The sequence below is a fragment of the Pseudocercospora fijiensis genome (genome assembly GCF_000340215.1).
Source record: "Pseudocercospora fijiensis CIRAD86 unplaced genomic scaffold MYCFIscaffold_4, whole genome shotgun sequence".
Lineage (NCBI taxonomy): Eukaryota > Fungi > Ascomycota > Dothideomycetes > Mycosphaerellales > Mycosphaerellaceae > Pseudocercospora > Pseudocercospora fijiensis.
This window is the reverse complement of record NW_006921535.1, coordinates 5,820,882-5,887,468: the sequence shown is the minus strand read 5'-3', so window position 1 is coordinate 5,887,468 and position 66,587 is coordinate 5,820,882. Positions and strand designations below refer to the sequence as shown.

General features: G+C 46.7%; 12 protein-coding genes across 12 annotated transcripts; 6 read left to right on the top strand and 6 right to left on the bottom strand.

The window, feature by feature from the left end:
• Nucleotides 1–7,395: 7,395 nt before the first annotated feature.
• Nucleotides 7,396–10,155, top strand: MYCFIDRAFT_215389 (uncharacterized protein). The gene is made up of 4 exons (XM_007928668.1): nucleotides 7,396–7,491; nucleotides 7,559–7,657; nucleotides 7,720–8,455; nucleotides 8,575–10,155. Exons 2-4 carry the CDS (start codon nucleotides 7,583–7,585, stop codon nucleotides 10,014–10,016), a joined length of 2,253 nt encoding a protein of 750 aa, XP_007926859.1. The 5' UTR covers nucleotides 7,396–7,491; nucleotides 7,559–7,582; the 3' UTR covers nucleotides 10,017–10,155.
• A 312-nt stretch (nucleotides 10,156–10,467) lies between these two features.
• On the bottom strand, nucleotides 10,468–12,115 carry MYCFIDRAFT_136627 (uncharacterized protein; the record flags this gene model as incomplete). Its single annotated transcript, XM_007928667.1, has 2 exons — nucleotides 10,468–11,811; nucleotides 11,876–12,115. 2 exons carry the CDS (start codon nucleotides 12,113–12,115, stop codon nucleotides 10,468–10,470), a joined length of 1,584 nt encoding a protein of 527 aa, XP_007926858.1.
• A 1,457-nt stretch (nucleotides 12,116–13,572) lies between these two features.
• MYCFIDRAFT_215388 (uncharacterized protein) lies at nucleotides 13,573–16,462 on the bottom strand (the record flags this gene model as incomplete). Its single annotated transcript, XM_007928666.1, has 1 exon — nucleotides 13,573–16,462. The coding sequence occupies one exon, from the start codon at nucleotides 16,460–16,462 to the stop codon at nucleotides 13,895–13,897; it is 2,568 nt and encodes an 855-aa protein (XP_007926857.1). The 3' UTR covers nucleotides 13,573–13,894.
• A 1,467-nt stretch (nucleotides 16,463–17,929) lies between these two features.
• On the top strand, nucleotides 17,930–18,702 carry MYCFIDRAFT_85064 (uncharacterized protein; the record flags this gene model as incomplete). The annotated part of the gene is made up of 2 exons (XM_007928665.1): nucleotides 17,930–18,308; nucleotides 18,365–18,702. The coding sequence occupies 2 exons, from the start codon at nucleotides 17,930–17,932 to the stop codon at nucleotides 18,700–18,702; spliced, it is 717 nt and encodes a 238-aa protein (XP_007926856.1).
• Nucleotides 18,703–20,192: 1,490 nt separating this feature from the next.
• Nucleotides 20,193–24,143, top strand: MYCFIDRAFT_203708 (uncharacterized protein). Its single transcript, XM_007928664.1, has 2 exons — nucleotides 20,193–23,297; nucleotides 23,351–24,143. Exons 1-2 carry the CDS (start codon nucleotides 20,230–20,232, stop codon nucleotides 23,703–23,705), a joined length of 3,423 nt encoding a protein of 1,140 aa, XP_007926855.1. The 5' UTR covers nucleotides 20,193–20,229; the 3' UTR covers nucleotides 23,706–24,143.
• Nucleotides 24,144–26,140: 1,997 nt separating this feature from the next.
• MYCFIDRAFT_137203 (uncharacterized protein) lies at nucleotides 26,141–28,152 on the bottom strand (the record flags this gene model as incomplete). The annotated part of the gene is made up of 2 exons (XM_007928663.1): nucleotides 26,141–27,868; nucleotides 27,955–28,152. Coding segments are annotated over 2 exons (1,926 nt in total), but the record flags the coding sequence as incomplete, so codon positions are not given.
• Nucleotides 28,153–28,616: 464 nt separating this feature from the next.
• Nucleotides 28,617–29,469, top strand: MYCFIDRAFT_54240 (uncharacterized protein). Its single transcript, XM_007927681.1, has 2 exons — nucleotides 28,617–28,944; nucleotides 29,041–29,469. The coding sequence occupies exons 1-2, from the start codon at nucleotides 28,678–28,680 to the stop codon at nucleotides 29,320–29,322; spliced, it is 549 nt and encodes a 182-aa protein (XP_007925872.1). The 5' UTR covers nucleotides 28,617–28,677; the 3' UTR covers nucleotides 29,323–29,469.
• On the bottom strand, nucleotides 29,379–29,912 carry MYCFIDRAFT_135847 (uncharacterized protein; the record flags this gene model as incomplete). Its single annotated transcript, XM_007928662.1, has 2 exons — nucleotides 29,379–29,766; nucleotides 29,824–29,912. Coding segments are annotated over 2 exons (477 nt in total), but the record flags the coding sequence as incomplete, so codon positions are not given.
• Nucleotides 29,913–30,489: 577 nt separating this feature from the next.
• Nucleotides 30,490–31,279, bottom strand: MYCFIDRAFT_211390 (uncharacterized protein). The gene has a single exon (XM_007928661.1). It carries the CDS (start codon nucleotides 31,230–31,232, stop codon nucleotides 30,807–30,809), a length of 426 nt encoding a protein of 141 aa, XP_007926852.1. The 5' UTR covers nucleotides 31,233–31,279; the 3' UTR covers nucleotides 30,490–30,806.
• Nucleotides 31,280–35,055: 3,776 nt separating this feature from the next.
• Nucleotides 35,056–36,290, top strand: MYCFIDRAFT_85059 (carbohydrate esterase family 5 protein; the record flags this gene model as incomplete). Its single annotated transcript, XM_007928660.1, has 3 exons — nucleotides 35,056–35,121; nucleotides 35,733–35,950; nucleotides 36,002–36,290. The coding sequence occupies 3 exons, from the start codon at nucleotides 35,056–35,058 to the stop codon at nucleotides 36,288–36,290; spliced, it is 573 nt and encodes a 190-aa protein (XP_007926851.1).
• Nucleotides 36,291–37,132: 842 nt separating this feature from the next.
• On the top strand, nucleotides 37,133–38,302 carry MYCFIDRAFT_46261 (uncharacterized protein; the record flags this gene model as incomplete). The annotated part of the gene is made up of 1 exon (XM_007927624.1): nucleotides 37,133–38,302. One exon carries the CDS (start codon nucleotides 37,133–37,135, stop codon nucleotides 38,300–38,302), a length of 1,170 nt encoding a protein of 389 aa, XP_007925815.1.
• A 406-nt stretch (nucleotides 38,303–38,708) lies between these two features.
• Nucleotides 38,709–45,533, bottom strand: MYCFIDRAFT_175109 (uncharacterized protein; the record flags this gene model as incomplete). Its single annotated transcript, XM_007928659.1, has 4 exons — nucleotides 38,709–38,753; nucleotides 38,779–38,870; nucleotides 38,916–38,945; nucleotides 45,527–45,533. 4 exons carry the CDS (start codon nucleotides 45,531–45,533, stop codon nucleotides 38,709–38,711), a joined length of 174 nt encoding a protein of 57 aa, XP_007926850.1.
• Between the last annotated feature and the right edge of the window lie 21,054 nt (nucleotides 45,534–66,587).

Sequence of the window (66,587 nt, the reverse complement as noted above, 5' to 3'; positions counted from 1 at the left end):
ATAGTACGTATAGTCTATAGGTATCTAGGGGTAATCTAGAATTTGCCCGTAAGCTTATCTAGAAATAATCAAATTAGATAGGATTAACCCTCCGTTGTCTATTAACCTTTAGAAACATTTCCTTATATTTGCGTACTAGATATAAGGCGATTGTTCGCGCTACTATAGATATATCTATTATAAACGTAAGGATCGTATCGTCGTTAATCCCGAATTCGTCTTTACTTTCTTTATTCGTAGTTTCTTCCTTAGTATCTAGACTTTTCTCTAAATCTTCTTACTATTCCTCCTTTTACTAAGGGGACTCCGGTACTTCTAGGATAGCTCCTAACTCCTCCCTAGGAGGGAATAAAGCTTCTAGATCTCGGTTTTCTTCGTCGTTAGTATCTAAGTAAGATTTATTAATCGTTTCTTCTTCTGCCTAGGATTTCGTATCTTCTTATACGAGTCGCCTATTCTAAGGGAAAAATCCTATATCTATCTTAGTAGAATAATAAATTTAGCATCGGTCGTCGTAATAGAATCTCTAGTAAAGGGTTCTATATATAGGTTCTTATCGTCGTACTATTATATAGATTTATCGTAGCTCTTTCTTTACGACCTCTACGTAGGTCCTCGGCGTACTATTAATAGAGTATAGCCCTACTACTATTTAGTAGCCTCCTCTATCCGAGTCCTTTCGTTATATTATATTAAACTATTCGCGTCGTACTATGTTCTTACTACGACAGTTCCGTACTATATAGCCTTTCTTACTATACGTATAGCAAGTTAATCTTCCTACTTTCTTAGGCGAACTCTTACCCTTTCTTCCTTTAAATGCTCGACCCTTCTAGGTAGCGTCTAGCTCTATTAGTTGCGCGCTATAGTAGTTGTTCCCCTTTAGTTTATCGTAGGTACTATAGTTTCGTCTATTATCGTATCTAGGAGTATAACTAGCTTTTCTAGAAGTCTTAGAATCGTAGCGTCGTTCTAAAGCTCGTTTATAGAGCCTATCGTCGAGATCGATCGTAACCTTAACTAATATTCCTACACTACCTATTTTTCTACTATCGCGTATAAGCTCGTCCTTAATATTGTCCTTAAGACCTCGCCGATATATTATTATAAGAGCTTCGTCGTCCTAATCTGTAAGTTAGGCGTATTCCTAAAATTTAGCGGCGTAATCGGTATATAGCCCCTTCTAGGTTAGGTATTAGATAACCCTAACTGCGGTAGCAACCTCGTTAGAAGATCTAAAGACCTTCTTTATCGTACGCTTAAGATATTCGTAGCTTACGAAGATTCTATTCGACTTGTCGGTCCTATTACTATCTAGATAGGTCCTAAGAAATAGTTTAACCTAATACTAAGCCCTACCTCGTATAAACGTTATTACGAAGACTAGCTTTAAGTTGTCTTAAACCTAGTTAAATATAAAATATATATCTATCTAGTTAACCTAGGTATCGAACTTGTCTCGGTCGCTATAATAAAAGTCTAGCTTTCCGGTCTTAAGGGAATCGTTTCTAGTATAGGTTCCTAGTATACTACTAATGCTAGAGGTAGTACGTCGAGTACTACCTGTCTCGCTAGGAGCGGGAGTTCCCCTTCCGACTTATAATAAGGCACTTATCCTAAGGGCGTTTAAAGTGTTATAGTTACTCGCGACAGATCGTTAGGTAACTTCTTATTACGTGCAATCCGAGGCTTCTTTAGAGAGGCTAATACAAGCGGGAGGCTAAGATAGAATAATTAGTATAAAGGTAATTCTAATTAGTAAGTAGATAATATAAGTTAAACGCCTTAAGCTATAAGGGTATCCCGGCGTTTCTAAATACAAAGGAGACATCTTTGTTTATAGTCGTAAGCGACGTAAGCGACGCTATCGCTCTCGACCGCTCCTGTCGCTCCTAGTAAGATAGAGCGATAGCTTAGCTCGCTAGTCTTAGCGTCGCTCTAAGATTATATAAGGACTCTAACTAATTAGATCCGTAATACCTCGTATCTAACTAGATACGTTTTATATTATACGCTTAAAACAAACAAATAGTTATATATTATCCGTTACCTTAGCGCTCTTAGCTAAGGCTATTTTTAGAAACTCCGTAATAATATCCCCGGGATAGTATTATTCCTAGGTACTATTAATATATAAAAACAATTATATAAGTAACTAAACTACTACGCCGACTTACTATTACTTTAATATACCGTAATTCTTACTAGTAATAACCTTATTAGCTAGTCGGTTCTTAAGATCTCCTTTATAGATATTAAAGCTATTAGTACTAAAGTACTACCTCTCGTAGTAAGCTTAATTAACGAGGAGGTTAGTAGCCTTCTCCTATATAGCTTTTTCCTAATTACGTAGATATTCCTTAAGTTCCTTCTTACTAAACTAGAGGATTTATTTAACTTTATTCTAAATAATATAACTTAACTAAGGAATTCTACTAACTAGGGCGTCGGAAATGTAACTAAGACCTTCGAGTAAGATAGCTATAGCCTATAGAGAAAGCGAATAGTATAAAGGAATTTAAGCCTAGAAGAGCTATTAGATAGCGATACGCCTTAGCGACCTAAGAAACTATTAAGTTCTCGTAGCCCTTAACCTTAGTACTATTAATAATACGAGAGTAGCTTAGGTCGATAGATATACGGTTGCTCTTAGCCTTTAGATTACTATATAGGAGATATAGTATCTAAATAGAGACTTTATACTCCTTTAGAGAGTTAAGGATCTACTCCGCTTCCTACTCTTTACTATTATTAGGCTAACTATCGAATATATACTCGAGGTCGTTAATAGTAAGATACTTATTAATAAGCTTACTAATTTTGCTTAGCAGAACTAGGCTACGGCCCTCAAGCTTCTTAACCTAGTTCGTAAAGACCTCTAGATTATATATGCCTTCGATAATAGTAGAGTAGCTAGTCTTATCTTTAGATGTAAGGCAGACCTTAATATATAGATAGATAGATATTTCATTTGCCTATTATAGTGCCTTTCGGCTTATGTAGGTCTGTTTCTATGTATTGTTTTAGGTAGGAAACCAACTTAGTTGGTAAAAACCTCCCTCCTATCCTATTTATAAGTATTAATCTTCCTCGTTTCCTTGTTTTCCTTCCTCTAGGGTATACTAGTGTTATAGTTGTTACCCTCTAACTACCTTGCCTGCTACCCTGCCCTTCTTTCCCTCTCTTCTTCCCTCCTTCTTATCTACTCCTTAGTTTCCCTTACTAGTACGAATTGTTATATAAATCCCTATTTAATAATCCACTTTACTATCCTCTTTAGGTCTTCTTTGCTCTAGATTAGCTTGTCGTATTCCCTTTCTATTGCTTTTAGTCTCTAATTACTTCTGCCTTCTAACTATTAAGGGTAGACTAGCAGCATATGCTTAGGGTTCTAAGATTAGTAGCTATATTAGTAAGCTCTGCTTTCAATTCCTAGGACGTTTCTTCTAAATAGGTAAGATCTAAGTCTAATATGTTCAGATCTAATTTAGATAGCTAGGCTTGCTTCGGCCCTGTTTAGGTCCTTATAGAGCTAGTAGTTGTATTGACTAAATTTAATTAGTACCTTTAGGGTTCCTAGTCTAACTTGTGTTTTGTTCTATTCCTGCTCCTATAGGTATCTAGCAATTGATTCTACTAGGCTTTGTTTCTCTCCCTTTAGCTTATCTTCCTTTAGCCTTATACTTAGTCCCTAAAGCTCTTTCTCTAGCATTTCTCTTATTAAGACTCTATATTGCTCTAGGTCTTTGACTTTCTAGGGAGTTATTTATAGTCTGTCTCGCCTCCTAGTCCTAATATACTAGGCTTTTATCTTGTCTAGTGCCTTTTAGATAGTCTATTAGGCTAGGTATTCTATTATCTTTGCTGTATATTAGTGTCTTAGTCCCTTAAAGTATTGTTTGACTAGTAGGATCCCTGATTCTATTTCTACTACCCTTATTAGTATAGTTTTATATGCTCCTAGGATTTTCTTTAGGCTTTGGGTTTAGGACCTGCTAACTGGTTGCTTAATCCTCTTTAGTGTTTTCTCCTAGGCTGTCTATATCTGTGCTCTATATAGCATTGCTAGCTTGATAATTGCTTTGTATATAACTTTAGCTTTCTCGAATATAGCCCCCTATATAGAGGCTATAAGCCTATTGATAGATTATATATTAGTATCTGCCCTCTGCTTTGCCTTCTTTACTTATAGTCCCTAATTTAGTTTTAGATCTAGCTAGATCCCTAGTACCCTAAGCTCTGTTAATAGTTAGGTTTCAAAGCCTTAGATAGTAATTAATTGCTTTATATTGTAGGTTGATTTAGCCTTGCTAAAGTAGATAAGCTAGTACTTTTCTAGGGCGAATTTTGCTCTATACCTCCTTACCTATTTTTTATACTCCTAGTGCTTCTCTTCTAGGATCTTGCAGTTAGTTTCTATTGTCTTAGACTAGGCTAGGATGTTTGTGTTATTTACAAACCCTAATGCTAATGTGTTTTTTAATTCTAGGAGTAGGAGTAGATCTGCTATAAAGATAAGGAAGAGGATTAGGGAGAGTATTAATCCTTAAGGGATTCCCTTTTTAGTTAGTATTAGGTCTGATTTGAATTTGCCTAGAATAAGCTATATTGATCTTTCCTATAGGAAGGACTAGATAAATTAGACTATCTAGTTTAGTATAGCTTTCTATTTAAGTATATATAGGAGCCTTTTATAGGAGATATTGTTAAAGGCTCCTAAGATATTAAGGGAGAGGAGGGTTACTACCTAGTTTTAACTATAGTACTAGATATGCTTAATCTGTTCTGTAATTAGTTCTATAGCTGTTAGTATTAACCTCTTCTTTCTTCCTCCTATCTAGCCTTTAGGAAGGATATTCCTTTCCTTAGTAAAGGTTGTTAGCCTTTTAGCGACAATTTTTTCTAGCACCTTGCCTATTGTATTAAGTAGGGCTATTAGTCTGTAGGCCTTAAGCTGTATATAGTCTTCCTTCTAAGGCTTCCTTAGCACTACTGTTAGGGACTTCCTAAATAGTCTTAGGTAGTGTCCTAGTGCTAGGCTTTGTAAAAAGATATTAGCTAGTGCTAGGGCTAGCCCCTTCCTATATGCTTTTAGAAGTTTGTTATAGATCTTGTCTTCTCCTAGTGCCTTATTGCCTAGAATTTTCTTTAGGATCCTTTTAATAGTTTCGGGTTTAACCTAGGTGTCTCTTAGTATACCTAGTAGTAGAGTCTCTTGTTCTTTCTCCTTTATATCTAATAGGTCTGCTTGTACTTTTCTATAGAAGAAGTGTTAGCCTAGGGCTCTTACTTTCCCTTCTATTGTAGTCTATATTTGTCCTTGTTAGTCTATAATATCCGGGAATTGTAGTAGTATATCCTTATCCTATTTAGGTCGCCTTGCCTATTTAGCTATCCTCTATATCTCCTCTAGTTTCTTTGTAATTATTCCTATTATAGATCTCTATTCTTGTATCTTGTCTTTCTTAATCTAGATCTTCTTTTCCTAGTAGGCTTTATTATAGTTGTCCTATGCTTCCTAGGTATAGGTTTGTGTCTACTACCTCCTAGCCTTCCTTGCTACTTTAACCTTCCTTATACACTTACTAGTCTAGTATAGTTGCTAGTATAGTAAATGTTTCTTTACTAGGGTATGCTTTCTAGCTACCTGTTTTAGGATTCCTATTAGTTCCTCTACTACCTTATTAATATCCTCTAGCCTTAGTAGGTGCTTTGTTAAGAGTTCCTCTAGTTTTAGGTCCCTTTCTACTTCCTCCCTAATCCTGCCCTATTAGGCACCTTTCTAGTTAAGCTTCTCCTCTAGTTCCCTTTCCTAATTGGCTTAGACATTTAGCTCAATCTATACCGGGAAGTAGTCTAATAATTCTTCTAGTTCCTAGTTAACCCTATATCTTATAATCCCGTTCCTAATCTAACGTAATGCAAAGTATAGGTCTAGTATACTACCGCTTCCTCTTACCTCCTAAGTAATTAGTCCCTTTAGGGTAACAATTTCTATTCCTTCCCTCTCTAATATATTAATTAGTCTTCCTGCTAGGAAGTAGTGTACTAGGGTAAAGTCTAAGCCCTAGAGGGGGTAGTAGAGGTTGAAATCCCTAAGTAGGATTTAGTAGGTGTTCCCCTAGATAACCCTAGGTAGTCTTTCTAGGGTTTTTAGTTAGGTACTGCTTCTTAAGTCTAGTAGTAGGTTGTATATATAGTAGACTTAGAGTGTACCTTAGGATGTCTCTACTTAGACTAATATTAGGTCCCTATCCTCCTATAGTACAGCCTACTAGGTTTCTATATCTATCTCCTTACTAATATAGATGCATGTCCTTAGGGCTCCCTAGTTGTAGATAATTAGGTAGTATCTTAGGTCTTTAACTATTGCTAGTCTCTTTATATATAGGTTAAGCTAGGGCTCTTAGATTGCAATAATATAATGTTCTTTCAGGTCTAGTGCTTAAAGGAAGCTCCTCTATACCTTGTCTTTACTCTTATTAATATTGTACTATATAATATTTAGTAATATTGCAATGTTTATTAGGTTTTATCTATATTATTTCCCTATAAGTTTTCCTTTAGTCTTTCCTTACTTTAGACTAACATTTAACTAAGCTTTATCTGCCCTACTTCCTTTCCTATAATATTAAGGTATCTTAGTCTCCCTAGTTGCTAGTAACTCTCTTATACTAGTAAGGCCCTAAATGTGAATCTATTATCTTATCTAGACCTCTTTTATAGTACTTAGCTAGGTTGCTTCTGCACCTAGCTGCCTTAGCTTGTTATATATCGTTTTAGGGTGTTAATTCTAGCTTCCTTTACCTTCCTAGCTACCTATATTCTTACTAGGCATTCCTTCGCCTAAGAGAGGTATCTTTTAGTATAGTATACACATCTTGCTTTTCCCTTATATGCTTTGCATTCTTTAACCGACCTTAATATATAGGCGATTAGTATCCTTACTAGCTACGAGCTTAACTATATCTTATCTAAGACGAGTAGACTCCTTAGTAGGGCAGTTCTTATAACTACCTTCGCCTACCTTAAAGAACTTAGTAGGCTTAGGAATAGAGATAAGCTCGTAGGCGTAATCAGGTCGAAGGGTAACTTATTTACTTAATTTATCTTTCCCACACCACCATTTTACCAAGTAGCCAGCACAGGCACCACAAGTTACTATACGATGTTCCATAGTGTGGGTTACTGGCGATATGGTCTCACCGAGACCGGAGCGGCCCTGGGTCCGTGGATTCTCGAATAACCGGAGTGGATTCTCGAATAGCCTCGCCCGGTGGAAGGTGCATGCAAGGAATGGAGGTAGGCCCTCCTCCGAGCTCGGCTATACACCGGCCGCAGCTCCGCCTGAGACATTGTCGTCGCATCCCGGTGAGGCGAAGATATGCGATAGGATAGCTACAGCTGCGGCTACGGCCAAGCCATCACGCAACATCACGCAAAGTGTTGGCCGCTTTGAAAGCACTATGATGGGTTCCCATCAAATTGTGGGTGAGTTCTGACCTTCTTTGTCCAACCCTGGCTACTGACCAGGTCGCAGCTGACAATGGAAGAGAAGCACGACGAGAAGCAGCTTCTCACCATGGCGAGTGAGCGCACGCCGCTCATTCAGAGCGTGCCAGCAGAAGAGCGAGAGCCTCGATATCCTCACAATCGTGTAAGTGAAGCATTGACTGACATTGATGTCGAAAGCTTGAGTGCAATCTGACGTTCGTCTAGGTTCGCCGAGCTTGTACGATTGCTCTTACCTGCGCCGTTATTGCCCTTGCTGTCGTGTTTCTCGGAGCTGCACTCGCTGGAAATACAGGACTTCTTGGAGATCACAGAACGGACGCTTCTACCGAACACTTTGCTACAGCGGAGATTCTGCTTCACGAAGCATGGCCAGAGTCCGAAGGGATCAGCTATGAGCAGCTGAAGAAGACGCTGTTGGAGACACCAGATGGAAAGAAGGCACGGGAATGGAGCCAATATTACACAGCGGGACCACATCTTGCCGGCAAGAACTTGAGCCAGGCTGAATGGACAAAGGACAAGTGGATCGAGTTTGGCGTCCACTCGGCGGAGGTCGTTGCCTACGATGTCTACATCAACTATCCCCTTGACCATAGACTTGCTCTGCTCAAGGATGGCCAGGTCGACTTCGAGGCGACCTTGGAAGAAGATGTCCTTGAAGACGATCCGACGACCAACTTGACGGACAGAGTGCCAGTCTTTCATGGCTATTCGGCGAGCGGCAATGTCACTGGGCAGTTCGTGTTCGCAAACTATGGGTCTTATCAGGACTACGAAGATCTGGTCAACGCGGGCATTGATCTGAAGGGAAAAATCGCACTCGTCAAGTATGGTGACATCTTCCGGGGCTTGAAGGTCAAGCGTGCATCAGAGCTTGGCATGATCGGTGTGGTCATGTACAGCGATCCCGGCGACGATGGCGACATCACCGAGGAGAATGGTCTTAAGACTTATCCAGATGGCCCAGCAAGAAACCCCAGCAGCGTCCAGCGGGGCAGTTGCCAGTATTTGTGTAAGTCTGTCGAACACTTGTGCCGATATCTGCTAACACCTCTCCAGCCGTGGCACCGGGTGATCCAACCACTCCTGGCTATCCTTCGAAGCCTGGTGCTCCTCGCGAACCAGTAGACGGCAAAATCCCAGACATTCCCTCTCTTCCAATCTCGTACAAGGAAGCTCTGCCACTTCTCAAGGCCTTGAATGGGCATGGACCAAATGCCTCTTCTTTCGGCTCTTCCTGGCAGGGCGGCGGTCTCGAGTACAAGGGCGTTCAATACAACATTGGTCCTTCGCCAGAATCTGTCACAATCAATCTGCACAACGAGCAGGAGTATGTTACGACACCGCTCTGGAATGTGATCGGAGTCATTAATGGTACCATCTCCGACGAAGTGATTGTCATCGGTAACCATCGTGATGCTTGGATTGCTGGGGGCGCCGGCGACCCGAACTCAGGCAGTGCATCTCTCAATGAGGTCGTTCGATCTTTCGGTAAGGCTCTAGCTGCAGGTTGGAAGCCGCACAGGACTATCGTCTTCGCATCGTGGGATGGCGAAGAATATGGTCTCATCGGCTCCACCGAGTGGGTTGAAGAATACCTCCCTTGGCTGGCTGGGACCACTGTCGCATACGTCAACGTCGATGTTGGTGCTAGCGGGCCACGATTCAAAACATCTGCTGCGCCGGTGTTGAATAAAGCAATATACGACGTCACATCACAAGTCCAGTCTCCGAACCAAACGATCAAAGGCCAAACAGTCCGCGACCTCTGGAATGGTCATATCAGCACTATGGGCTCAGGAAGTGACTTTACCGCCTTTCAGGACTTCGCTGGCATCTCGTCTATCGACGTCGGCTTCAGCCCTGGACCTACAGACGCCGTCTATCACTATCACAGCAACTACGACAGCTTCCACTGGATGGACAACTACGGCGACGTCGGCTTTCAGTACCACGTCACCATTGCCAAGATCATCTTGCTCTTGGTCGCAAAGCTTGTCGAAGAGCCCATCGTTCCACTCAATGCCACCGACTATGCGATCGGTCTTGCCAAGTACATCGACAGCGTCAAGGCTGTTGCTCAGGATAGCAAGCTAGACTTATCCACCCTTTCAGAACCTTTCGAGAAGATCGATGAAGCCATCGCCCACTTCAAAGACGCTTCAATCGAGTTCGACGCCAGTGCCGAAAGGCTCGTCGAGCTGATAAGCCAGCCCTCAGTCTCAAGTAAACGGAAGCAGAAACTCTACGAAGCCATCAAGACCACGAACCAAAAGTACAAATTCCTTGAGCGACAATTCCTGCATGGAGCCGGCTTGGATAGCAGAAGCTGGTTCAAGCATGTTGTCTTTGCGCCAGGTCTCTGGACAGGTTATGCTGGAGCCACGTTTCCAGGTCTGGTGGAGGCTTTGGAGGCGCATGATGGTGTTGCTGCGAAGAAGTGGGTGGGCATTATCACGGGGAGGATTTATGCTGCTGCGAAGCTTTTGCTTAAGCAGTGAACTGGGATGGATCGAGGTGGTGGAGAGGTGGTTTAAATGAGTGAATTTGATGGATAGAGATTTTGATGATGTCTATGAGAGAAGATATGAGGTTTCAGGTGAGATAACGCTCAAAGTCACAAATTTTGCTGAAAATGGGTAATTCCTGCATTTTACTCTTCCTCCATGTTCTTCTACGGGCTGAAGGTTTGCATCGGCATGAGCGAAAAGGCAGATATTGATGAGCTGTCAACGCGTGAGCAGACAAGAAACAGGGAACATAGATTGCTATACAATTGCCAGACACGCAGTCCACCTGCGCCGATCCATACCCTAAGAGGCAAGCACAAGAAGTTTCGACGGATTGAAGTGAAATGAGACATAACCTCGGGCACTTCAATGAAACTTTTCATAGTTACATATAGTATCGCTAAATCTTCAACCCTCACATCACATCTCACCTCCCACCTTGTTATCTACCAAACAACTTCAATTCAATCGGTCTCAAAATCAAATACGAAGTCGCCGCAAACGCAAACCCAAGCTCGAACCCAACATCTCCACCATAAGGCGCCTCGCCCGCGTGCAGAGCGATAGGACCCACGAACCAAGCTTGAGACATTCCAGTCACCATGCCCGCGACACCGAAACAGAAAGCAGCAATGGCCGCGATCCCGGGTGGGAGTTTGTCCGGTTGGTCGTAGTGTTCAGGATCATACCCGGAAAAGCCGCGTTTGAAAACGAAGTGTTCGGAAAGGGAGATGCCTTCGTAGATTGCGAGCCAGTAGCCGATGAAGTTCATGAAGTTTTCCAACACGGTTTCGAAGTGGCTGTACCCCGGGATTGCGATGGCGATGTAGACGCCCGTTCCGATGCCGGTCCAGATGAATCGCGGGACCCATTGGGCGTAGCGGGAGAGGACTTGGACGGTGAGGGCTACGGAGTAGATGTTGGGACAGTTGTTGGCGATTATTGTCAAGGCCATGATTACGAGGCAGAAGTTTCCGCATGTGCCGAGATGGTAGATCAGGACTGCGCCGAGGAGGCCGCCGGTGCCGGATTGGTCGTAGCCGTGTTGGTACCGGTTGTCGCCTCCGTTGGTGCTGGTTGCGCTTGTGATGGCGATTCCGAGCATTTCGGTGAAGAGGAGGGGGACGATTAGGCCGAGCCAGGTCCAGAAAAAGACTTTCTTCTTGGATTGGGTGGCTGGGTGGTAGACGGTGTAGTCAGCGGCGTATGATGTCCAGCCTGTTGCGAAACCATATATGACGGCGCCGAAGGAGAGGACGGAGCCCACCTCAGCTTTGCCGGTTTCCCATGAGATGTTCACAAAGTCGCCGCTGTGAGCGAAGACGCCGAAAGTTATCAGGAAAATGATCGTAGCGGGCAGCCAAGACCAGAACTCGTAAGCGTGCACGACCTTGTAGCCGAACATGGTAACCAGGAAGGTGCAGAAGGCAATGATCAAAATCCCGGCGAAGCCTGGAACGTCGTTGTTGACGGTGTTGATCAGTTGTGCTCCGACGATGGAATTCACGGCAGACCATCCGATACAGGCCAGGACGTTGAAGATGGCGATGAGCTTTACGCCCCACCAGCCAAACCAGAATCGGGACAGGACCATTTGTCGCAGACCAAAGGGTGGGCCGAAGCACGAGAAGAAGCATACGGGTGTAATCCCGATCAAGTTGAAGAACAGGCACACCAGCATCGCATCGGCAACACCGAGATAGAACAGCTTGTTGGCAAGGATGCCAATGGCGAATGAAGACACGACCATGTTGGCGGAAAGCCACTGCGAAGACGAAGTCAGTGCCTCATTCATTCAGTCTCGAGGCAGGCAGTCTCACCATAGTCGAGACATTCAACAACGCTCGAACCCCAGTATCCGTTCGCTCATCTTCCGGCACCCTCTCGATCCCTCGCTGCTCCATTTTCAGCCTTCCTGCTACGCGCTGCATTTTCGCATACAAGGTGTCGCCACATTCGAAGCTTTCGCCTGGAACCGCACCATCCTCGTACACGAAACTACTGTCTTGTCGCTTCTCCCGTGGACTGTCGGAGTCGCTGCCGGCATTCACCACGCCACCATGCTTCTCGACATCGTGTTGGTACGCCATTACGGGCGGCTTTGTACGTCCGGCTTTTCACGAAGAAGTTTCCTCCGCGCTGTTGTTGGCAGAGTTGTCGTACTGGGTCAGACCAAAGAACATGAAGAAATTCATGACGACTACAGTGCCAACGTGGCAACCCGGTACCTTCTTGCGGGACCGCGCCGGCGCACATGGCCGCGATCAACTGAACTGATAAGAAAGCCCCGGAAGCCTTACGTACCTGAAGCAAATGCGATCAAGAAGGGCCGCTGGCCGTCTTGCTGGGATGAGCGTTGCTTATCTGCCGCGAACGCGTCCAAGCCTTCTGGGCGACAGCTCAGCTTGGCCTGTAGAATTCCCGTCCACGTTCTCGGCTCGAGAATGGTGACAGAAGGCTGCGTGGAAGCGAAGGAATCAGACAGAGATAAGCGGTGCGGTGGTGGCCAATGGTGGAAGGGAATGCTGCGCAAAGGTTTTTGTGAAAGTCGGGGGTCTGCTTTTTTTTCTGCCCGGTCGCTTCGGCTGTCCACACACAGACCTTCTATTCCGATTACCGATCAATATATCATACTGCACAGCTGCGTGAACTGTAGCAGGGAGAATGGAAGGCATCGATTACAGTGAAGGAACATCATTGCCAAGTCGGAGCTGACCGCACCTCCTCTCCCTCCACCCACGCCACATTCATCCGGACCTGCCTTGGCGGCGACTTGCGATCAAGAACGTCAACTCGGAAGTCTCATGAATTCACATACTAACTCCTACCTAGCTGCAGTGAATCGGCATCGATTGCACAATCTACGACCTACTAATCGACCATCATCAAGATCCACGACCCAGTCGCAGAAATCCGAAAAAGGAAGTCTGCGGATCCGTGTCTAGATTCACACTCACTCTGAGGATCTAGATCTAATAACGTGCAGCAGGACGACAAGCAAGCCATGAAGGAAGTCCAAAAAAAAACAGCCAGAAGTCCAGTAGTCATCAGGCGAGGCAGAAAAGAAATACATACATCCAGTAGCGGAGATCCCCGACCTTTCTTTCACTCACTTACCCAAGTTAAAATACTTACCATTCTCCCCAAACCCCCATGTCTCTTCCTCCATACCCACCGACTATACACCACCTCCATCCCTACAATCCTGCAGTTCCCATTCCGAGGGGAGTAAACAGCGCCCAAAACCCTCCAGATTCATCTCACCCCCCACTTCCCAACTCACAAAAACAAGCAAGTAAAGATGAAAAAAAAACCCCCCAGTTCCCTCAAAATTTTGAAATATTACCATTCCATTCCATTCCATTTCATTGATATGACTGACGATAACGTAAAACCCTCAGACTCAGACACAGACCCCCAGATCCCCATTTCGCCTGCTCCACTAGAAAAAAAAAGGGTGTAGCGCAGCACAGCGCATATTCAAGTTCCCTTCGCGTAATATCCAAAGCCCACCACCAGAAAAAAAAAGGGAGAGAGAGAGTCCATTGCCATCCCATCCAATCTGTCACAGAGATGGGTATCTTTACTACGCATTCGATAATCTGCATCCTCCATTTCCCAGTTGAAAAAAAAGAGCAGATGTCCAACGCCAAACTACCTTATCCAAAGAACACAATAGAACAAAAAAAAAGACCAAACTCCCTTCCCAAACTTTCCCACCCCAAACTTTCCCACCAGATGGTTGCTTGGTTGTTGTATACGTATATATATAAACCCATCACGTTCCCTTTCCCTTTTCAAACCCCATTTCCATTTCCATTTCACCTCCGTTCCGTTTTCGCAAAAGTGACCCTAGACGGATACCGACACTATCGATAAGGATCGTAATCACTTCCACTGTCCACAGATCGAAGAGAAGCAGAATGGTTGTGCTGCACAACATTGCCATTCGCAGGCGAAGCTTGAGGAAGAGGAGGGAGTTGTTTTTGTTTTTGTTGTTGTGATGATGGTGAATCGTCATCGGGACTACCGTCACCCCATTTCCCGGCCCAACCGAACCAGCCTGTGTTGGGTTTCTTTTCTGTGGTTGAGGGATTGGAGCTGGGAGCGGGAGGTAATTGGGGGACGGGGATTTGGAGGGTGTTGCCGGTGGGGGATAAGCTGGCGTCGTAGAAGGAGTGGAGTTCGTCGGCGTCTTCCATATCGGCGAGCTCGTTTTTGGTGGAGGGTCGGATTTTGACGGCTTTGATGAGTTCGACTACAGCTGAGGTGAGATTGCTTGCAGCAGCGTCGAGCAGTGCCACGGGCGACAGTCCGTGCGATGCGGCATGTTGTTTCGTTGCGGTGATGAGGCTGTTTGCGGTTCCGGTGACTCGTGCTTGGATCTTGCCGACGCTGGGTGGCGCTGACCGCATGTTCATATCTGGGACAGAAGGCGAAGGGCCAGGCGATGGATACCCATCCGTTCGTACAGCCGCAGTGATGGATTGCACACTGACCACAACGGCCTTCACACTCTCGAGCATTGCATCTGTGCTGTTACCACGAGCGACCTTGAGCAGCTCGTCCACGGCAAGTTGGAATCTGGTGACTTCTGTATCGCGCACGAGACCGCCTTCGGAGATCAGGCCTTCTTGCCGCACAAGACTGCCGGTGTCCAGTCCAGTCGACAGCCCAAGACCCATGGTGGACGCTCGTAGGTGCTTGTTCTGCGCCTTGACTTTCGCATATCGCTGTCTCCACACATCATTCTCTTTCTCAAGCTTCGCAATCTTGGCAGCCATCTTCTCTTCTTGCTCAATGGCCTCGTCGTTCTGCCGACTGAGCTCGCGCATTTCGCGCAGGTTCTTCATGGCTTCTTCGCGGACTTGGGAGTTGATCTTCTCCTGCTGGGCAAGTTGCTCTTGTAGTTGCGCGATCTTGTCCTCACACGCATCTTTGCTGGAGTTTGCTTGTAGCTGCCGTCGCAAGTCTTCGATTTCTCTCTGCAATTGCTGAAGCTCAGCTTTATCTTGTGAAGCTTCTCGAAGCTGCTTCTCCAGCCGACCATTTTCATTATGCTTCTCAGCGAGCTGCTCTTGGGCATCATCCAGCTGTTCTCGCATATCGCGCATATTCTGCTCGTGTTGATCTCGGTCGGTGTCGGTATCTTGTACTTTCGACTTCAGCACCTCCAGCTCTCGCTGAAGTGTGGTATTGTGTGACTGCGCATCCACGTGCTTCTGCTCAAGCTCTTCTCGCTGCGCAGTCCATTGCTTGCGCTCGGCATCAAGCGTTACACTTCTCGCGGCCTCTTTGCTGGCTTCCGTTAGTTTGGCCTCCAGAGCCTCGATCCTTTCTTTCAGTTCCGTGATCTCAGCTTCCTGCGCATGCATCCTTTCCTTGGTTTCCGCACTGGTACTCCGGCTGTACCGCTGGCCGAGGCCTGAGCCAACATGATCAAGGCCGAAAGCATCCTCGTCATCCTCCATGTCATCATCCTCAACCATCGTACTTTTGTTCGGGACAATGGTGTTGCTCTGGAGATGCTTCGGAAGAGGCCGACCAAGAGACGCAGCTTCGCTTGGTCTTCGCGGGCCAGGAGGCATACCATTGGGACCAGGACCGTAGGGCGACATTGGTCCCCGCGGCGGGCCTCCTCTTCCAGGGCCAGGAGGATATGGGTACCCATTGGGTCCAGGAGGCGGTCGCATGCCACCTCGGCTAGGCGCTCGACTTCTGCTGCTAGCATTGCTTGCTGTGCTGTGGGGTCGCGCAATGTCAGCTCCCACGAATCGTGGTATTCGTCGTTCCAATTCATAAAAGACATCCGTCGCCAGTTGCCTGAATCGTTCGGTCGGAAGCGTACTGAGCTTCTGCCGCGCCTGATTGCGCTTCGGGTGGAAATTCTGCCTGGGTAGGAGGAATCGCGGGACGTTTGGTATCTGACCTGACCGGTCGTCCTCTCTTCTCATCAATTCGTCGTATACATCAGTGCTGAGTTCCATGAACTGCGTGACACTCAGCCGAAGCAGCTTGTCCCTCGCCCGGTTCGGCTTGAGATTTCCCTTCTCGTCCTGCAATGAGTCCGCCAAATATTCCCTCAGTGTCGCATAGTGTCTCGAGAGGGCATCATCGGCGTTGGGCGGTATTTGACTCCTGGAACTATCTCGATTCGGTGGTTTCGCAAAACCCATGCGTCCATCGCTCGACATGCCGATGGAGCTCGCGGAAGACGGCGGACGATTGCTGGAGCCACTGGCTGACGGTCGCGACATATCTGTAGAGCCGCTTGGATGTTGCGACGAAGGCGGTGACGTTTGCGGTGGCCGCGCAGCGCCATAAGGCCCGCCGCTGTATGGAGCGTCGTTCACCGTGCCTCCGAGCGGACCTCCGGGACTACCCACGCTGCCATTACCGCCATATCGGCCGACAAAGGAGGAATCGTTGCTGGTCATGGATAACGGCGACAATGGCGAAGCCGTGCCGACGGCTCGTGACATTCGAGGAGAAGGCGTGAGTGAGGCGCGCGGAAGGTTCTCTCGATCGATCGGTCGTGCTCATGCGCTGGGTGTGGCAGGCGTAACACTGGAGTGAGGTAGTAGTATGTCGCGACCTCGAAAGAGTATATTCCAAGTGTGGTCCCTTCGTTTCAGGAGGAATAATATGCCCAGCGACAACCTCCTCCGCTTCCGCCTGTCCCTTTCCACTCGAATCTGCCTTCTGGAATGTGGTGCAGCGTGGAGGTGTTTACGATGTGTCGCGAGCCAAGAAGTATTAGGCACTACCAGTAGAGACCGTATATCGACAATGGCATATCGTGGAGATGTAGCAAATACGAAAACCTAGAATACTAGTGCTGTGCCAGGCCAGGCAGAGAAAGAAGATGCAGCCTCGCAAGCCCGAAGCGCGGCCCAGGCGAAAGAGCGTGAGGCCCCAAGCCCCTTTGCTGATGTGCGGTTCAGAGTGAGTGGTTCAAGAACCGACTACCGAGCACCGACCATACCCTTTCCAATCCCTCTCCAACCACTCAGGGCTGCCCTTGTGAGATCTGCATGCAGGAACAGGAACGGCGCTTGCTATTATATAGCGCAGACTCGCCTCGGGGTGGTGAGTCCAACAAGCAAAATCTCACACTTCCCTTCCATTACCGCTGATGAACGCATATGATCGTGACAAAAGGGCTGAAGGAAATCCGGTCTCAAACGTCCGTTCCCATCGCTACGCATGCGGGCTAATTTGCCCTACCCGTGATGTAGGTGGCATCATTTTGGCTATTTCTGGGCGTCATGCACCCCTAGAGTTACCATTGCAATCTCCCATCGGACCAGGGCTGCCACCACTTTGCACAACGACGAAGTGAAGCCGCGATCCGACCGGCGACCGTTGAGGCGACGCGCGAGTCGACACAACACAATACGTATGCATGTGTTATCTGCCATCCATCCCGACTTCACCAAGACTACAGATCTTGCTATCCTGCTCCTTATTACGCAGATCAGCTGAAAGTAAGGTGATCCAGAGAATCCATGATCCTTTCCGAACGCCACACAGCAAGAGATGAAAGATTCGGCATAAAATAGCAAAATGCGAAATTGAGACTGACAGGGTTGTGCTTTTAACCAGCACGACTCCGATTTGTTCGCACTTAGCTCCGCGAAGGGTCTATGGTCTGAGACACTGCGAGATTCGTCGTCGACTCGGACTGCGTCCACAGGCCAAGGCGCTGGCCGTTGAGTCACTACAGGCAATTCAGTCTACGAAGAGGTATTGCGAGGGAAGCTATACTTCGCAGAGATCACGATACCGTGGGCAAGTGTCAGTTGATCTACAGAGACTCGAGCGAAGATCCGGGGAATAATTGAAGCTGTTTTGCAGGCAGCGTTGCTCGGACCATATTATTGCCCTTGGGTTGTCTCCGAAGAATGTCACTGCCAACAACAAATGCAACCGGATCTGACAGCAGACAGCATGTACAAAAATTCTGGAACGTCAACGTCCCGCCAAATGAGCATGCAGACGAATGTCCGGAATTCCTTCGATATGCCTTCAAAGATCTCAAAGACCAAGAAACTTTGCGCACTCCAGACGCTGCCTACCGGCGGCAGACGTGGGATGAAATTCAACGCTTCATTCGTGAGAATCGGCTGGAATTGTTTCAAAGGCTGCCGAGTGACTTGAGATTGTATCGAGAGTATTGCTCGAAGTTGATTCGCGAGTATGGGAGCATTATGGATTTCGTGCTGCAGGAGCGGCTTGAATGGGAGGAGCTCAGTCCTTCGGGACCACCGTTCTCGAATCCAGGTATGAGAAGGGTTGGAGACGTCGTCGACCGCCCGCATACTGACATCTGAATCCAGCCGACATCAAGATTTTGTACAACGACTGGCCATATGGGATTGATGAGCGAATTGTGCATCTTGTAGTATGGACCAAGTTTGAGCTGCTTTCGGATCCGGCTTCAGAGATTGGCGACATGGCTCCGGAAACGAGAAGGCTGATACAGGAGTTTGTGGATCGGACTTTTGGCAAGGACGACGTGGTGTGGTTTAGGAATTGGAGCAGCTTGAAAAGCGTTCATGCTGTTGAGCACTTTCATGTTATGCTCTTCAATCCTGATATGGACTTTGTTCGGGAGATGACGAACTACGACGTACCTCTGGCGCAGAAGCTCAGGCATGCGGTGCAGGATAGCTGAATTGACTCCTTGAGTCTCGGAATCAGCTCCGTATTCACTCCGATGCATGGTAGTAACTGAGGCGGCGGAGGTAGAGGGGCGTCGACTCGGAACCTGCACGGCCACAGGCTGGGAGTCCTTCTAGCAACATCCAACCGTGATACTCGCCTCCCGCACCAAGGTCGATGACATCAGGTAGGACTTCACAGAATCGCGATATTGATGAGAATGTTGGAATGATGTCGTGACCAGGTCGCAGCCTCGCACAGGCGCCTGTCGTAACGTAACTTGTGTGACATGAGGGCACATACTGTATACCATTCGGCAGTTCCCGCACCGTACGTAGCCAAAATATCGCGCAGCTTGAGCCACTTCTCGTACGACGTGTCGTATCGTGTCGTGTCCCTTCCCTGGCCATGCGCCACGCCACGCCACGCCACGCCACGCCACGCCACGCCACGCCATCCTACGCAATGTATGTAGAGGTTAGGATAGGTGTATTGTTCTCGCGGTGAGGTGAAGTGACATCCCATTGCTGAGACACCAATAGCATCGACACCATTTGTCAATAATATACGGACTTGTTCGTTGCTTCCTCGGCGCAACGCTAGAATAGCACTCAAGAACTTCTGCGCCTCATTTCTGTCGATCAGGCACATAATGTCACTGCCAAGGCACTCACCAGATTGACCAGGAGATGGCAAATTGACTGGGCAATTGGCAGGACTCCTGTCGAAGAGGCAAGGGCCATTTCTACTGATATGTGCCTGACTGTTCATTCCTGATCGTTACCTAGTCATGCCATTCTGTAGATATATGGCGCTAGAGATTCGGTTGCGGAGTGCAGGGAGATACGTAGACGAGACGCTGGGAGTCGTTTCAGGAGTCTGATTGGTGTGTTCCTAGCCAAAGGCGTTCGCAATTCTCGATTCTATTTTGCCGGGAGAAAAGTTGGCGGTCACCGCTTCGTACGATTGTGGCGCGGGAGCTAGAATACCACAACCTTCATCAAGCATTGGATGGGGCGATAGTGCGATATTCCGTGGCCGCTTGGGAAAAGGCTCTCTTTGTGATCTTCTTTCCTCAATTCATCTCTTGCTTGTTTCTTTGTCCTGCTGCAGCGAACAATCGCAAGGACTGCGAAGCTTTTGCGCCGCGGGAGTGACGTGCCGCGCGCGAACACCTGCAAATTTTTCTCGAATCAGCGCAAGCTTCTGCTGCATACCATAGCTCCCGGTTGGAGCCACAACGAACATCCCCCACCAGGGAGGAGCGATAGCGAGCTGCACGATCCTCGCGCCGAGCTTGTGAAAGAGCTGGGTGAAGGAGCGTGGAAGGCGTGAGTGGTCGGGGACTGGGGCAGTCAGACCAGAAAGGAAATAATGCTTGCAATCTGGCCGCAGCACACAATAGCAACCTAGGACAGGCAAGGCACGCCGCAGCCTCGCAGCCATACCCCCATACCTACGCGTAGTCCCATCGCTCGAGTAGCGTACGCTTCACCTCCGACTCGAATCGCCATTCCTGCCTCTCCCACACCCATTCAACATGTTGGAGATCGTGGAGAGCATCCTACCCACGAGGTGGCGCCGAAACCGCGACATCACAGATCCAAACAAGCCGGGTTCATATTCCAGCCTTCTCACGCCATATCTCGAGAGCGTGTCGCTGAAAGCATGTACGCATCCCATACGGACCATCACCTTGGTCGCCATCCTCGGAAGCGCATTCTACGTCAATCTGCTGGACCAAGGCTTCTTCCAGCCTTCACTTGCCTCGCTGAACAAGATCGATTTCGCGTCACTTTCGGAAGGTAGCAGGCGATTACATCTTGGTGAGGACACGGCATGGAAATGGCAACTTGAAGAGAATGGCCGCCCGAAGGTGCAGCGCCCGCGCGAAGATGAGCTTTCGCTGGTCACGCTGGAGTTTCTGGATGCTGGAAACAACTCGCCAAAAGCAGTTCCAATGGCTAAGAACATTGCGCTACCAGAGGGCAGCGCTGCTGAGATCGTGCCTTCGAGCGCAAACATTCTCTCCACCATCTCTTCCGACTCGCATCTCGCATTCTCCATGCCATATGCCGAGACCGCCAAATTTCTCGAGGCCGTCCAAGAAATTCCGGCACCGCCCGGCACAGTTCGCGAAGATGACGGATCAGACGACGAGGTCGAGCACAAGAAGTGGCTCATGAAAACCGCCAAGACTGCACCCAACTCGAATGGAATGGTCGAATGGGCACAAAACTCTTGGAGCGCATTCCTGGACTTGATCAAGAATGCCGAGACTCTTGATATCGTCATAATGTCTCTGGGCTATCTATCAATGTACCTGACGTTCATCTCGCTCTTCCTGAGCATGCGCCGCATGGGATCCAACTTTTGGCTTGGCACCACCACCCTCTTCAGCTCTGCCTTCGCCTTCCTCTTCGGCATTGTCGTGACCTTGAAGCTTGGCGTGCCGGAGAATGTCGTTCTCCTGTCAGAAGGCGTGCCATTCTTGGTCGTTACCGTTGGCTTTGAGAAGCCCATTATGCTGACTCAAGCTGTGCTATCTGCTTCCTACCAGGCCAAGAACGGCAACGGCAACGGCGAAGCCTTCACCATTCAGAAGGCAGTACAGCAGGCCATCCGAGAGCGTGGTTTCGAGATCATTCGCGACTACGCAATCGAAATTGCCATCCTTTCAGCAGGCGCCTTCTCTGGAATTCAAGGCGGCCTTCGACAATTCTGCTTCTTGGCAGCCTGGACACTTTTCTTCGACTGTATCCTGCTCTTCACTTTCTACACCGCAATCTTGACCATCAAGCTCGAGATCAACAGGATCAAGCGCCACGTAACCATCAAGAAGGCCTTGGAGGAAGAGGGCGTCAGCAGACGTGTCGCTGAGAATGTTGCCTCTAGCAATGACTGGCCTAATGGCGACATCGTCTCTCCCAGCACTGTGAACATCTTCGGCATGAAAGCTCGCGAAAGGAGCATTCCACGTTTCAAGGTGCTTATGGTTACTGGCTTCATCTTGATCAATGTCGCCAACCTCTGCAGCATGCCTTTCCGCGGCACCCGACACAATACGCCAGTCTCCACAGCTGGGCTGTCTTCTGTGGTTACACAGCCGCCGATGGACCCATTCAAGGTTGCTGGAAGTGGCCTCGCCTTCCTTTTCTCTCAGGCCGAGCGTAACAAGCAGCCACTGAGCGTGACGGTCTTCCAGCCGATCAAGTACGAGCTGCAATATCCGTCTGTGCACTATGCCACCCCAGAACCGCAAGATTGGACAATCATTGACGGCGAATACCAACGAGGTCTTTTTTCGGCGCTTGGCGGTAGAGTTGTCGAGAGCTTGCTGAAGAGCTTCGAGGATCCTGTGCTGAGCAAGTGGGTTATTATTCTGCTTGCTATAAGCTTGGCGCTGAATGGCTATCTCTTTAATGCCGCACGATGGACTATCAAGGAGCCAGCACAAGACTCCGCTCGGGCAGATGCACCAAAGGCGAACGGCCATGCCATCCCGCCAATTCCGACCGAGGAGCCAGAACCTCCAGCTGTTGACCAAGAAGCGCTTGATGGCACGAGATTGCGTACGAGGGAGGAATGTGAGGCTATCCTTGCCGCCAAGCAAGCGCCAATCTTGAATGATGAGGAGTTGATTGACCTGGCATTGCGCAACAAGATTCCTGGGTATGCACTCGAGAAGACTTTAGAGGACAAAACTCGCGCTGTAAAGATTCGCCGCGGCATGATCTCTCGCACGCCAGGTACTAAGGAGCTGACATCGAAACTGGAGAAGTCAAAGCTGCCTTATGAGCACTTTGATTACGACCGCGTTCACGGTGCCTGCTGTGAGAATGTCGTCGGATATCTGCCACTCCCTCTTGGTGTCGCTGGACCGATCACGATTGATGGCCGCAGCTACTTCTTGCCCATGGCTACGACTGAAGGTGTGCTTGTCGCTTCTACAAGTCGTGGTTGCAAGGCCATCAATGCTGGAGGTGGAGCTGTTACAGTCTTGACCGGTGATGGCATGACCCGTGGACCTTGCATCGGCTTCGAGACTCTTGCTCGCGCCGCTGCTGCAAAGGTGTGGCTTGACAGTGTTGAAGGACAAAAGGTGATGAAGGATGCTTTCAACTCTACTTCCCGATTTGCTCGCCTGCAACAACTCAAGTCCTCCATTGCTGGCACGTACGTCTACGTCCGATTCAAGACGACGACCGGTGACGCCATGGGCATGAACATGATCTCCAAAGGTGTTGAGCAGGCGCTGAACGTCATGTCTAAGGAGGCCGGGTTCAGCGACATGGCCATCATCTCCGTTTCTGGCAACTACTGCACCGACAAAAAGCCGGCTGCCATCAACTGGATCGATGGTCGTGGCAAGTCTGTCGTCGCCGAGGCTATCATCCCTGGCGACGTTGTCCGGACCGTCCTCAAATCCAATGTCGACGCACTTGTGGAGCTTAACGTCAGTAAGAACTTCATTGGTTCCGCCATGGCTGGATCCATAGGTGGTTTCAATGCTCATGCTTCCAATATCGTGACTGCGATATTCTTGGCAACTGGCCAGGACCCGGCGCAGAACGTGGAGAGCAGTAACTGCATTACTGTCATGAAGAAGTAAGTCGTGCTCGTCACTTGCGCAAACAACTATATACTGACTTGGCATTCAGCTTGCACGGAAACCTGCAGATCTCCGTATCAATGCCATCGATCGAGGTCGGCACTCTTGGCGGTGGCACCGTCCTAGAGCCACAAGCCGCTATGCTCGACATGCTCGGCGTTCGTGGCGCACATCCAACCACACCCGGAGCCAACGCACAACAACTCGCAAAGATCGTCGCAGCCGGTGTGCTCGCAGGAGAATTATCTCTCTGTTCCGCTCTCGCAGCCGGTCACCTTGTCCGAGCACACATGGCACATAACCGCTCCGCGCAACCCAGCAGAGCGCCGAGTCCAAGAAGAAGCCCTACTGCCCTCCGAATGACAAGCATTGCAGAGAATTCCGTGGCGACAGGCAAGAAGTAGACTTCCGAGTCTGGAGCCCAGAATAATCAGAAGCAAAGCGATATTTCCACCTCGCCAGCGCAGGAAGGTATACGTTCGAATGAAGTCGAGAGTCCGGTACTGCGAAGGTCGAATCGGAAGCGGAAGGTGGTGTTTCAGTGAGCAATGGCTCAGCGTAGCGGAGATGATGACGGGAAGGGAAGGGAAGGGAAGTGAAGCATTAGAGCAAGGCCAGAAGAGAGAAGAAACGGCTTGGTCGAAGAAGAAGAAGAAGAAGGAACAACGGTAGAGAACAGAACAGAACAGAAGACATTCATATTGTCCATCAGAGAGGGAAAGCATGGAATTTTGTATACTGTACATGGGCTTCTATATATAATCGAGAATCGCGAGGCGAAGCTCAAGCCCAAGCTTGCTCAGACTGCTCTGAGATTGTTGCGACATCACGTGAGCAGACAGATTCCAACCTGTTTTTTTTTTCTCTTTTCAGACCTTGATGAAAGCGAAAAAAAGTAGGCAGGAAGTTGTTAGCAAGAACTTTCCCAACAGAAAATTCGAAAAAAAAACGGAGATTGAGAGAGAGAGAGAAAAAAAAAACAAAGGCAGGTCCTCCTGTTAAGGCCTTGAATACCTCGCGTTGAATTATCGATAAGTGTTGAATTATCGATAAGACAGTAAATCTCGTGTTCTCGTCTTATTGTAGCGTGTCTTATACCAATTATGAGTATTCAAGCCCAATTATCGATTTCCGCCTTCTTAGCGCTGTGTTGTAACCTTATCTCTTGCCTTTGCCTTGCCTCTCTTGCTATAGTAGATAATACCGTATTTTCTATAGCGCTAAAGCAGTCGGCGCAGGCCTCGAAGGCCTCGAAGGCCTTCGGTCGATAGCGTGGTCGCTCCGTCTCGTTCAGCAATAAACGAAGTATCTAAAGTACTATATAGACCGATAGGCATAGTACGAGGTCCTCGAGGTCCGCTTCCGCCGCTTCTTCGAAGTCGTCCATTGTCGCTATTCTATCGTCACTACTATATACCCTACAAAACACCTACTTCTACGACAACTACGAGAAAGAGCGAGACATATTGTACTAAACCGGAAGGAGATGGATCCGTACGAGAATAGGCGCCTATTCTTCAGTAGTTCAATTATAAAAGTAAGGCTCTCTTGCTGAAGGGCTGCTTTTGAAATTGGCCTATCTAAAGAGGTAGATTATAGATAATTGGACTGTCTTATAGACAAGACCTATAATTGAATGGATTATAGGTATTCAACGCGTCTTATGGTGGACCCACTCGTCTTATAGATAAGACACCTCAATTATGGATAATTGAGCGCGAGGTATTCAAGGCCTAACGGTTACGGTTACACGGTCACACGGTTACTACGATCTCCCCATATCTTTTCTTTTCCCCAATAATTTTTTTTCGAATTCTTTTTCGCCATGCAATGCAACCATACCATACATACACATCCATTCCATCCCATCCCATCCCCATCCATGCAAGGCGAATAAACGCCCCAGATTTTTTTTTCACACAGCAAAGTAAACCCAACCTCCCCACCGCATCGTGTGAGTAGACACCAGAACACCTCGCTCAAAAGCCGACGCAAATGCCAGCAGCGGACGACAGATAGTAAAAAAAAATCAAGCATGTCATTGAGAAGGTTCCGCAGCACTGTTATAGTGTATAAGCGGCCAAGGCTGAGCGGTGTTGGCATCAGCCGTGGGGAGGGGGAGGTTGCCCATATTCATCGCGGTCATGTCGGCTGAGGAATCGGGTTTTGTGGCGGTGGTGAGGGACATGAGGGCTCCGGTGGGGAGATTGTAGTCGTTGGCAACGGTTGTCATCATGGAGTCTGCGAAGTTGCGCCAGGCGGCGGGGCCGGGTTGCGGGTAGGCTTGCGCTGTTTGGGGGGATTGCTGGAAGGTGTTGTTGGAGACTTGTGGATTTGGGGATTGGAAGGCGGCCATGAAGTTTGTGGGAGCGGGAGGCTGGGGTTGTTGCTGAGACATGCTTGCGACTAACTCGGCTTCGATGTTGGGTTTGGACTCTTCGCTGGAGTAGGCGGAGCTGTCGAAGGTGTTGTAAATGCCGTTGCCGTTTTGGGCTGGAGGTTGAGTGTGTGCATAGGCGAAGGATTGCGGAGGGTAGTTATTTTGAGATTGATCCGCGCCATACGCCTGGTTCTGGTTCACATCGCCGCTTTGCTGCGCAGTGTACTCCGTGCTGTAGCCATTTGTGGCATTGAACAATTGTTGTGCCTGCTGATGATCCGAGGTTGTAGGTGAAGACGCTGAGGCTACAGCAGCGGATGCCGTCTTAGCCGCCAGGTGTCGCTGGATGTTTCCCAACGAGGATTCAACGATTCCGCGGATTGCAACGACCAGCTGCGGTGTGGCGCCTAGAGAGCATGTCAGTAATGCGAAAGTACTGCGTAGAGTCTCGCACGCACCTAAGAGATTAGCGACCTCAGCCATGACATCGATCCACGAATCCATGTCTTGCCTCAATCTCTGCAAGTCCTGCGAGGTCATTTGGTCCCTCCTTTCCGTATATGCGAATAGCGTTGTGAAAATGGCGGCCAAGAAGTCCGTCGAGTAGTACCACGTCGTGTCGAGGCTCTTCAATGTCTTCAGCTGTGTCGCAGATTCGAGTAGCTTCCCACTCCAGTGGAGGCATGTGTCGAGGTTCTGATTCATCAGTTGAGGCGACGCCGTCCTGCACAGTGAGGGATGGTGGAGAAGCAGTTGGCACTCGGCAACGGAAATGTCCAGGTACAGGGCTGAAATCCTGTCCTCTTCCTGGCTTTGCGGTCCTCCTCGAAGTTCAACCGGCACTTGCTGGTGAAAGTTCTCCAGATCCTTCTCCAGCTGGCGAATGTTCATCTCATACTGACCAGTCGATCTGATCGAGTAGATGGTTGAGTAAACCTGCATCATGATGTTGAGGAGCTTGAAACCTTCAATGCCAGCCCTGAATGAGCAGTTCTTCCACTTTCCAGTGGGCTCACCGGGAAGGTTGTCCGGCTTGGCTTCGGGCATTTCAATGTCGAAGTCGTCCATGCGCAGTGGCATGGGACGACCCAGCTTACCGCTGATGTGAACGTGGAACAACAGTATGCTCCAGAATATTCGCTTCCGCATCTCCAAGTGATGAGGGTCCTGCTCCAGGGCCGAGTTCTGCCAAGCTTTCGCAGATCTGTGCAGGCCTGACTCAATCGCGAGGCCCATGACCAGATTTGTGAACATCCATGCCGCTCCTGGTCGCGGTTGATTGCGCAGTTGCGAGCAGATCAACGCCAGCGCTTGGATGTCTTCTAGTGTGTGGCCTGTGATGAGGTCCGGGATTAAGCTGCAGGCGTAGTGGTAGTGATTCATGCTGTCTTCTCGCGCTTGCTCGTTGGCGTTTCGTGATGAGAACTGGAAGTTGATGACTGCTAGGACCATGTGCACCATCACGGCTTCTGCCGGCTTGGGCTGGTAGTTCTGGTGGTGGATCTTGTCGAGCAAGTTCATGAAGTCTGGCTTGTGCAGAAGCGGTATGAACTGCTGTATGGAGCGAAAGTACCAGTCTGCATACACTTTGCACTGTTCGTAGGCAGGAAGGTCGGGCGTCTGAGGATACTCTGCTCTGAAGGCGTGGCTGAGGAATGTCCGATACGACATTGCGCTCGCGGTGGGGTCTGAGTCGTTGGGCATGAACTCGGCAAGGTCGATCTTGGTGCCGAATAGAGCCAGAGAAGTGCCTTCGATCGGGCTGAGCCAGTTGTTCTCCGAAGAGACTCCCAGATAGTTGTCGCCAATGCAGCCCGCGCGGAAGTCGGGCAAGAGAGAACTTTGCGGGCTCGAGCGATCGCGGCCTTGCACGCTCGATGCTGCGCTGCTGCTGCCAGCGTATATGTTGCCCCAACTCTGGCCCTGTTGCCACGATGCTGCCTGACCTCCGCCGGCCATGTACGCTGGAGCTGGCGGTGGTGGTTTTGGCTCCAGTCCATTTTCTCGCAGCTGCTGCTGGAGCTCCACCATGTACATTTTCAGTTGCGCATTCTCATTCTCGATCTGTTCGGTATGGCCGCGCGACGTCGCGCGTCCTGTTATTCGATCGGTGGTTTTGCATTCGGTGTTGTTTTGCAGGCACGGTGAACAGCCTCCCGGCCGCGCATCGCAGCGAATCTTTCGAATCTGCCATCACGATCGATCAGCACCAGTGCTCACTTCCGCTTCACGTTTCGTTCGCACGTGAAGGCATCAGATGCGGGAAGTCCTACCTTGCATCGATCGCAAGCCTGGCCTGTTCGCGTCGAGCCTGCGATCTTCTTCTTGACGCTGCCGGAAAAGTCGCCATTGCCCTGCGCATGGCCGTTGCCGTCCGTCCGCGCGATCTTGGCCTGCGGTGTGTTGATGCCGCTGTCGTTGTCGGCCGAGCCATCGTCACCGTCGCCGTCGCCGTCGCCCAGCCGCTTCATGGACGAAGGCATGTCCCCTCCGCGTGCCGATGAGCTGTGGTGGAAGTTGCCGTCGAGGCGCTTGCACGCACATCAACTGCGGGAGACACCGCTGCCGTGGCGTGGCCTGGTGCAGCGGGCGGAGTTGGGTTGTCGCAGGCACAGGTACAGCATATAAGAAACAGCAACAACGACACGAACCCCGGGTCCCGCCAATGTCCCCCTCAGCGATCGCGCTGCTCCATCGGCGCTGCAGCGTCCTGCGCGGCCGTCAAGTGCGCGTCGACTTCGCAGCAGCGTACTTGAGGCCCCCCCCCGGTCCGGTCCAGAGTTCTCGCCACTTTAACCTTCGGGGCCCCGTGCGCTGAGCTAACCTACTTCATACGCAAAGCCCAATCACTACTGCGAAAAAGCACCACTCTTCCTGGCCTCACCACCACACCACCACCCTCCATACCACACCCAGTCACGCTACCACCGCCGCTTGCAGACATCGCCCGCCTTGGTGAGGCTGGCCATCCTCATCCAGACGTCCAGGCCGCCAGCATGGAGACGGCGTCGCTCCCACACCTCCCACACCACCCTCTCCACATCTGCCTCTTTGCCGATGTGCAGAATGCCTCGTTTCTGCGCGAACAGCTTCTTGCAGGCAATCCGGACTATGAGTATGCATTTCTCGATGCCGCCGTCCTGCGGTCACGCGGCATTGTGCTCTCGGCTTGCTTTAGGGCAATCAACGATCTGATCGCCGGCCGCCTCAAGACCAAGAATGTGCATTCGGAAATTGTATTTGCCATGAATCCCAACAACAATGTAAGTACGAGTCGTATCTTGGCTTCAATTTTCGCATCACGTCGTCTCACTACATATTCCTACTTTTCCTTACTTGTCATACTCACCCACACGCAGATCGCCGAGTCATTCCGCCGCTATGGTATTCAAGACGAGAGCAAAAACATCGTTGCGATCAAAGTTGGCGGCGACAGGAGTACCGTTGAGCGACATCTACTGGCCAACGTCAAAGCGTCGCCGACTAGCCTCACAGATGACGCCTTAGCATCCATGCATGACCAGGCCAGGATGAGGAAAATCTACCGCCTCGAAGCTCCAAAGAAAGGCGGAGAGGCGGCTCAGCGTGGGAAGGAGGCCGAAGCTTTCATTATCGCTGGTATCGCATTAAAGGGTTCCTGAGTCTTGTTTTTCCTGTATGTCCTACTCCACCTCCCCCTTCGGACGCACGCCATGCACTACACTGCATTCACCAAGAACGGCGCCATTTGCAATGTGCCGCCAATAGCCTCCGCTGCAGTAACGCTCACATTCACGTCTTGCTGGACGCTACCACCGCTGATTCCAACTGCGCCTATGAAGTATCCCTCGTAGTCGTAAATTGGCTGACCGCCACCGAAAACGACTAACCCATCATTAGTCTCCTGGATCGCATACAAGTCGTTCATTGGGCCAGGCTGTGATCGCTTATAGAAGCCGTATGAAGGGAAGAGGCCGTTGAAGAGTGCAACTGTCTTGGCTTTCTTGATGCTGATGACCACACTTGCGAGGTATGCATTATTGTCCATGCGCAGGAAAGCTACGAGCTGAGCGGACGGATCAACCACGGCGATGTCGTTCGGAACACTGGAAATGTCAGTCTAAAGTCTAAGTTGCGCAACAGTCTGCTCGCTCCCATCTGACCCAATTGCATTTGACTGGTCAATAGCAGCCTTGACGACCTCTTGAGCCTGCGAAGCACTGATACAATGTCTCTGAGCCGGAGTCGAACCCCCATCCGTTCGTCTGCGTCCGATTCACCGTCTGTGCAATCGCAGCAACAGCCAAAGATAGCAATCGCAGCACCTTCATCTTGCCAAAGTCCACCCGAAGCAATTCCAGACTTCCACACCAAACTCCGGCAGCAAATCACAGAGACAGCACACCACAACTGAGCACCGCACCACGCGACCTTCCAACACCTTTCCCTGCAAACCATATATACATCTTCGTCTCCGCGAGATTGAACCGACCATTACCGAAATATCCGCAGCATAGCCATAGCGCAGTGCGTCAATAGCTCGTAAGCGATGTTGTTGGATCCAGCATTACTTGCATGCTCACTAATAAGACCTGAACCAGTAGTGAGTTATCGGTTATCCCAGAGCTCTCCTCTCCCGTGCCTGGAACCTTGTCGGGTGGCGCAAGTAGACTTTGCGGAGTGCATGATAAAAGAAACGAAAGGAAGAACGCGGGCGTGGTGACGGGAAGGATTTCGCCAAGAGATACGTACGTTCAGGCAGATTCCAGATCTCTCTTCTCATCATCTCCTCGTTTCGCAGATGCTGTTCGAACAACCCCGCCACCATGCCTCGAATCCATTCCCAAACCATCCCTTCCCCCCCCCCCCCCCCCACCCTATACGTATACCAAAGGCTTCAACATCCCCTCCCCAGAGGTAATATTCGTAGTATTCATCGAATTCGTCGTAGTATTCGCACTCCACCCCTCTGTCCTACCATTTTTATAAACTATTTCCACAAGCCATAGTTAGTGTTAAAATCCATCCATCCATACATCCGCAAAAAAAAAGAAAATTCTTTTTGTTGTATGCGTATGTGTAGAGTGTCGTTACTCACAAATCCATCCAATTATACTCAAAAACAAAACCACCACGCTAAACCAGACTACGTAGATCCATTTTTCGTCGTAGAGCCAGAAGAGGAGGCGGGTGGAGGTTGTGGTGAGGGAGTGGAGGGTGCGTTTGAAAGGAGAGGGGGAAGGAAAGGGATGAGAGGAGGGGGAGGTGAGATGGAGAGGGTGGTTTGAGGAGAGAGGGAAGGGGAGACGGTGAGGTGGCATGGAGGTTGAGATGGGATGGTGGGGGAAAGAAAAAGGGAAGGAGGATTGGAGATGTGAGATGTGAGATTTCGGAACAGATATATTTTGGTTTGATGCAAGGGATGGGAGGGGGAGATATGTGGCATTATTTTAGTCCATCGAATGCGGAGCGAACGGACAGAGACGGTGCACTGAGAAGGAGTCGGTATACTGAATCTTGTCATCACTTCAGCTACATGTAAAGACTTACGCGAATAGGTGGACTCATTCATATGCGTCCCGCTGTTTCAGACAACGACGGCAAGATGCATGAAAGCAGTATTCAGGATCCCGAGCATTCGTGACACGGTATCAGAACATTCGGCTCACAAACCGTAGTTGCAGGAAAGACTTTCTGCGCATGGAGAAGTTTTAGTGATTGGTCTTCGTTTCTACGAATATTTGCTCGATTCTTACTCCCGCAATTCTTAGTATCGCCATTTCCAGAGTATAAATTTTGACAGGTACTCGGAGGATCTGGGGAGAGATTCGGTGTCGTCGCCGAGTAAGACGCCTCGTCGGAGGGAGCAGGTGGTGTTGGTGTCGTTTTCGAGGCTTTGAGACAATCGTAGGAGGTCTTTATTGCTGCTGTGTATGTTCAGCTCGTGAGAAAACTTGAGCAGGTGGTGGTGGTGGTGTTGTCGTTGTTGAAGCTTTGAGACAAGCGCAGAGGGTGTGTAGTGCTGTGTATGTTAAGCTCGTGAGAGAAGTCGGTCTGCTGGCTTTAGCGAAATTGCTCTGGGATGGGAGAGCGTTGCAGAATGTAATTACTTTGCCTTCTTTGCTAAGTAGTGATGCCAGAGTCTTGTAGGATCCTATGCTCATACGAACCAGCCGGTCTTGTGCGCAGAAGATCTGTCTCGGAGGTCTCCTACCTTTTGAGCAGCCTGTGCTTTTGGGTCTGCCGCAGATGCCAGCCCGATCAGGAGGTAGACGCTGAACAAGAGGCGTGCCATGGCTGCAGGGTAGCCAAGAGGGTGAAAGATAAGACGGGAGTGTGCCCTGGGAGGGTAGCATCAAGCATACTTACACACAGCGGTCCGAGACAGATACAATGTTGTCCAATTGCCTATTCATTTGCGTGGCGATCCAGTGACTTTCATGAAGTTTCTGCACGCGTCGAGCAGAACATACTAGCGGATGCCGTCTGACACCATGGAAAGTCTGTTGTTCGATGATCGAGCGTTGATGTCCCCAGAGTCTGACAGCCTCTCGGGTGCGACGTGGTAAGCAGGAAACCATAGAGATACCCGGAAAAGGTCCGCAGTCTGATGAATCTGACCCATCTGCCAAGCGCAGTCGTGACTCGTAAGCAGCCTTATGCTTTCCTTCATGCTGTGACATTGAATCATTAAGCCCTAGAGTCCCAGGAATCTGACAGCTTCTCGCGTGCAACGTCGTAAAGCAGGAGAACAGCGATGTCCACAAAAGGTCCGGAGTCTGACGAATCTGACCCTCCTGCCAAGCGCAGTCGTGACTCGTAAGCAGCTTTATATGCTTTCGCTGTGACTTTCTGTCACTTTCACGTTTTCGACTGCCGAGATGTCTAAATCTTGCAAGGCGTTGTCTAAATCTGACTCGCGTTTGATGAAGGGTAGTCGTAAGCAGCCTTGATGTTAAGTTTCCTTGATGCTTTCAGTTGAAGTTTCCGACTGCCGGGATGTCTGAGTCTTGCAATCCCTAGTCTGAATCTGACTCTCCTGCCGAGCGCAGTCGTAACTCGTGAGCAGCCTCAATGCTTCCCTTCATGCTGTGAGTTGAAGTTTTCGACTGCCGAGAGGTCTGGATTTTGCATGGCGTACATGTAGTCTGATGAACCTGACTCGCGTTTGATGAAGCGCAGTCGTAAGCAACCTTGATGCTCTCCTTCTCATGCTGTGACGTTGAAGTTTTCGACTGCCGAGATGTCTGGATGTTACATGGCGTCCGGGTTCATGCCATCCGTTACCCGCAATGAGGCAGCAACGCGGGTGTGTGCCATAGCGATATATCTGATTCGCCAGCCATCTAATTTTTCGGTGTAGAAGTACCGAGTCATCGGGGTCCATACGGACGGGACAACTCAGTAGTAACAGCTGCGCGGTACGCCGGATAGCTTCGTACTCCTACACGTACAATCCGTAGTATCCGGCATTGCTTACTCGTTGTTGTGGACATGCTTGAATAGTTCTAGGAAAGCAAAGTACTGTCGGCGAGGAGGGAAGGTGCTTTGGGCTACGATTTTATTGATGCTGCAAGTTTTGCTAGCCTGTACTGCCCGTTAAGGCAGAGATCTGGTCAAAAGGGCTAAGAAGTAGATGAGAAAGACTTCGGTACCTCTACGGTCTGAATCGGGAAATTCGAGGCTTCGTTGTAGATCCTAGCTAGGGGAAGCGAGACAAGGCTACTTACTTCTCAGCTTCGGTAGTCGAGATAAGGACGAAGGGAGCCCGAATGTCTGGAAAGGGACGGGCTTGGCAACCACAATGTCCGACAGGAAAGAGCGTACCCGGGCAGCCTATGCGTTACTCCCGTAAGGACCGCTATACACAACCGATGTTTAGGCATATAGAGAGCTACTATTAGAAATAGAGAAAACAATATATATTTATAAAATATTTATAAGATCCTTATAAAAAACACACTATCCTAATATACTAATAGAACTGCTTATATTACTACTAGCAAAACTAGATCTATAATCAAATAGTATACCTAGATAGGAATAAGCTAGAAAGCTCTATACTACTAAAATTTCTATAGCCTACTAGGCTATATAGGGTACTACCTATATTTTAGTAAACTATAAACATATAAGAAATACTATATATAGCTAGTATAAATAATTTTAATAAAAGAAATAATTCTTCTATATATATACAATTTCTAGCATTATAAGTTTATAATAGTATTAGTACTAAAACTACCTATAAAACTATACTATAGAAATCTTTAAACTATTCTATCTATATAGAAGTAGTAGAATAGTTAATATAACCGCTACTTACTAGTAACTTTAATTTAATTTTAATTTAATTATTATTATTTTATTTTTACTAAGCTATTAAATACCCTAACCTAAGAAACGTTATAAAAATTAAGAAAAAATAATAGTAAACTTCTTAAACGTTTTCCCTAAGTTTCTATTATAAGTAAAAAAAATTTACTAAAAAAGGGATTTTTTTTTAAAAAAAAAAAACTTATAGTACTCTACTACTACTACTATATACCCTATTCTATACTATAGGTCCTAATATCTTCCTAAAAAAGCTAAGAACCGGCGAATATATTTCCCTATAGTATCTTACTATATCGGAGTAAAGATAACTAGGGTCGGACTACTAAATAATAAGTTACTATTCGCTATAATCTATAAGGAGTAAGGGTCTAGGGAATGCCTACTTTTACTCCGATATAGTTAGACGCTATAGATTGCCGCTCGCCTCTTCCTTCCTTCCTTCCTTCGCTCCGAGTCGATAGATCTAGCGTTTGCCGCGCTTGTTCTGCGGGTAATCCTTCTAGTTTGGCTGCGGGCGCTGCGACCGCTGTACCTGCTTACCTACCCTATTGGTTCACGATGTCTAAGCTTAAAACTTTATGCAGTTGGCGTCTACGCTCTCGCTTGTAACGCATTATTACATGCATGTAGCCTAGTAGTAGCCTCGTATTTATTCGTTTCTTCTTTGTCTTATTGTGCGGATGTGGAAGGCATAGAATCTCATGTACAGGTAGTCTGCCTGTGTTCACTTGATTATAGTCTCTACACGCGAGAATGTGGAGTGTATAGTCTAAAGGCAGAATGATCTCACCCGTGCATAGTAATGCTTTACTACAGTCATACTAGCAGGGCACAGCTGTCAACGCCCTTATACGGCATCTGAGTATACGTGAATTTGGGTTCGCAGCGTCTGTCGATAAGGAGCGGAGAATTTCCGGCCGGTATGGTGTAACTCCGTAGGTTCCGCTAACATCAGCCCATCCGTGGTATATATAAGGTATACTCTGTCTGTCCTGTCCGAAGGTCTACTTTGTGCAGCAAAAGAAAAACAACTTTTAGTCAGCCGCAATACCAGAAAGATGATGCTTACAAACCTCTTCATCGTAGCCATAGCCACATTGGCTCTAGCCAAACCTTTCGAATCGGTAGGTGTCTATTGCTTTATCTCTGCCGTGACCACCCGCTGACAGGAAACTAGGATTCCGAGGCCGCTAAAAAAGGTGCCTCAATCCTCGGGGCGGTCCTCATGCCACGTTATGCTTGCAATAGCGCGTGTACGGATTCATCACAGTGCACAGGGACTTGCATTGGTTGCTACGCAAATACATATGGCAAGAATGTTTGTCAACACTAGCGCGTAATTTGCACAGCATCAATGGAGCTATGCAACCTAAATGGATGCGGTAAGCTCGATTAGCAGTCATTGCTTGGTTAGGGTAGTGTGTTAACAGACTTTTTCAGAGACCAATTGATCGTACGCGAGACCTTATCATCTTCGCAGAAGCGCAGACGCCGCCGTCTTATACGAGAATCAGAGGCGTTGGTGCTGTGACAGCCATAAATGCGGAGACTCGGGAGGAAGGTGGAAAGCCGAATGTGGATGTCCTTCTTGTACTTGGGCTTTTGTGTACCGTAATTCCTATACAGTAATCAGTAGCCGTCTGCGAATCCTGGGCAAATCCGTTTCCACTCTGCTCACACCGCGTAGTCTCGGGAGTATTCACCCCGTCTATGTCCATCACTGACTGCAGTACAGGGCGTTACGGTTGGTCCACAGACATGCTCGGGCTTGAAGAGACACCCGGGCAGTGCGAATGCAGCAGGTCAAGGGATTGGAGGACCATACGACGCCACGCTTGCTGGTAACTTTTTGCCGAGAGGCACTTCGTCTGATACAATCGGCGAAGGAAGCCGCCTCTTCAAGCTGGCAAACAGCAAATGCCCAGACACAATCGTGGTCACTGGTGGCTATTCGTACGTTGTCCTCGGATGTGTATGTGGAGATGTAGTACTGACTCTTCCCAGACAAGGCACAGCCCTCATCGCGGCTTCTCTGAGCGATCTCAGCCAGCAAGCTCCTGCTGCAGCGGACCAAGTCGCGGGCGCGGTCTTGTACGGATACACGCGCAAGGCACAGAATGATGGCCGTATTCCGAACTACCCGGCCGAGAGAACGAAGGTCTTCTGCGCCGTGGGCGATGGTGTGTGCGAGGGAACGCTCATCGTGGATGTGGCTCACTTCTCGTATGCATTTGATGTTGACGAAGCCGTGCACTTCCTGGCGCAGAGGGTCGACGCCGCCGATGTGTCGTGAGGCTCGGGGAGAGATATGTAGTCGTTCATGGGAGTCAAGTCAAATGGTGACTTTTTCTTCTCATGTCCGCCTTTCAAGCTTGCTATGAGCTGTCGTGCGAGCAGCATATCTGCGTGTCGTGAACACAAAGGGTAGTAGGTAGTGCCAGGAAGCTTCAGCCTTGAATCGCTGAGTCAGCCACTTTGCAGGGCTCGTCGACGACACACACTCTTACTCCCATCCCATACCATCTCGCTATCATGCACTATACACTGTCGGGCTGTGGAGTATTTGAGTCTTGTACACTCGTCTGCCTCGCCAACAGAAGCCTGGACTCGTACACGTACACGATGCTGTAGCTCCTGGACTCATCTCGTGTGCCGACGAAGCGTTCTGCTTGGTCATTGGGCTGACATACTGCTGACAGGCACAGCAACTCAACTCCAGGCAGTGGCATCGCCAGCGGCATACCCATAAATCGTGACATGTCCACGTTGTTGCCATGCTCCGGTTCCAGCCGCGTGGTAGTCATGGCCAAGACAGCCAAGAGGTCGCCGAGAGTGCCTTCCGAGGCGCGAGCACGTCGATCTGTCTGGAGAACGTGTATGAAACATGCGCTTTCTCACTTCACCTTGCTGGTCATCCCTACCAGCGCCTCCATCTCCAAGACCTTGGAAGATCTGCACGAGTCGTGACTTTCAGCCTTGTTGAAGTCAAGTCCCTGAAAGGCTGGATTGTGGACACGTTCGCTTGCCAAGGCACGCACCATCCAGCATTGGACCTACCCTAATGCCACAGTTCCAAGCAACGAGAGGATCCGCCGACTCTGAGTGGATCTGGACAACCGCAATTCGACAGTCGACATGGGCACCTGCGGCACTGGTACAAGGAATGAGAACTACAACTTACCTCTCCATGTCGGAGCCCTGTTCATCATTCTTGGGGTATCGGCCGGAGCATGTGCATTGCCTCTCATCGCCTTGAAAGTTCCTCAGCTGCACATCCCGCCAAAAGCGCTGTTTCTGTTCCGGCACTTCGGAACTGGCGTCTTGATTGCGACGGCCTTTGTCCATCTCTTCCCGACTGCATTTGTATCATTGACGGCTGCATGCCTGCCGCCGTTTTTCAATGAACAGTATCCGGCCTTCGCAGGAGCCATCTCACTTGCGGCCGTCTTCATTATCACCATCGCCGAGATGGTCTTCTCTCCAGGACGTTCGCTCTGCTCAGGACCTGAGACACCGGATTTGCAAGGTGTTGACTCCAAGGATCTTCCGATGGAGAGACCAAGGCAGGCATCCAGGGCTGACTCTATCGCGGAAGAAGAGATAACCCCAGCGCGGGCCACCCCTCAATTCGGTCGAACTCGCTCTGGAAGATCTCACAGCGTCATGAAGACAGCGCCTGGAAACTTGACGGGAACATCACCAGATGGGCATCTCGAGGGGGACGGCTTCCCCCATCACACCGCTAGCATTGCTGAATGCCGCATCAGCGAAGAAAGCTTGGGTATTGCGGCAGAGAAAGAAGCGGAGCAGCAGCGTAAGAAGCTCACTATGCAGTGCATGCTGCTCGAGTGTGGTATTCTCTTCCACAGCGTGTTCATCGGAATGGCGTTGGCTGTAGCTGTGGGAAGTGAGCAAGTCATCCTATTGATAGCGATTGCTTTCCACCAGACATTCGAAGGACTTGCTCTCGGCTCACGGATAGCGGCGGTGGGATGGGAACCGAGGGCGCTGCAGCCTTGGTTGATGGCTCTGGCATATGGCTGTACCACTCCGCTTGGCCAGGCCATAGGTATTGCGACCCGCAATCTCTACAGTCCGGACTCCGAGACAGGCTTGATTGTGGTGGGAACGATGAATGCTATTTCCGCTGGACTGCTCACCTATACGAGCCTGGTGGATCTGCTGTCAGAGGATTTCTTAAGCGATCATAGCTGGAAGACCATGAGAGGGAACAAGAGGATTATAGCGATGTCTTTGGTCCTTTTTGGCGCTTTCTGCATGAGTTTGATCGGAGCGTGGGCATAATTGCATATTTACACAATAGCTACCAGATAACCAGATACCACAGTGACATCCTCCAGAGCTTGGGGAACCATGATCCATCAGTGAAGAAACCAATTCTCTGGAAAGTGACAGGATTAGGATTTGGAAGGAGGATTTCGTGGTCAAATTTGTCGAAGATGAGGTCCACGATGAACGATGAACGACGGTTGCTGCGAACGATTACATGGATCTCCAACTGTCAAGATTATTCCAGATCCTGTCTAGATCTATTCCGAGACGTCTGAGTGATCTGTACAATGATGTCGTCGTCATGTGAAAGACAACCTAACCCCGCAGTAGTGGCGATCGACCTTGCAGCTTGCAGCGAAATCCACTGCCAAGACGAACATTTCGTAGCGTAGAATGTAGCGAGTCCAATGATCGATCGTCAGTCAGAGGAGACTCCACTTAGACAGATGGAGGCTCGTGCTAGCTCCGCAGAGTGCAGCCAAGTGCACCGCCAAGACGAACATTTCGTAGCGTAAGCTGTAGCGAGTCCAATGATCGATCGTGCTCGTCACTCTCGCCTCTCTCGCCTTAGGCTCGTTCGCTGAGCAAAAGAAAGATACTACCTGTTTTAGGGGCAGTGCCTCACTTCCAACGCTTGGAAGCTCGCCTCGCTTGTCTAAAGCCAAGTCAAATTCCTAGGAATATTGGGGCTCGGGCGGGCAGCTGGGGCTCGGTTTAGTCTCGAGGCTCCTTCGACTAGATTAAAGATCACCCTATAGGCACATTATGCAGACTCGTAGACGGAGCTCTATATATACTAGAGGCTCAATGGCTTCACTTAAGCCTATTGTCGCTTCCTATTCTTCCTATACCTTCCTTACTAACCTTACTATACCTATTGTCGCGATAAACCTTACTTAGACTCGCTATACTTCCGCGCCTTGCCTCGCAATATTCTTCTTCTATCGACACCGATACCGATACCGACAGCGATAGCGATAGTAGTAGCCGCTATAACTAGTATTCCGCGCGACCTTATTCTTAGCGCAGCTTTAGTAGCTTTAGCTTTAGTAGCGTAGTTACTAGTAGCGTAGTTACTAGTAGCGTACTTACTAGTAGAAGGAGGAGAATATTTATCGTAAGTCGCGAGGCGTATCGCTATAGACTCGCTACTAACTCGCTTTAGACTTCGACGCCCTACGACTATAAATACTTACGATTTCTAGTATTATAGCGCGCAGATATAGTAAGAGCTACTCGATTAAATAGCGATACCGGATAAGAAGAAGGCGGTATTAAACAGACTACGGAAATATAAGGCTACTAGACTTATTATAGAAACGGACTCTAGTAAGCTTATACTAGCGCTATACTACTACTATATACGCTCTAATAACTTTAAGTGTCGTATACTTAATGCTAAGGGCGAGCGAGTCTACGCTTATTATAAGTATAAGGGCAAGTCTAGCTATATAGCTAGTATAGAGGTTAAAGAAGACGATAGAAATAGCGAGCTAGCCGCGATATAGGCGCGAGTCGAGGCTATAGAGGCAAAGAATATTGTACTAGAGGCAAAGATTAAGGTACTAGAAGCTAGGTTCGACAAGTTAGAAGGATACTGCCTCTCGTAGTTTAAATAGCTTAAGAATAAGGCTATTATTAAGTCTCGCGATATATATACTATTTAAAAGGAGCTGTAGCTAAATACAACTCGCGAGCCGCTAGTAGAAGATGTTTAAGTTAGAGGTTTTAGAGATAGTAAAAGAAGTGCAAGTCTACTACGAGTCTACTACGAGTCTACTATTCTATCTCTTCTTCTTTGCTCGTTAACTGCGCTTTGTGTTCTTAGCCTGTCCGCCGCTATTAGCCTATCTACCGCTATTAGCCTGTCTACCGCTATTAGCCTGTCTACCGCTATTAGCCTGTCTACCGCTATTAGCCTATCTACCGCTATTAGCCTGTCTACCGCTATTAGCCTGTCTACCGCTATTAGCCTATCTACCGCTATTAGCCTATCTATTAGTAGGTTGCTAATCCTTCGATTCGCTCGACCCTTTTAGAGTAGGCATACCTCGCGGTATACTTGCGGTAGCATCGCCGCTTAGGTTAATTATCTTAGGCGGCTAATTCGTATCGATAACCTTCTTAGTCTATAGCTTTTCTTTCTTAATCTTAATGCTGTTAACTACCTTTTACTAACTCGCTATATTACTCGTACTAGTACTAGTAATAGCACTTAACCGATGTTTCCGCTTTTGTTATTATTGTTGCTTCTCCTACTTAGTCTAGATATAGAGCTTAATCTCGTAGACTAATAATAACTTTGTTGCTAGTTTGTAGACCGTTAAAGCCTATCTAAGTAATCGAAGCGCCTTGCTTGCTAGCTTCTCTAGTTAATTAGTTAGTTTATTAAAGTCTATATAGAGGAAGTAGTTAAAATAGTCCTAGGTCCGATTAATACTACTATCTAGTAGCTCGCAGGCGTCAATCCGGTCTATAATCTAGTCTATAAATGTTATATCGGCTTCGAGGAATTCTTAGTTAGACTAGGCATCCGTAATAGTAGTATAGAGGGCGGGTTTACTATAGAACTATATCTTAGTTGTACTCGTAAGCTTGACTTCTATATACTAAGTATAGATTAAATAGCGGCAACGGTATTCCTATACTTTTAGGTCTAATAAAGCTAAAGCTAAAGCAGGTATTAGTAGACGTTACGAGAGGCTCCGAGATCTAGCATTTAGTAGTATTCGAGTTACTAGCTTGTAATACTAACTAGCAGCATTGCGTGTAGCATTAGCCGCCTTAGGTATAGAGGGGAACGTATTAAAGCCTCGTACCGTACTCGCGGAGCTACTCGTAGCGGCGGCTACTAATTGCTCGCGAACAAATTGCTCGGTTAGTAGATCGGGATTAAGAAGGCCGCATTGTAAACAGTATCGGTATTTACTATATATCTTTGCATAGTCGACGCCTAATTTAGTACAATAGGTACCCTAATTAGTAGGCATTGTTAGATAAATAGAGGTAGAAATAGTAGAGGTTTAAGAAGGTTATAGATAAAATCGAACTAGAAAAAGCGACTCGCTATATACTCGCGGCCGGCTCGTAGATCGGAGATTAGTATATATTATTTGTAAACTTAATTAACCTAGCTTCCTAATTCCGAGCCGCCGCTAACTAACTACGTGCTACTAATAGCTTATCTAACTCTATTAGTTCCGGCTCTAACCCTATAGCTATATGCTCCCTAGCTAGCCCTCGAAGAAGCAAGTAGGCAGAGCGGTAAAGGCGCTCTATATTATCGCTATTCTCGCTACTACTTACTAGATACGAGAAGCTATAAATCTACAATGCTATCTAACACTAAGAAAGCGTAGCCTCGGGCAGGTAGGCTTCAAGATCTAGGAATTAGCGAGTCTATTAGCGAGTCTATAGCGAGTCTATAGCGAGTACTATAGAATCTAATATATACCGAATCCTTAAAGGTCTTGCTCTATATTATTAAGTGCGCCGTTAGGTATAGGAATACCTTAATAAGAATGCCCGCTAAGCTCTAGATAATAGTATAGAATATGCGGAATACCTAGTATAACGTATAGTCGATTAGCCTGCTTCCGGATACGATAGCTATTCTAGAGGTAAACAAATTCGAGGACTTTATAACGTATAATTAGTATATAGATTATAAGGAAGGCAATCCGATCCGCTAGCAGTTTAGTATCGTATAGTAACTCGCGCAGTAACTCGTAGAAATAGCCCCTCTAGCTATTTAATACGGGTGCTTGCTAACGCTACTATGCCTTAATCCGCTAGTTTATCTTACTCGTACCGTATTTAAAGCAGTCCTCGAAGGCTAGCGGTTGTTCCGGGTTACTACGAGTCGCAAGGCGAGTCTTATAGTAAGCGTCCGTAGCTAGAATCGTCTCTACCCTATAGTCTAATCGGATAATCTATAGCATTATACTACTATTCCGGATCGTTGTAAGGTATTAAGCTAGTATAGAGACAGCTGTCCGGCTAGTAATACCTATATAGATCTAGACAATATAACGCGAGTAAATATTAATCGCTACGTAGATCTGTATCCCCTAATACTCGAATTTGTAGTAAGTATCTATTAATATTACGTAACTAGGGCCGGGTATAATAATCGCTCTATAGTGCTCTCGCGCCCGCTCGCGGCGGACTTGCAACCCTTTAGGATTTAGTAAGCTGTCAGAGCCAAAGAGGCTATACGTAATTGGCATATAATTAGGCCGAGTAAAGCTAGGGTCTTAGTGCCTTAGGCAGGGCTTGGCGCTTAGCGTTAGGCTAACTCTCCTACCTTCCTCCCTCTCCTCCTAGATCCTTATCGAATACTACCTATACCTACTACTACCCTATCTACCTGCTAATATAACCCTTCTTATATAGTATTCGATCTACCCCTTTAAGGGTAGCAGCTAGATAGTCCTTATTTTAAGCTTTTAGCGGTATAGCTACGAATAAGACTAATCTAACTATATTGCGCCCTAAGAACGGGACCTATACGTACTATTCTATCGAAACAACCGTACTAATTATTAAGCAAGGCCTTCTATACGGCCTATTACACTAAGTTAATCGCACTAGACTAATACCTACTAATTCCGCTATATCCGCATCTTAGGGGCTAATAATACATTATTAGTGTTACCCCCTATTATAATAGCCGGCTTATTACGAAACAACAACCGTGCTGCCGCTAGTAGCGCTAGCAACGACAATACTAGTAGCACAGTGCCTACTAAAGTGCCTACTAGAGCACCTACTAAAGTGCCTCCTACCGAAGAGCCTACTATAGGACCTGCTAAAGAAGAACCTACAGTTCTAGGTAACGACCTAGAATTGCCTATCGACGACATTCTTAATAATATTGTTAACCGTCGATATAGCTAGCTAGCCTTTAGTCCCTAACTAGTAGCGAGACTTTAGGAAGCTACCTAAAACAGGCTTACTGCCTTGCGTTAAGAACAATAGCTAAAGGATAATCTCCTCGAGATTCGCCGTCTATAGGAAGCCCTAACAACTAATACTAAGCCGATAGCAGGGCCTTCCTTACTACCCGTCCCTGTCTAAAAGAAGGATGCTAAGCTTAAGGACTATACTATATTTAACGGCTCTAGTCGCAAACAATACAATAATTACATACGCGATTGTAAGCTTAACTAACGAAATGCGCCGAGGGCTCTTCTAGATGACTATTTACTAGTTGTCTACGCGATGCAGTATATTAATAGCGACCTAAAGCGTACCTAGGATAACTATTTCGACTCTCTTACCGATTAGACCGCTATTTAGTAGCAAGACTACAAGACTATTATACTAGACACCCTTAGAAACCCTATACTAAGGCAATAATACGCTTAGGACTAATACCTTCGAGCTAAACAAAAGACTAATCAATCGGCTCGCTTATTTAAGGCCTATTTAAAGACCCTCGAGGATGATTTGCTAGCTAAGACCGACTCTATCTAGATTTCCGAAATACGCCCTAAATTGCGATAGGAGCTTATCCTCGAATTAGACCGTCGCCGTGTATTCGAACAAGCTAATCTAATACGCATTCAATTTATAGTCGAAGTGGAAATAGCCGAACGGGCTGTTTAGCTCTAACAACGACTAGAATTAAGGATCCGACTAACTAGTACTAACCGTAGCAACCGTAGCCGCGGAGGAAACTAAGGTTCCTACTAGGACAACAACGCTAACAGTAGGAATAGTAACAACGACCGTAGAAGAGGCCGTAGCCGCCGGCTATATAGAGGAGGCCGCGATAGAGGCCGTAGAAGAGGCTCGTATCCCTATAATGCTAACCGCTCGGCTAATAATAGTAATAATAGCTACGGTAGTCTACTAACCGGATTGAAGTGCTTCAATTGTAATAGCACTAGCTATCTACTAGGCTAATGCGACAAACCTAAGGACTAGGCCCGAATTGACCGTGCTTCCGCTAAGCATAGGAAACATCTTTTAGCCGCTAATACTACCCTAGTCGGCTCTTTTAATTAGTCGAAAAAAGAGTAAGCGCCGCACCAACTATTAGCCTTATACGGCGTAAGACTATCGACATTGTGCTAGCTATAATACGCTCCTACCTTATATAGGATACAAAGGGTACTACCTATTAAACTAAGGTTATACTAGATCTAGGAAATTCAGTTAGTGCCCTTATTAGCTATCGCCTAGCTAAGCAATTAGACCTTCGACAACTGCCGAAGACTAACCTGCTAACCCTTGCTTAGTTTAATAACGCTCGGCACTTAACCTATAGGGCCTACTATATTCCTATAGCTCTAAAGGACGACCTCGGAAATAAACGCCTACTAGACTTTACTGCCTACGTAGTAGATATAGACAACCTATATAGGGGAGCTACTATTGTTATTAGCAACCCTGTTCTTAAGTACTACGCTGTAGCTATAGACCTAGGCCTCTAGAAGTAGCGATTTAGAATCGCTAGGAAAGAGGACATTAAGCATATTAATGTTAGCGAGTGCCCTAACGATATTAGGGTCCTGTTTATTAGCAACCTAACACCTGCCTTAGCTAATCCGACAGCTAATCTTCTCGGTAGAGATAACGATAAACCTATACCCCCTAATAGCATAGACCCTAATTAGCTCTCTCGTATACTAGTGCCTATTCGAGAAACCTATATTAATGTATTTAAATACTACCTAGCATCGACATTGCCTATATTCAAAGAGACGGATTATAAGATTAATATTATAGAGGGCAAGGAGGTTCCTTTTAGCCCCCTCTACAACCTTAGTAAACGAGAGCTTGCTATACTGCGTAAGTACCTAGAGGAAAACCTAGCTAATAGTCGAATCCGATATAGCAACAGCCCTGCTAGTGCACCTATCCTGTTCGTACTAAAGAAGGATAGCGGCCTGCGTTTATATGTTAATTATAGAGAGCTTAACGCTGTTACTATTAAAGACCGCTATCTACTCCCGCTTATTAATAAGACCCTCGACCGCCTTTCTAGTGCCTACTACTATACTATACTAGACATTAAGAATGCGTACTATCGCATTTGTATTCGTAAGGGCGATAAATAGAAGACAGCCTTTCGCACTCGCTATAGCTATTTCGAGTACTTAGTTATACTATTTAGGCTAGCTAATGCCCCTGCTACGTTCTAGTCCTATATCAATCGGGCCCTATTAGGCCTATTAGATTACCTCTGTATAGTTTACCTAGATAACATCCTAGTTTATATATACTTACCTAACATTGCGGAGTACTAGGCTATAGTCCGTAAGGTACTCGATCGCCTACGAGCCTATAGACTGTATTATAAGCCTTCTAAATGCACCTTTGCTACTAAGGAGGTAGCCTTCCTTAGTTTTATCGTATTAACTGATAGTATTAAGGCTAATCCTAATCGGATTAAAACTATTACTAAATAGCCTGTTCCTACGTTAATTAAGGAGCTATAGTCGTTCCTCGGCTTCGCTAACTTCTACCGTCGGTTTATTAAGGGCTATTTACGGCATGTAATGCCCCTAACTAAGCTTACTAAAACTAAGGCCAACCCGTTTAGAGAGTTTAAATAGACTAATAAGACGCAAGCCGCTTTTAACGGTCTAAAGCAACGCTTTACTAAAGTGCCCCTATTATACTATTTTATACTAAGCAAGTAGATCCGTATTAAGACTGACGCTTTACAGTTCGCTATATCGGCTATTATATTACAGTAATTAGATAAGGACCATTACTAGTACCTAATTGCCTTCTTTTTACGAAAGATAATCGATGTAGAGCGTCGCTACGAGACCTACGAGCAAGAGCTCCTAGCTATTATCGAGGCCTTTAAACATTAGAGGCACTATCTCGATAGTGTATAGCACACTATTTAGGTCTATATAGACTATAACAACCTCCGTAGCATTACTAAGGTTACTAGGGTTATAGGTCGATAGGCTAGATAGGCCGTCTACCTCGCCGGGTTTGATTTTAATATATTATATCGGCTAGGCGTAAGCAACCCTGCTAATAGCCTATCGAGGCGACCTAATTATAATAGCGAGACTTAGTACATCAATTTATTATTTCTAACCCTGCAGTATAAGATTGCTATAGCCCGTATTGTTAATAAGTAAGCGTAGGATAAGCGGACTTCCGGACCCCGCGGCGGTAACAAATACTATAGCGGAGTTATCGTTCTTCTAGTATACGTTAAGAAGGACGTAGATCGCTCGAGCTATAATAACTCGATTGAAGATATTGCTATCTATAGCGACAGCACTATAGAAGAGGTTGCAGTAGTTCCGGCTACTAGTGCTATTAGATGTATATAATACGTACCTCGTTCGATAGCACGGGTACTATTAAATAACCTTGCAAATAGGGATAGTTAATCGTTTATAGATAAGCTATTACGTGCTTAGTAGAGGGACGCCTTTGCTATCGAGCGTATTAATAGGCTTGTAAGTAGGCGGGCGACTCGATCTAGCAAGAGTAATAATAATTAGTCGATCGACGATAAGGGTTACTTAAAGTTTAAGGGTAGATACTATATCCCCGCTAAACAATCGATTAGATAAGAGCTTTTAAAGAGGCACTATAATAGTAAGCTTGCTAGTTACTATAGTATAGAGAGGTCGCACGAGCTACTATCGCGCATATACTACTAGCTAAATAGTAAACGGTATATAAAGGAGTATATACAGACCTATACAGTATACTAGCGAATTAAAGTACTAAAGCACTTACTATTTAGCGAGTTGTCTTTACTTCCTATTCCTAGGAAGCTATTTACTAAGCTTATAATAGACTTTATTATAGACCTTCCTCCTACTAAGCGTAGGGGTAGCAAGGATGTATATAATACTATCCTTGTTATAGTAGATCGATTTACTAAAGGCGCTCGATATATCCCGGCGCGTAAGGATTAGACTACTATTAATATAGCAGAGGCGCTATAGACTAACATCTTCTATACCTATTAGGGAACCCCTAAGGGGATCGTATCCGATCGTAGATCGATACTAACGTCTTACTATTAGAGCGAGATTTGCTTATAGCTAAGACTAAAGCATCGGCTATTAATAGCCTTCCATCTATAGACTAACGGTTAAACAGAGAGGCAGAATGCTACCCTATAGTAGTACCTGCGCAGTTATATTAACGAGAACCCTAACGACTAAGTTAACCTCCTACAACTAGCTAAATTCGTATATAATAACAGTGTCTACTTATCGACTAAGGTATTACTATATATAGCTATAATAGGCTAGAACGCTGCTATACTACAAGACCTACTATCGCTCGAGGCCGAGCGTAAGGAAAGGGAAGCGCGTTAAGTACCGGAAACACTAGCGGTAATAGAACGTATCTAGAAGATGCGAGAAATCTATACTAAGATAGCTAAGAAGCTAACAAGGGCTTAAGAGTACTAAAAGGCCTACTACGATAAGCGCTATATACTAATAACCTTTAAACAAGGCGATATAGTTATGCTAAGCATGTTACGGTTTAGATATTAGTGCGGCCGATCCTACTTCGGATACTGTCGATCCTGCCGCAGATTATAACGATTAATGTATATAGTTTCCTAGGCTAGTAACTAACTAACAATTAATTATCTTTGTATACTAGAATCGTATCCGTCTCCGCTCTATAGAGCGTATCCTAACAACTTAGTAGCTTCGCTAAGATTACGACCTAATTAGCTTCTATACTAATTAACTCCTCTACTAGAACCGAGCTATTAGTCCTAATTACGACGAGAACCGAGACGATTAGCTAAGGATCCCCCCGATCTAGCGCCGACCGCGACGATTTGACTCGCTATATTACGACCGATATTCACTCGATTTATACTATTCCGCACTAGTCGGCGGCTACCTACTATAGTGCCTCGCCGACACTAATATACTATATACCCGAATCGCCTAACCGCGGATTCGGTAGGTAGCCGCGCTTTAGCGGCCGGTAGCCGTTTCCCCGTATCCCTAGGAAGGCACCTTTCGAGGAATAACAGAAGGATTAGCCCTAACTAGTTAACAAACTACCTTTTGCTACTAATCCGGACAGCCTCCGTAACGATACTCTACTATATAACGCTTTACGTTAATCCTACGCTTCGTTTCGCTTCTAACCCGGACAGAAGCACAAATCTGTTAAACTAGCGGTCTAACTACTACCCTAGTACCGTAATCTTAGATTACTAGATACTAAGTCTTATATCCTACGCATTTGTATCTTTATCGGCTACTACGTCCGGTATAGCGAGAATTTTGCAGTCTAACTTAGAGCAAAGTACGGCCGTATAGACCTGCTTGCCTCCTACGTCCTATAATACTACCCGCGACTAGGAAATCTACTACCGTCTTAGGCTAAGATCGACGAGCTATACTTATATACCCTCGACGGAATCGACTTCCCTAGCTAGTAGATAGTCGATAAAGGCACCTTAATACGATCGGTTAAGGAACTAAAAGTAGCCTTTCCGAATACTCGCGATTCGCACTATTATAAGTAGTTTTTCCCTAAGGTATACTCGCCCGCGGATATCGAACGAGTACGAGTAGGAGAGCAACGCCCGTAGCCTAATCCGGCTACTTATCGCTCGCCTTCTTCGTAGGCACTAGAGTTTTCGCCGATTACTTAGTAGGCGGCGTCGTTGCTACTACCCTCTCCGAGTAGGCATCGACCGCCTAGAGCTACTACCTATTCGGAACAACTACGCGCGCGACGTCCTAATAATTATATAGATAGTATATTGCCCTCTATGTTCCTATATAGACCGTTACTAATAAGGATCTCTAGCGATAAATCCTCGCCGTTAGAATCCTCGCCGTATCCTCTACTAGATAATAGACGAGGCCCGATAGACTATAATTATAAGGACGCGCCGCGAGGCCGCGGGCTAACGAAGGGAAATCTAGGCAATAGCGAGCCTCGTAGCCGGTACTAGCGTCCGCTATCTGCAGGGTCTACGATAGAGCTAGATCGTAGCGAGATCCGTAAATAACTAGACTAGTAGCGCCTATATGCCTTATAGGAGTTAGTACTACGTCGAGGCATTGTCTTAGATAATCGCCTCGCCTAATTTCTTATAGAATAATGCCTTTCTCCTTAACCGGATTAGACCGGTTCCTAGGCGGGCCCTAAAGACTACGATAATAGTCGCGACGATCGTTCGTATATCGTAGGTAGCGATCGTTCCTACGCCGGCTAGGACGATCTAGGGTAGAAGGACCGCGACGGCTACTATAGCTACGAGTTCCGAGAGCAAGTCGAGGACTATCTTAGCCGGCGTTAGAGGTCGCGACTTAAGAGAGCGGGTTTAGTTTCCGAGAGCAGCCGCCGCGACTCGCTATAAGATCTAAACGACTCGCCTAACGGCTAACTAGCTAGCTACGGCCCGCGGTTAGGTCTAGACGGTAATTAAGGCTATAATTACGCTGCCTATAGCGGAGGGAATGCTAGCGGAGATCCTCGCTACTACTAGTAACTAGGACGCGATAGGAATACTAGCTAGATAGGCAAATTTGCTCCTAATAATCTATATAATTACTAGCAAACGTACGCCTAGGGCTAGGCCGCTCGTAAGCCTAAACGCAACGGAAATGCTAGCTAGGCGGGCTAATTTACTCCTAATCTACGCTATTACTAGCAACCGTATGCCTAGGGCTAGGCTGCTCGGGAGCCTAAACGTAATAGAAACGCTACCTAGACAGGCTAATTCGCTCCTAATCTGCTATATTACTAACAAACGTACGCCTAGGGCTAGGCTACTCCTAGCTAGATACGATAATTCGCTCCCGATAACCCTCGCTACTATTAATAAGCGCCGCCCCGGGGCTATACTACCTATACTAGAGGGAATATAGGCTAGTTGCGCTAATTTCGTCTAGATAATTCTCGCTATTACTAACAAGCTTACTAGCAAGCTTATATCCTAGGCCCTTATACGTAAAATAGTAGCTCGTACGACGCTAACCGATACGATAGCTATACGGAGTATAGCGAGCTAAATCCCGGTTATTAGCGTAAGAACCGGAAGAGAAAGTATCGCGCTCGCGGTTCCCCTTTGCTATCTAATAGCTCGTCGAGCGACGATAATAGCTACTATAGCGGAAAATACGGCGCGCATCGCCGGGCTCGCTATTATCGCTATTATAGAGATCGTTCCTCGTCTAAATTAGACTCCGAAGAACCGGCCGACTATCGGTACCGTCCTAGGTTCGATCTAGCCTATCTAGGATTCTTCGACCTAACGCTAAGTATAACGGAACACAGCGACGGCGATTATGCCTTAGTAGGTAACAAAATAACCTACCGATCGGTATACGCCTTTATCTCGGCAGCTAAGAACTATATATATATTATAGGATTAGAGGAGGTTCGCCTTAATATTTCCCTTTGTTTCCGCGGAATTATACAAACCTAGTACTAGGCGCAGATTTCTAGTTAAGATCGCCGCTACCTTCGTAAGAGGTATAGCATTAAGCGTTAGCAAGAGAAGCTTAGTAAGCGCTAGAAGGTTTCGGTAGTAAAAGCGATAAAGCTGCTTAACTAACAATCGTATAGCTAGTGTAGTCGGGACGAGTAGGTCGTAGGTAGAGGTACATATATAGGGAACTGTATACTATAGGCCTAGTACTTAGTAAACTGCGAGGGGTCGGCGAAGCATTATATACTTCGAAGGGAAAGCGTTGTAAATATTAAAAAGAAGAGAATAGACGTAGGGAGGGCTATATTGCAGCTAGATTAGGTACATTTCCTATGTCTCTCTTGCTATATATTGTCGTAGCTGTGTCTCCTTGTATTGTGTGTGTTCTCTAATATATAAAAACAGGGGAAGAGGGTATAAGTAGGCATACCTATGCCAAGCCGGGTTTCCCTACTACATTTTCCCTCCCGGACTAAGAAGTCTGCCCTTAGACTAACGCTTCCTTACCTCCCGGACTAAAAGACCTTAAACACGTAAAGAAACCAAACCGACTATCCTATAACGGTATCCTAGCTAGCTAGCTGCTATACCCTATTACTTATTTCTTTCTACTACGAGTCGCTAGTCTACTATAGTTACCTCTACGGCCCTAGCCGCTATAATTGCCTCCTCGCCCCTACTAGTTAAATTAGTCGATAAGAGCCTAGGTCCGCGTCGCCTTAGCCCGTATGTCCTAGCGGGTCTGTCGCTTATTCGGATTAGCTATAGGGTTCGTAGGCTACTTTGAAGAAGATAGCTAAGGAGGCTGTTTCTTAGGGGTACTAAGCTACTAGGAGTTAACGTTCGGGAGTACTCTACTAGGAGTAGAGACCTTCGAAGCGTAGGTAGCAGGTTTCGCTAAAGGGGCGCTAGACTGCCGCTAGTTAGTAGGAAGGTCTGCCTTACTAGGTTCCTGTTAGTATATAAATCCCTAGCCTCCCTAGTCAAACTCCTCCCTAGCGTTAGGCGCAGGCTAATATCGGTAGAAATTATTCTAGTTTAGGCGTATGTACCGATCTCCGCTATTGTTTAGGATACAACTCTAGTCTTTTAAAGACTGTACAAGGGCCTTAAAGAATGATTTCTCCCCGAAACGTTCCTATTCGAGGCGAATAACCTTACTTAACATCTTAGAGTATGCCGACGCTATATCCTTACGATACTGCTTCAAATAGTTCTCGAGTATATATAAGGAGCCTTCTTAGTTAAGGTTGCGAAAGAGTCTTCGAATATATTACTATACTATAGTATCGTCCTACTTTAACCGACCGACGAGGGCTTCCGAGATTAGGTTGTTATTACGTAGGCGCACTATAGCCGGGAACGCGTACGGAGGGGCACCGTACTTATTTGCAAGACTAGAGGGCGAGGTAGGGCTAGGAAGAAGGTCTCGATAGGTAGCGGCGAGTTCCTAAAACGTACCTCTAGCTTCGCAATCGAGCTTTCTAGTTACTAAGTCGTATCGGCAGAACTAGGGGAGTATAGTCATCCTCTTAGTGTTCTTCGGTAATACCTAAGCGCCGTATAGAAGGTAGGGAAGGGTTAGGCGTACTCTAAGGGCACCGACCGGGTGCTGCTCCTAGCTTACATTTCGACACTTGCCTTTTAGCTCGTTCTTAATAAAGTTATTAAGGGTATTCTCTATTTTCGTATTTAGGCAATGTATATTGTAGTTAATAGAGAGAATGTAACCCCGAGGGGCGTACGTAGGGCCCTTTTCCTAGCGAAGGGTCTTAAGTTCCTTATACTATTTGTTAAAGACTTCTAGTTAGTAGATCCTAGCGAAGACCTTCGTAGCAGTCTCTACCGCTTTAGGGAGGAAGGATACGGAGCCTTGAACTTAGTTTATAGCAATGCCTTCTTAGAGATCGAGAGGGTACTAGTTAATATAGGCAAACTCGGTCGAACCGCCGTTACTAGGTTGAGTTATCTTAGCGTAGTACGGGTAGGAGATTAGGTTAAGAGCGTAATTAGGGCGGGTAAGGCCGTAGAGGAGCTAGTAGATAGGGTCTCCTCGGCAGATCTGCTAGAACCTAGAATAGAAGGCGGTTCGAAGCTAACCCTTGTTCGAGACTCCGTTAACTAAACGCTAATACTAAAGGTATATTGCAGCCTCTCGCTTAAACTAGTTAGAGAGGGACATCTTTCCGAAGGGTAGAGGGGCCGCGGCGACTTCGACTTTCTTATTATTACACTAACTAAAGACGGCCGCTCTATATAGTTTAGTAGAGCCTTTGTCGCTCGTAATGCTATCTAAGGTAATAGTACTATCTCTTGCCTAGGCATCCTAGCTAGCCTTTGTTATTACTCCTATACGGGAGAAGGCCTTACGAATCTTAGTAGCAATCGCTAGGGTAACGCGTTTAATAGTTAAAGGGTTGTATATCTTGCTCTCGTAACTATAGGCCTTAGGGAAAAAGCGATATAGTCTAAGGTAGTCGCTAGGGACAGGAGGACGGCGAGTCTTCCGAAACAGGTTAGGTCTCTTAGTTCGAAGGCGGAGCAGGTCGTTCCGGTACTTATATCTAGGGCCACTTAAGGTTTCTATTATCTGCTCTCGACCGACCTTTCCTCGAAACCTAACTACTATCCTAAACAGGTAGCGGGTATAAGTATAGCAAGGCGGGTAAGGGGCAGTTATAATAAGGGCAATTGCTCTTTCCTACGTAGCGTTATTAGATTTACTATCGTACTGCATTAAAGCACTACGGTCGGCTTCCGAGAATCTATTGCAGCTATAGTAGGCTAGGCTGTTTCTAATTTAAGTGTCCTTATCGGGGGTTAGTTCCTTATAGTATATAGTGCCTCCCCGCTTAGGTCCTAAGGTATTAAGGTCGTCGGTTAGGTTCTCCTCGAGGGGTGCGGTAAGATCTCTACTCGGCTTATTAAGTCTGTTCGATCTGCGGGTCCTTCCTAGAGGGGGGATAGGCGTAGTAGTTCGAATTCGACGAGCAGGCGGAGCCCCTAGAGCAAGGCTATTATTACTACTCCTACTACTAGTCCGATCGGGTAGCGAAGAAGAGTTTTCGACTAAGAGATTAGGGCGAGTCGTATTACGTTATAGAGGCGTATTTTAGCGAGAGCCGATAGGCTAAGTAGGGCGAGCGGATAATAGCTACTAGTTGTCCTATCTAGCTAGAGGGTCGCTAGCCGGGTTATATACAACTAGTAATCTAACAGGTGTACTAATTCGCTTATATATGCCTATACGGGATCGAGGGATATTAAGCCCTAGGGTCCTAGAAGCAGTACCTTTAATATAGCTACCTAGCGGTCTCGAAAAAGGGCGCCCGTCGGGAGTAATAGTAATAATAGGAGGGCCTTCGTGTTAGCTAATTCGAATACTAATAGCCTTAAGCTTCGCCTTGCTAGCCTCCGATCTTTAAGAGAAGAATTTATTCTTACCCTCCTTACGAGTGTCGTCCTCCTTATCTACTACGCAGTCCTTAGCAGTAATAGTAACGGTATTAATATCTGCCCGTCCCTGTCTCGCCCTAAGCGTTCGGCGGTATAGGTAATTACTTAGGATGCGAAGAACAAGCTGAATTTCGGAAACCTAGCTAGCGTCCTTAAAGTTTGCGTAGTTATTAAGCTTTCTATCCTTCTATAGCCTAAAGACTCGAGCTATTTCCTTCGCGGTGTTACCTCGGATATTGTAGAGGTCTAGGTAGTTCCTAAAGAATGCAGGACTATTAGCAATGTCGTTCTTGCGGCGATCTTCCGTAGCCTTCCTACGAGTAGCGGCGGCTTATAGGGCAGCAAATTCGTTACCTATATACTACTCGAGGGCCTATACTATAGTGGATCCTCGGGTACGAAGAACATCTCCTATTTCTTTCGGTAGTCCTTTAAAGAGCGCCTCCTTAAGCCGATAATAGGTTAGCTCGGTGCCTTTAATAAAGTTGTTAACGCTTCCTAGGTTGTCGTAGATTATATCTACTTTGGTTTAGCGGGACAGGTTAGCGGATTAAAGATATTACACCTATTCGAGTAGGGTGTTGTAATTGCTTAGTCGCTAGTCGGAAGGAAGGTAGGAAATGCCGCTATAGGCTACGCTCGTAATAAGGTCTCGACTAGAGGCTTCTGCTATTGCGCGCTTGCGAGGCGGTAGAGGGGGTTTTACGTATCGGGTCGCGTAGAGGAGGTAGGGGTTTGTCGGTCTTTAATAGTTAATTAAGGAGGGTAGTGTTTACTATAAGCGCCTATCGCTTTGTCGAGGGAAGGGCGGCGTAGGTGTGTTTATTTATAAAGAAGTTTAGGCGCGAGAAAGATCGCCTTTTTGTCGTAGTAAGGGCGCGGGTACGCGGGAAGGGACAGGAGGCACCTACCTTACGCGTGTACGCGCGTTTGTATATAAATCCGAAAGTAAGGCATATGTCCTAAAGGAAGTAAAGGGTTAGCAGCGGGCAGCGGCGACATTTCTAAAGGCCTAGGTAATTCGCGTAGTAGCGAGATTCGAGGGCGTAGGACTAGAGCACTTAGATCTAGGGAGTTAAGCATTATATAGCGCACTAACCCCTCCGCTTCAACCCCTACCGCATTAAGGCATAGTAACAAGGGCTCCTCCGGGCAGTATAGGGGTAGTAGTAGTAGTCGCAATGTATCCTAGCTAGCTAGCTACTATAGGCGGGAGCTCCCGGGATTCTTAGAAATCTCGTTATATCGGCCGGCGTAGGCTATAGAAATAATACAAAGGAAAGGGTTTTAAACAAAGGAAATTTTTAAGGTTAGGTAAGGTTTTCCTAGGCTCACTCCGTAGGGTAGGCTTCGGTTTTAGTAAGCTAGGCGCGACGTAGAGTTTCTAGTAGGTCCCTTTTTGCCGAGTTAAAATTATTCACTCACTCTACGGGTAGGCAGGTACTTAGACTACCCCGGGGAGCAGGTCTAGGGATATTATTAAGGATAGGGGCTCCTTACTAAAGCCCCTACCCTCGTCGGTAGTAGTATAAAGGAAAAGAAGCAACGATAGGGCTCTAGTAGTAGTACTCTATCCGGCTACTAATATATAAAGGGACAATCGATCCTAGTATGCGTCGATAATCCGTTTAAATACGCGAATAAGGGTACTAGCGAGTGAAAAATTCGGTATAAAGCGAATAAATAGGAGCAAAAGGGGAGGCTATACGCGAGTAGTTGTAGGTTTATCGGGCCTACTAAGGTAGTAGTAGTCTATTTTCGTTGCATTCTATAGCCTACTCCGCTTCTAAGGGCTCGTTAAAAGCTCCGGGGTTTGAGCCTAGGCCCTTAGAGTTGGCGGTGCCGCGGAGCTCCTCTTGTTCGATCTAGGTAAGCCGAAGCCTGTCTCGTATTCTTATTAAGGACAGCCTATATTCGTTGTCTCCCTAGTTCGCAATATTGTCTATAGCCTCCTAGGCGAGAAATCTAATACCTCGCCGCCTATATAGGTTAGCATATACTAGGGCAGCAAGGCTAGTCTCTACTAGGGCCTTAAGGAGATATAGGTTGTGTTCGAACTTCAATATGTTTATCTCGTCGTAGACCTAGACTCTTTAGGTCGTCTACTAGCTAGGGTCTCGCTATAGTGCTAGTCGAAAGCTAGGGTCCTAGGTAAGCCTCGGAAGAGCGCTAACGTAGTAGGCTTGTTTGTATAGATCCTGCCTTCTATATAGAATTGCTATCTAGCCGAATCTATAGTATTAAGCTAAAGGCTAGGTTACCCCTCTCTAGGTAAATAGGGCTAGGTAGTTAAAAGCTAGAAAACTATTAGGTTCGGTCGAGCTATTAAAGAAGAGATAGTTATTCGAGTAATCTTCTACAAGGGGTACGCTAAGAAGGTCCCGTATTAGGTTGTTAATCTAAGAGATAGGATTAACTTTAGGGTCGACTCGGTATATAGCTATAGTATAGGCTTAAAAAGCTCGCCTTTGCTCCTCCCTAGGAAGGGATATAATCGTATAGACGTCTATATCCCTTTCTTTACCGGACTTAGTATTAGACTAGCTATCGTCCCTAGACTCAGAGGACTTAGACTAGCTATCTCTATCTGCCTCGACTTCTTTATTAACAGGTTCGTTATTCGTCGTAGTAGCGTTTTTACCCGAGGTCCGGTTAGGTCGGAATAGAGGTACTTCCTTTAGTCGATCGCGTAGAAAGGTAATAGCTAGATTAGCCCTATCGAGTTCCGTAAGATAGTACGAGGTCCTAGAGGTAGTAATCCCCGCAATACGAAAAGGGCCCTTCTAGCGAAAGGCAAGCTTACTAGACCTCGAGTGCTCGATTTCGCTCCTAGTAATAAGTATAAGGGACCTAATCTTAAGGGGAGCGTTAGATACTACTCCCTTTTCGTCGTACTAGCGAGCATTCTCCTCGCGAGTCCTCTTTAGCCGAAGGGCCGCCTCTTCGTTATCGTTAGGCATATATGCTAGTTATTAAGCACGGTATACAAGTAGCGAGGTAGTATCGCGTATAGCATCCTAGTCGACTTTTTAGAAGGTTCGGTAGGCATTTTCGATAGGAAGGATAACGTCGGCCCCGCTATATATAACTTCCGTAGGCGTTTTTCTAGTCGTTCGTCGGTATATCGTTCGGTCGGCCTATAAGACGGGTAGGACGTGTTTTCTCTAATTCTTTATAGTGCCGTTCGTTAGTTTAGAAAGGGCAGCTAGGATAGGTCGGTTTCTAACTTCGATTTGACTATTTGCCTTTAGGTAGTATAGGGAAATCCGTACCCGGTACGTAGCTATTCGCTTAAGCAATTCCTTAGTGTCCTTCCGATTCTTAGATCCGTTGTCTATAACGAATTCGTCCGGACAGCTATGTCGGTAATAGACCTCTTCGTATAGGAACTTAGCTATTTGCTATATACTAACCGACTTGCCCGAGCAATTGAATATCCTCCCCTCTACCTAGCCGCTAACAACCTTACGCGCTAAGGCAATAGACCCCTTGTTGTCGATATAAAGCACATCGGCAACCTAGCGACGGCTAACAACTCGAATATAGGTAGGGTAAAGCGTCCTAGCAATCTTATATCCTTCTCGCATCCGGTATATACGATAGGACCGAACCTATATAGCGATTTAGGACTACATTCCATGCTAGAAGTATCTTTTCGAGGCTAGATAGTATACTGCCTCCCGGCCTTTATAGCTATAATCCTCGTAAAGCGATTAGATAATTTCCTCCCTAGCCTTTTCGCTATTAATTACTCGTTAAAGGGGACAATTCGGATAGCGCTAGTAGAAAAGGAGCCGATCCTTAATAATGTACTTCTAGGTAGCACGTCGAACCCTTCGGGCTTCGCTTCGAGAGATGCCTTACGGAAAGCGAAGGGTCGATTTAAAGTATCCGATAAGAAGCGATTCTCGAGACTAGTATTCGTCCTCGTTAAGGAAACTAGACTTAGCTAAGGGATCGATAGGCTTAGACTATACTATGCTACAAAAGAAGTCGTTGTCGATTATATTATCGTCGTCGACCTAGTTATCTCGTTCGACGATGTCCTCTTTAGTAGGGTTACGACGGGATAGACTATTAGCCGTAGAGTGTTTTCGCCCGGGGATATACTTAACTTCGAAGTCGAATAGTCGGATCTAGGCTACCTAGCGAGCTATTATAGAGTTAGGGAGGTCCGAGGCGGATTTGTTAAGCTAGTAGACAAGGGTAGTAGCATCGATTTCGATCCGAAAGTACTACCTAACGAGATACTTCTTAAACTTCTTTAGTAGTTTAAGTACGGCAAGGCACTCTCGTTTACTAGCATTATATCGGGCTTCACTTTCAGTCTAAAGGCCGCTTTCGTACCGAATAGGGTAACGCTTCTTTGTATTATCCCTTTCGCACTAGTTTAGGCTACTACTATATCTAGATCTACTCGCGTCTAATAGAAGGATAATCAACCTAGTACCCTTAGTGTAATCGATCGAGACAAGAGTAGGGGTAGTAGTTAGCGCAGCCTTTAAGGTATCTATAGCGACTTGCTAATTCGGTCCCTATAAGAATTCGATATCGGCCTTTAGGAGGTAGAAGAGTAGTCTTACTATTGTTACGAAGCCTTCGATCTAGATACGGTAGTAGATACAAACCCTAAGGAAGGCCCGTACGCTAGACTGGTTCTTAGGTATTAGCTATGCGACAATCTTTGCAACTTTCTCTATATTAGGGTGTCTTCCGGAAATATTAATAACGTAGCCGATACATTTTAGCTTTTTATAGAGGAACTAAGATTTTAGACCTAAAACAGTATACCTAGCACGCTTAATGTCTGCAAGAACACTATCTATCTATTAAATATGCTTAGTAACGAATCTTCTTAGGCTAGGTTCGACCTCTTTATTATTGTATCGGGTCTTCGGGCCCTTAATACTAATGTCGTCGACAAACGGCCTCGTACGGTAGGAAATGTAGTTAAAAAGGATTCTTGTTACTACTCGGACAAACTAGGCAACGGAGTTTGTCGCTCCTTACGGAAGGGTAGTCATTCGTATAAGGCTAAGCGGGGTGTTAAAGGCAGTTATATCTCGATCGGCCTCGTAAAGCGGGACTTAGTCGTATTTGGAAAAGAAATCGATTAGGGACGAGACAGTATAGTTAGCAAAATCCTCGGTAAAGCTATTAGTATTAGGAGGAAGGTTTCCGTCCTGCATTATATAGCGGTTTAGCTCTATAGTAGCGTTAATTAGGCGATATTTCTTAGTTCCTTTCTTCTAGACTAAGAACTATAGGTTCCGGTATACTCCTTCGCTAACTTTAAGCACCCTATTCGTAATTCGTTCTCGGATTATTTCTTCTATAATGTTTACTAGGCTAGGCTAAAGGCGGAAGGTTGGTTTTCTCTAGGGCTTATAAGGAATTGTTCGGATCTGTTAGGGAGGTGCTATATCCGCGTCGACTCTTCCAATTTCGGTAAAGCTCTAGGTAAGGGCTTTTTCCCTATTATAAAGCATTTTATAGAATAGATCTAGCTCCTTAGGAAGAAGTTCTATTCTAATAAGAAGCTTTGCTTTCCTTTCCTTAGTTAGGCGCGAGCTACGTAGTATATCTAAGAACTTCTTAATTAGGTACTTCTAGTTATATAGTCCGGTTCTAGGCGGAAGCAACGCTTCTCGAGCAAGCCGTTTCTTTTTCTAGTAAGGGTCACTACCGGTCGTTACACTCCCGGTTATCGCAGTGCTAGCTTCTATAGGTCTTACTTTGTCTGCCTTTTTCTTATATATACTATAAACTCCGACCGTACGGCTAGTATCCGAATCTTCCTTAAGCATCCTCTTAATAGATAGCAGCTAGGTAGGGAACCTTCGAAAGCTCTAAAACCTATAGTGCCGCTTATACTAGTTACAAAATCTGTTCGCCTCCGACTATTAAAGGATTATCGCCTAGTCGTTACGAGTTGTAGGCTCGAGAATCGCCTCTGTACGCCCGAGCCGGGTAAGGCTATTCGTCGGATATAGCTAGGAAGAATCTTCGAGAAAGGACTAGCGTTATATAGCTAGGACCGATACGTCGTCGTATACCCGCTCCTAGATATAGTGCCTAGCTAGGCGGCTTTTATATAGGGTGCTACTAGAAGGCAATTGCGGGGACGCGGGAATGCCGGGGCCGCCGGGAATGCCGGGACAAGCCGGGGCTAGTCTAAGCGAGGTCGGAAAAGGTAGTAGAAGCGGGGGCGGGCCGGCTGCCGGACTAATTAATATACCCTAGCTAGCTAGCTAGCATACCCTAGGGTTACTATCCTTTTTGCTATATAGCCCCGCAACAATATTTCTTATTAAACAATAGGTCGCAACGGTATGTATAATATCCCTACCTAGCGGTTTCGAAAAAGGGGCGGACTCGATACTAGTTTCTCGTCCGCTACCTAGTTTTTTAACTGCTAGGTATTATTGCGACTAAGGAGCTCCTTAAGTAGGATATAATTCTTAGAGCTAGCAAGGGTAGTGAAGGTAGTAGAGCGGCCCCCGCGCGTAGAAATAGTTCCTTCCTAGGAGCCGTCGTCTATATTTCGAGCGATAAGGCGGTTCTTACGAGCCTACGGGCGACTAAGAATAATAGGGAGGTCGTTATCCCCTAGGGGTATAATAAGGAAGTCGGTTTTATACTCGACATTAAAGGTAGAGACAGGAACGGAAGTGCTAATACCGATAAATTTAGCCCTTCCTCTAGCTCCTCGCATATTTAGAATAAGACCCTTTAATAGAGCAAGACTAGCTCGCTATAGGAACTTCGCGTTTAGTATGTTCCCCTTAGAGCCTTTATTAATAAGAGCGCGGATCTTAAGGCACCTATTAATAGTAATAGTAACATACGGACTAGGAACAAGGGCGAAGTTATCGTCGACCGATAAGAGGCGAATCTAGCTAGGGTCGATATAGAGCATCTCGTTAGGTAGAGTATCTACTCCGGATAAAATAACCTATACTACGTAGTAGTTAAGTCTGTTCCTCCGGCTAATCGAATTAGGGTCCTAGACAACCTCTTTGTTAGCGGCCTCGTATTCCTCGTAGCTTTCTTCCTCGTCGAGGCTAGTAAAGAATTCCCGGGCGGAGGTAAGGACTAGAACAGGGTAGTCTTTAGGCCGCCTAGGTCTACCTTTCCTAGCAGCTAAGGTGGCTACCCTACCTGCTATTTCTATAATCTAGTAGGGGATCTTGTCGGTTTCATCCTTTTCTAGCTCCCGAATCCTTATAGCAAGCGCGTTGTCGTTTAGCTAGCGTGTAACGAGCTTTTAACACTCCGGAATATAGGCGAGGGCCTTAGCATTGCTAAGCTATATACCGTTCCTACTAAGGAATTTCTTTACCTAAAAGTCGGGGTCCTTATAGTGTTTCTAAAGATTCTTTATAATATTAGTTGTCTTAGGCTCTTTTCGCGTAGCTCTCTACCGGCTCGGAGGGTTTACCCCCTTCGATAGTTCTTTAGCGGCAGGCTTCGGGGTAGGCGGTAGTACGTTACCTATTTCCTAATTACTATCCTTAGGTAGGCTAGCGTTACCATTTAAGGATTTAGTAGTAGGCTGCCTATAGGTACTAGAAGGGCTAGCAGTAGGGGTTTCACGACTAACCGTTTCCTTAGACTAGGCTCTTGCTCTTAGAGGTAGTAGGCTCGGGGACCTTTAAGTAGTTCTTCGAGGCTAGGTTTGTTTACGAATTGCTTCTTCTACCTCGCGAACGCTAAGCCCTTAAACTACGTTGCGAATGCCCTTAGTCTTCGTAGCACCTTTCTGCTTAGTAGTAGCTTTCCGGATCCGATTTGTGTCGGCAATAGCGGTAACGGGAAGACTATTCCTAAGCGGTGCATCCTAGCTACGAGTATAGGCAAGGGTATCTACAACTATAGCCGCCTCGTAGTCGCTAAAATCTAGCTCTTTATCGGCCTCCTCGACTATACCTAGATCGTAGGGCCTTTAGTATAGCATAACCCGCCTAGTAGTAGTAGGGGTAGCAGTAGGGGCAGGAAGGCCGTTTCGAGCATCGTTTAAAGCGATCCCTCCGTAGGGATTTCCCGGAGACCTTAAAGGTAGAGGGGGAAGAGTAGAAGGAATTATCGGAGCTAGGGCTCGAGGAGTCGGAACTCGAGGGCCTAGTTAAGCTATAGTACTAGGGGCTACAGTTCGCCTTAGTTACTAAGGAGGATAGTTGAATTGTTTTCGAAGGGCTTCTATTCTAAATTCAGGTAGGAAAACAATCTCCTACTAGTAATAGGCCTTAAGGAGAGGAAGTATAATAGCGAGCTTTAGGAGGGTAGGACTATTACGGAAGCGGAATAGGGTAGCGTATAGTATACCTAGGGGCCCGAAGTACTACGCACGGTCCCGAATATAGTAGAACCCTTAATCTTATATATACCGGTAGGGCCTACAGTTTAGACGAAGGTAGCCTTTAGCTCCGCAATAGTAATAGCGACCCTCTATACTAGGGATAGATTAAAAGGCAAAGGCATCGAAGGTTAGCCCTTATACAAACTAGTTATTATATATCTAAGTTGTAGGGGTGTTGTCGCTCTAAAGGGGGTAGAGGCGCTATAGGGCATACGAATCGGTATTAGTATTAACCGGACCTATAGTAGGGCCCCTCTAATTGTCTTAGGAGAGGACGTAAAGTTTTAGTTCTTAGAACTGCTTAATAAGGTCGTCGATACCGGGGTCCGTAACTAGCTTAAGGGCTACCCCCTATCGCTAGACATCTAGGGTAGGGCGTATGCTTAGCATTCTTTTCTTAACTGTCTCTCGCAGCTCTTTCAAATAGCTACTATCGTTACTAGTAAGGAGCGAGAAGCCCTATCGGCTACGAGCTAGGTCGTACCTAGTACGATAAATCTGTTCGAAGTCGGTATAGGATTCCTTATCGTAAGGGTAGATGCTACATTTTTCGTAGATCCGAGGCATAATAGTAGGCATAGAACCTCCTAAGCCCTTTAGAAACAGACGGCTCCTCGTAATATTGTTAAGAAGCCTCCTTAGTATCCCTTTAGCGATGCTATAGAAGTCCTAGTAAAAGCGAAGGGCATTACTCTTAGCTGTTTGTCTAGTATATAGCTACTTAAGGTACTCGCGGGAGTTTAGCCGAACCGCGACATCCTAGTTAGCAAACTCGCGCTTAAACTTCTTTAAGAAGGCTTCCTACGCAAGAGGCTTACTACCTAGGAGCCGAGCAACTTAGGGTCGGATACTAGTTTTACAATTAGCTACAAGGAGCTTTACCGTAGTAGCCGTTTCGGCCCTTAGATAGTATCGCTTAAGGATAGTAGAAAACCTTTTAACAAAGTTAGTAGCGTTTTCTCTAGTAAAGAGGGGGTTTTCAACGGTCCCTAGGAGGGGCATCTACGGCTTTAAGTCCGAGAAGGCCTAAAGAAGACCTTAGAGAAGTTAAGGGGATAGCCCTCCGGTTGCCTAGACAAGCTACTAGGGAACTTCTCGAGTACTACCCTCCTAGGCAGTGCCTCCTTAAGTCGCTTCTCTATTTTCTATACTAGTATCCTTATCGCTTCCCGAGGCCGTAGTCCTCTCGGCATCCGAGTTAGTATCGAGGTAGTTGCGAATAAAGTTTAGTAGTAGGTCTCGGTAGGTACCGGCATTAGAGGGGGCCTACAAAGGCGGCTCCGCCGGGGTAGGGTTGTTATTGTTTTCTTAGGAGCTTATTTCGTCGATAGAACAAACAATTTGCAGAAGACGATAAACGATTAGAATAAATAGGAAGGATACAGTATCGATAAAATTAGATAGGTTGCTAGTTATGCTTAAGGTAAGGAGGGAGCGTAGACGGGCTATAGCGTACTTTATAGTGCGTATCGCGTCTGTATTCTCGAAGTAAGGGGAGGGTAGGCGGTAGTCCCTATATATATAGAATAAAGGGGGCGGCGAATGTTACCTAGCTAGCTAGCTAGTATACCTGCTATACCCGTTCTAGGCCCCCTTTGTTCCTCTCTTATTAATTTCTATTAACTCGTAGTATGCCGATTACGGCACCGCGGAAGGGTCGTAATAGCCCGGAAGGAGGTTTTGAGTTAGGCTCGCGCCGATTAGCGGAAGAGATAGGGGGCTGTCGACTTTTCGGGGTTCTTCGTATCCCTATCTCTAGTTTCTTATAGCGGGCTTTTAGGTTTCTTTCTATATAGGTCGTTTCTTATAAGGTCCCGCCTACTATAGACAGGTAGGGAGTCGTAACATTCGTAAACAGTGTTTCCTTTTGCTTTGAGTCGGTAACGGTATTCCTTTTGCTTTAAGTCGGTAACGGTTTATTAGTAGTAGGACGTCTCGATACTACTAAGGTCTCTTTAGCGGTAGTATTACATTAGTAGTATAGTCCTCGCTCTAGGCGAAGGCTATAAACGTTTCTTCTTAACTATATATATACCTGTACCTTTAAATGAATAAAGATAGCCCTACCTTCGGCTCTAGAAAATATAGTCGGGACGAGTAGGTCGTAGGTAGAGGTACATATATAGGGAACTGTATGCTATAGGCCTAGTACTTAGTAAACTGCAAGGGGTCGGCGAAGCATTATATACTTCGAAGGGAAAGCGTTGTAAATATTAAAAAGAAGAGAATAGACGTAGGGAGGGCTATATTGCAGCTAGATTAGGTACATTTCCTATATCTCTCTTGCTATATGTTGTCGTAGCTGTATCTCCTTGTATTGTATATGTTCTCTAATATATAAAAACAGGGGAAGAGGGTATAAGTAGGCACACCTATGCTAAGCCGGGTTTCCCTACTATACTAGAAGGACGTTAGGGTAGGAAAGTCGATTATAGACTATATCGTTACGACGATAAGGTTAGCGGGCGACGCTAGCTTCGGTAAAGAACTATAGATCCTATAGGCCTATCGCTGTTTAGAGCCGCGTTTCTAGGAGGCTTTATTTAAACTAGACGAGGATACGACGACGGACGAATTCGTTATAGCCTATAAGAAGAAGTTCTATATATAGGAGTAGATAGCTACCGGAGGTAAGAATCGTCGCTAGCCTAACTATTAGGGAAGCGGCCGCGATAATCTACTAAGAAGAGCCGACGGTGCTCGGAATTAGAAGGATAATCCTAGCTAGACTAGATCGTTAGGCGAGTATCGCGCCTGTTTTAATACTAACAAATAGCAGAATCGTCCTAATAACTACTATTAGAACAATTAGCAACCTAACGCAAGCGGAAGCGAGCTATAGAAGAAGTTCTTCCCTTAGAAGGATCTAAAGCGCCTCGATAGGGCCGCTAACGCGAAGCTACGCTAGAATAATCGTTAATAAGCGCACTTTAGTAGCGAGGAAGCCCTAGAGCAAATCCCTTCTAAACGGGCCTATTATAGTGCCGAGGATGCTAACCTAGAATAGTTATAGGATCGGTCGTAGGACGCGGACGACTCCTAGCCCGTTAAGTAAGGTTACTTCGGCAACCTAGGCGAAGATATATATTATTCGGACCTATATTAGTCCGAGTATAGTGCCTACTTTAGCGGCATCGGTACTCCTCTTTCGCTTGCGGCTAAAGCCTCTTAAGAAATTAAGGTCCCCTCTAGTGTTCGCCTATATCTTTCGTCCGTCTATACCTATAAGATATATAGTTACAAATTCGCGTCGAGAAATCTCTTATACTATTACGTTCGTACTAGCTATACGAAGAAATTATCGCCGCCGCCGCCTATATAGCAAAGATTGCTAGATAACCCTATAGTCTACCGATCTATAGCGGTGCCGTTAGTATAGCGCGGCTACGCCTTTCGCAACTTTTAGTATATAACGTTTCCTTACTAGTTTTCGCCCTAGGGCGCTATAGAGTAGATTTGTTTAGATACCGGCTATACTATAACTCTCGCCGATAAAGCATTTATACTTTAGTAGCGCCCCGATATCTAGATTCTCTATCTTTGTAAGCCGCTTAAAATTAGGGATATCGTAGGAGCTTAGGCTATATCCGAGTATATTTAGTTAGATTTTTATATACTATTGTAGCGTACAGACGGCATAGTAGCGCTCGCTTATACAGTCCGCGAGGTTTACCTAGTTCCGAGTCTAAAGGCTAAGGTCCTATAGGGAATAGACGCGGTCGCTATTAAGGGTATAAAGATTAACGTACTAGCGAGGAAGGTTACGGTAGCTAATTAGGGCAACGCTACCTTTAAGGTTAGCGTAAAGCGGAAAAAGGGTAAACCGGTCTTAAATCGCCCTGTCCGCGTAATAGGCGATGTCCTACTTCTACCTCGTTCGGTAACTATAGTCCTAGTTAATTTTGCCAGCGAACTACTACGATAACGCGACTTCTTACTAGAAGTAGGATTAGTACTACAACCGTATAGATCTGCCTAGGGATTGTCTGCTAGATCGCCGCCGTTAGTATTAGTATACAATTAGTTAGTAGACTCGTCCTTCTTATATACGCAAGTCCGAAATAATTCTA

Excerpts from the sequence above, each read along its gene's own strand:
- MYCFIDRAFT_215389 (XM_007928668.1), top strand. The coding sequence starts at position 7,583 with ATGGCGAGTGAGCGCACGCCGCTCATTCAGAGCGTGCCAGCAGAAGAG. Across the intron at positions 7,658-7,719 it reads CTCGATATCCTCACAATCGT|GTTCGCCGAGCTTGTACGAT; the intron begins GTAAGTGAAGCA and ends ACGTTCGTCTAG. Across the intron at positions 8,456-8,574 it reads CGACATCACCGAGGAGAATG|CCGTGGCACCGGGTGATCCA; the intron begins GTCTTAAGACTT and ends ACACCTCTCCAG.
- MYCFIDRAFT_211390 (XM_007928661.1), bottom strand. The coding sequence starts at position 31,232 with ATGAATGAGTCCACCTATTCGCGTAAGTCTTTACATGTAGCTGAAGTG.
- MYCFIDRAFT_203708 (XM_007928664.1), top strand. The coding sequence starts at position 20,230 with ATGTTGGAGATCGTGGAGAGCATCCTACCCACGAGGTGGCGCCGAAAC. Across the intron at positions 23,298-23,350 it reads TGCATTACTGTCATGAAGAA|CTTGCACGGAAACCTGCAGA; the intron begins GTAAGTCGTGCT and ends CTTGGCATTCAG.
- MYCFIDRAFT_54240 (XM_007927681.1), top strand. The coding sequence starts at position 28,678 with ATGGAGACGGCGTCGCTCCCACACCTCCCACACCACCCTCTCCACATC. Across the intron at positions 28,945-29,040 it reads CCATGAATCCCAACAACAAT|ATCGCCGAGTCATTCCGCCG; the intron begins GTAAGTACGAGT and ends ACCCACACGCAG.